This window comes from Acomys minous, assembly GCF_964271855.1.
Source record: "Acomys minous genome assembly, chromosome: 1".
Lineage (NCBI taxonomy): Eukaryota > Metazoa > Chordata > Mammalia > Rodentia > Muridae > Acomys > Acomys minous.
Genome location: NC_140483.1, coordinates 137,767,431 through 137,839,519, shown reverse-complemented (window position 1 = coordinate 137,839,519; position 72,089 = coordinate 137,767,431).

The following is a 72,089-nucleotide window of genomic DNA, read 5'->3' as shown; positions in this document are numbered from 1 at the left end:
TGGTAGTAGATTTAAAATGCTGTCTTTATTGCCAGACTAAAAAAGAGGGCAAAGCATAAACAAATATAGATTCATCAGGGCACTGAGCCCATGTTAATGAGGAGCCTGCTCTACTGACACAGTGAGCTCACACTTGCGTTCCCTGAATGTGAGACGCTCAGGCCTAGTGTTGATATCACTTGGTTATGGCAACCCGAGGGAACCCGAAGCAGTCCTGAAAATAAAACCTGAGAGTCCTGAAGGCACCCAGCAGAAATATGATGCCGTCAGCAAAGAGGCACAGAAGCAGAGTCTTTGCATGAGTGACATCATGGCACTGGAATGAACAAGGAAGCTTTGGAAGCACCTGTCTCCAAGATCTTACAGCCAGCAAAAGCACCTCTCAAAAAAAGAGGACCAAAACCAACAAAAACCAACAAAGAACAAACAGAAAACAAAAACCCCAACCAACCAACCAACCAACCAACCAACCAACCAACCAAGAGAACAGCTGAATCAAATCATTATCAGAAAACACATTCTGTGATACATTTGGAAATTTTATTTGCATAAAGTCAAGAACTTAGAGCTGCAGAAGGAAACGAAGAACACCTGAAATGTAATTATAAAAGAGTTTCTTTTTTATTTTTACAACCCAGTTGAAAAGATTATTCAACTCCACTAACAATAGTGGGGTTTAAGTACAAATGGGACTGAAAAAGTAGGAAGGTAGGATGTAAAAGTGCACATGAAAACATACTGCCTCTGTTACTGCTTACAGTAGTATACAGATTAGAGAAAACACAAATTGCTAATATCAGCTTTGAGTGAACGGTCATTACTACACATTATATAGATATTGAAATGATAATAATGACAGCCAATATTTTGTTATGGTATATATGGCTATAAATTTGACAATGTATGTATAGTGGAAAAAGTTGAAAACACACACTATTAAAGTTCACTTTAATAGTGAACTTAACGAAGAAACTGAGTAATGTGCAATAAATGAAACAGAATTTGTGGTCAAAGCCATTTGTCTAACAAACTTCCTCCCCAAATAGCTTTACTGTGAATTATATGAGACATTTAAGACTAACACCTACTTTACACAATTGAATGCATCTTTAAAAATGATGGCCAAATTTAAGAATTAAGTGTACAGTATGTAAGCATAATATTTGTTTAAAAATTAACTGTGACCCTAAAAAGCTCCTTTTACAATAGCATCAAAAATATGAAGTACTTAGGGATGAATTGGAGACAACTGAGTCTCCTGTCTATACGTGGAAAGCTACAAACATTGCTGAAAGAAACTGAGCATCTAAATAAGTGGAGAATTCACAGGGCCACACTCAATATGATTATTTTCATTGTTCCCTTAAAATTTTTAAATATTTTATATTTATATTTATATGATCTTAAGTAACATTTAGAGAATTATAGACCGTGTATCTTCATCATAGTCACCTTTACTCCTCCCCCCTTGCCTCCACTCCCTTGAGTTCCAATCATGCCTCCCCTCCCCTTTTGTGTGCCTTGCCAATTCCTCTCCCTACTAAGCGACAGCAGCTTACTTAGGCTTTTGACTCTTAGAATCATTCTTCACCTTCTTCTCCAATATTCTCTGAGCCTTAAGTGTAGAGGTTGTGCAATAAATGTATTCATTGGGGTCAGGCACTCCATGTGCAATTGGCCTCTGTATTTTACCAGTTGTAGCTTTCTGTAATGTTCTGCATCAACTGAAAAAAAAAAAAGCTTTGTTGATAACAGATGAGAGCTACAACTCTGTGGGTGTAACGGTGAGTATTTAGGATGCAGTTGGGAAATATACTGGTTTTAGAAACGGGAAGAAACAGGTTCTCCTCTAGGTCCCCTGTATTTGTCAGCCACAGGAAGATGGCCAGATTTACAAATCCAGGCATAGATTCCTTCCTAATGAGTGGCCTTAAGTCCGATTAGGTGACTGTTCTCTACCCCTAATAAATAAGTGCTGTTATTGCATCTGTCAGAATATGTTATGATGCTGGTCATTGTTTCATTTAGTTGGTGTTAACAGCTGGATAAGTCTGCTGATTGCTTTCTCCATTGGGAGCTTATATGGCTCTGGCTCCGTCTCAGACTATGAGGGTTAGTCTTTGGTGACAGGCTTCCAAGTCTGATACAGATCAGTTCCTGTGCCTGGAGGCTGTGGTATCTTCAGCAATAGGGTCTTGCATTTTTTTGTCTGGAGAGTAGAAGATTAGCAGCTTTAGCTTGTTCTTTGGGGAGGGTTTGAGAAGGAAGTTTCCCATGCCTGGTCTGGGAATTTTGTTAGACAGTCCATGTTGTTTGTTTCTTTGTTGGAAGGGGGGTGGTGGTAATCAGTATTACAACTCCAATTAGTATAACTTCAAGATGTACGTGTGTGTTTAACAATAAAAATTGGGGAAGTAAAGAGTATCTATTTGAGTGGAGAAATAGGAAAGGAGTAGGAAGGAGTGAACTTGGGAGAGTCTGGAAGGAAAAAAATTAACGAAAAATGTATATAAAAATGTAAAAGATCTGAAAGCAACTAAAAAAAAAAAACCATGAAAATGGGATGCTTTTTTCCATATTTGTCTTCTAATTAGAAGTGAAACAAAATTCAAATGTGTGGAGCAAAATTTAAAAAAGAAAGTGTTTGCAAATATTTATTCATTTTCTATTCTAATTAAGCTTACATTACAACTTTAAAAAATAATCTAAATTACTCAGAAATATTAACAGCAAAAATGATTTGAGATGAAATGTTCTTGAAAATAGATTTAAAATTGATGTACCTGTTTCTACACTATGCATATCAAAAATAAAAATGATACTCAATTTTGATTAGTAGAAAGTTGCATCTCAAATTAAAAACATTAATTGAAAACTTTTCTTCCAAAAATTCAATTCAACCAATATTTCCTGAGCTCCTTTCCATAGCCACTGATCATCCTAAGGATGTTATGTATATCAGTGCACAAAGCTAGAATCCCAATCCATGTGACAATTGCAGCACAGCAAATAGACATAATAAAATACAGTACACACAAATATGAGGAGCTACTGGAGCCACAGCAAGAGAGGATAGGACAGAGGGTGATGTCATCTGGTAGCATGCTTAAATAGAGTGGCTATGGAGCACACATTGAGACCATGCAGGACTGAAAGAGTGGGCAAGGCAGCATGACAAATTTGTACAAAGGTCATAAGGCAGTATGGTGTCTGAGTTTCTAGAAGGTTCCTGGATGAGGCCAGTATGGCTGAAGAAAAGAAAAAGATGAACTGGAAAAAAAAGTCGAGGCAGGGAGAGTTAAAAGGAAAGGTGACATCAATCATGCATTGTCAGTTACACAGTGTTTGTTAGCCTGCGGAATGGGTTACAGTGAATGGAATGTGAAATTAGTAAAGCTTCGTTCCCATCTTCAAGGGAAATGACTTGAATATGGGAAAATAAAAACTAAGAACTGCATGTAGTCCCCCAAAATGGACTTTTCTTCCCTGGGTGTCTAGAAGGCTGTCCCTCCTGGGCTCCTAAAGCCTCTGCTCACTGGAGCCATCCTCTGGATGGTAGAGCTTCCTTCACACTCCTTTGACTTACTACCCATGGACAGCGTTTACTGTAACATCATGCACCATTGACATCTCTGTACGCATTCTCTATATTTCAACAGAAATGCCTCTGTAAACTTCCCTAATACAGTTAGTTCCCTTATGCAAAGAACCCGGTGGATAATTTCAAATGAGCAGGATCTCTTAACTTGATATTAATGTGAAGTTCCTGTACTCCAGGACAGATCTTTACTTGAGGTGGCAACAAGCAAACTTACATTGTGTGCCTTAATATGTGGTGCTCTGGTTTACTTTATTCGGTTAGAAACATTTTCATGTTTTTTCCATTTGTGAAATGCAAAGCCATTGGTTGCAAGCCCCTTCCTTCCTTCCTTCCTTCCTTCCTTCCTTCCTTCCTTCCTTCCTTCCTTCCTTCCTTCCTTCCTTCACGGTTCTCACCAGTGAGGGCTCATTCCATGCTCCTTCTTGCTCCCCACTCATCCTCACTTCCTCTGCAACAGCTCTGCATTTAGGGAATGCATCCTGCATCCTGCAATGTCCCTGTAAAGTTCGATGGGTTCCGTTACTCTCTGTTTTATATGATCTATCTTTTTTTTTTTTTTTTTTTTTTTTACCATAGTCAATAGTTTTGTTTTAATGCAAAGTTGTTGAAAACTGGGTTACCCACATGATTTGTAGTTCTACTCGGGGTATACTGTCTTAGGGAACTCAGTTATAGGTCAGTTCTACGTCTTCATCATAGTTTTTCTTGCACAACATCTTATATTTGGAGAGTCATTCATGGCCCATTGGGAAAGGTTAGAACTATAATTAGCCTTCTCTCTAGACACTTGAGCAATGGAATGCATGAAGGTTAGTAACAGCTTCGCATTAATTGCTCCCTCATGGTTTTACAGGAAAGCCGTTAGCTTATACGCTGGGTCCGCTCCCCCACAGCATCCCTGCGCTGACATTTGAAGCAGCGATTAGAATGTCATTGCTTTCCAATGCCTAGTTGTTATTCAGGGGACACGTTGGAAGTCTCTCTCCTCGTACTGCAGGGATCACAAATTCAAACACCAAAAAAATATCATCTCTGCTACTTTATCATCAGAATATGCCTTTTGAAAGCGGGTTTGTTCTGAAAACAGTGTGTGCACTGGACTCTGTTCAGCACAGTGTCACTGTCTTGTCTTTCAAACTAATGGGAACAAAGCAGAGTCATTCTTTATGTGCAAAGCAGTGCACCCCAAGGGCAAAACATCTATCAGTATGAAAAATAGTCAAGTAACAACCAAGAAATTGTGTTTTGTGGAGGCTCACGGTTTGATTGTATGTTTGAGCCAGCATACTGCCATGTTAGTTTTCACAAAGCTTTGAATGTAATAGTTTCTTGCTCAGATGTCTTTCTTATCATTTACACTTCCTGAATCCAACTATTCACTTTGTCCTGTCAGTAGCTGCCTGTAACTCAACTAAGACGGAGATTTACTAGGCTAGAGAGCACAATTATCCTGTCTCAAAAGCAAATTACATCTTCAAAGCCCTGCTTTTTCTTCATCCAACTCATTCATGTTTGAAAAAATTTCAGTGTAGATAACGTGCAGATAATCACATTTTGGTGAAGAGTAAAAACTGGTGTCCTCTTTCTTGCTTCCTCTTAATGCAGGCATTCGTGTAAGTACATGTGTGATTACAATTACACACCTACGAGGTCTGATTTACATCATCTATCACATTTAATACAAATTCTACAGGGTGGCGTACCCGCCTGACACTACTTCAGGCTTTTTTGTTTGTTTATTGTAAAGGCCATTGCAGCCCATTTTTAAAAAAGTGAAAAGTGGAGGAAAATCTTCCTTAAAGCAGGTATCAGGTATATTGCCTTCTCTTGAAAACATGTGACTTTTATGCTTCTGAGAGTTGGTGAGCAATAGATTTAAAATGAAAAAAAAAAAAAAGAGAAGAAAAAACCATAAAGGAACATTAGTGTGCAGCCACGGGACTGGAGAAGCTTCCACACTGGATTGGATAAGAAATACAGTCACAGTGGAATTTCTGAGAAGCGTTAGGATGTGGGGTAGATTTAAGTGTGTAATTTATTAAAATTCAGATCTGTAGAAAAAAAATCACAGTCTTTACTGGCCATAGAAAATTTTTAAATGGGCGTGGTTTTAAGGTGAACAATTTTTTTTTCCTACAGGAGTAGATTAAAGCATTGGCAGTTTCAGCTTAGTTAATTAGATTTAGGAGACATTTGCTATCCTATAATTATAGTTCTAAGGTTAAAAAGTGCACTCTGCTCATCTTGAACAAATTTTGCCAACAATGTTCAAGAAAGATTATAGATTCTATAGTTCCCTGACACGGATAGATAAGGTGATACCTATGACCTGGCGATTCAGGCCTGTATGTTTCAGGTCCCTCTCAGAAAAACAAAGGTGAAGGGGGCAATTGGTCATTTAGGATCAAGTGAGCTAGTTGAGAGCAGAGGATGTGAGAGGCCTAAAAGGTGGAAGATTAAAAATAGGGGACGGCTGAGGATAGTCTTAGCTCAAGAGTCCTTGAGTCATTCAACTAATTTCTGTGAGTGCTCAGTTTTAGAAAAGACGCAATAAAATATGTCCGAAGAGATAAACCCAGCATAGACTGAGGCCCAATGCACAGATTCTCAAGTGAAAGCTCAGGTTGTGGAAGAGAACGTGGGAAATGGATGGCTGATATATAAGACAGGCCCTTTGGATCTTCACAACTGAAGAAAATTCTTGGTTTTTCTTTTTTTTTTTCTTTTTTTTTTTTTTTACTTTATTAATTTATTCTTGTTACATCTCAATGGTTATCCCATCCCTTGTATCCTCCCATTCTTCCCTCCCTCCCATTTCCCCCTTATTCCCCTCCCCTATGACTGTTCCTGAGGGGGATTACCTCCCCCTGTATATGCTCATAGGGTATCAAGTCTCTTCTTGGTAACCTGCTGTCCTTCCTCTGAGTGCCACCAGGTCTCCCCCTCCAGGGGACATGGTCAAAGTTGAGGCACCAGAGTATGTGAGAAAGTAATATCCCACTCTCCACTCTACTGTGGTTTTTCTTTTCTTTAAACGTATGTTGATTTATTTCCCTCTCATACAATATATTCTCACCTCAGTTTCCCCTCCTTCCACTCCTCCAAGTTCCTCCTGCCATTGTCCCTCTTCCCCACATCCATTCTTTCTCTGTTTTCCTTCAGGAAAAAAAAAAAAAGCAAGCCTCCCCAAGACACCAACTACACATGAGACTACAAGATACAAGGCTAGACGCAAACCCTCATATCAAGGGCGAGTTAGTCAACCTAGTAAGAAAAAAAGGCTCCCAAGATCAGGCAAAAGAGTCAGAGAAACACCCACTTGCATTGTTAAATGTCCCACAAGAACACCAAACGACACAACCATAACATACATGCAGAGGACCCAGTGTAGTCCCAACCAGGCTACTTTCTCACCAGTTCTGTCTTTTTGAGTCCTTACAATCCCTGTTTAGTTGATTCTCTGGGCCATGTTCTCTTGGGTCATTGACCCTCCTGACTCCTACAATTTTCCCTTCCTCTAGGGGGCTTCCTGAGCTTCATGGGGGTATTTGATGATATCTCTAATTTGGGCTCTGCTCCCATCAGCTGCTGGAGGAAGCCTCTCTGATGATGTTTGGGCCAGGCACCGATCTATGAGTATAGATTTTAGGAATCATCTCATTGATGCTTTTCTTTTTAATCCTACATCTCTGGGCTATCAAACCTCTGGTTCCTGGTCATCCAGGCAGTGTGGGGCATAGGCTCCCTCTTGTGGTGTGGCATGGGCCTCAAATTATATCAGTCATTGTTTGGCCATTCCCACAAGTTGCGTGCCTCCATTGCCCCAGTACATTCTGCAGGAAGGATAAATTGTTAATCAAAGGCTTGGTGGTTGAGTTGGTGTCTTAGTCCCACCACTGAAAGTTACCTGATTATAGAAGATACTTTGGGTTTGCCCCTGGCACTTCTGCCTAATGTGGTTTAGGTTTCAGAGTGACTATGACCTCATAAAATGAATTTAGCAATGTTCTTTCTGTGTCTACTTTGTGAGATAATTTGAGGACTATCAGTGTTAGATTTCCTTTGAATGTCTAGTAAAATTCTGTGCATAAAATTGTGTGGCCCTGGGCTTTCTTTGGTTAGGAGACCTTTAATGACTATTTCTATTTTCTTCATGTTTATAGGACTGTTTATTGGGGAGTTGAGCCTATGATATTGAGAGATAGCAATGATTGTTAATTCGTGTTATTTTGTTGGTGGTGATGTTGGTGGTAGTCTCTCTCTCTCTTTCTCTCTCTCTCTCTCTCTCTCTCTCTCTCTCTCTCTCTCTCTGTGTGTGTGTGTGTGTGTGTGTGTGTGTATGTGTGTGTGTGTGTGTATGTATCCCTTATTTTACTTTTGCTAGTGTGAGATTATTTATTTTGTTTGTTTTCATGAGTGTAGTTAACTTCCTTGAGTTTTTGTTGTCCTTCTAGTACCTTCTATAAAGTCTGGATTTAGATAGATATTGTTTAAATTTGAATTTATTATGGAATCTCTTGTTTTCTCCATGTATGGTAAATGAACATTTTGCTGGCTATAGTAGTCAGGGATCACATCTGTGATCTCCCAGAGTCTGTAGGACATCTGTCTAGGCCCTTCTGGCTTTTATAGTCTTCATTGAGAGGTTGGATGTAATTGTATTAGGTCTGCCTTTTCATGTTATTTGGCCTTTTCCCTTGCAGCTTTAAATATTCTGTGTTCTGTATGTTTAATATTTTGATTATTATGTGGCAAGTGGACTTTCTTTTTTACTCCAACATATTTGTTTCCTTCACCTTTTTCTTTGCTTTCTTGACACACACACACATACATACACACACTCACTCACACACACTGACACACACACACACACACACACACACACACACACACACACACACAGTCTTTCCAATATCCTGGGACATTTATCTTCTTTTGGTATAACTAATGGTGGTTATCTCCTGCAGGAAACCATTCATCGGCTTCTGATGACCATGTCTACCTTGTAGATCTTATTGTGTTACTTCTCACCAAGGGATTCTGGGAAGAAAGCAGTGTGTCCTCTAGGATCTGAGGTTTACTTTACACTTCCACCATCATGAGGGCTCAAGACTAAAAAGGAAGGAGACGATGCCCCCATCCTCATGCCACAAATCATCGTCTGCATTATTACTTCTTTCCCTACCCTGCTATCTTGACTAGTTCCCCACCTCAGTCTCTGTTTTTTTCTCATGGAGTAGACAAACAGTATGTACTTGTATTAGGCATCTTCCTTGAGCTACTATATTATAACAAAAAGTATTTTATTGGACTGTCAGCCTCTGGTCATTGATATCACCTCTTGAATTCTGGCTCCTGCAAATAAGAGCTTTGGTGATCACAATGACTGCAGCAGAATCATTTTAATGCTCATTATACAATTTCAACCTTGAAATTTATAATCATGTAGCCAAGCATGGGCTATTTCAACTTTCAGGGTGGGAGCCCAGGAAGCAGTAGGACAACCCACAATCAATCACACATAAGTACACAGCAACTGAGTGATTTGTTCATTGCCAGTACTTAACAACTAATAAGTTTTACATTAACAGGGAGCTCTAATTGATGTAAGGCAGAACACCTTATATGTAATCTGAGAAACTTGAATGCCCTGCACCAATTTGATGCTATATTGTAATTCTGTGTTTCCAAGTCACTGTGAGGTGGCACATCTGCATGGACATAACTCTCTGACACTATATATGGTTAATGAGGACTAGTAGTATGGCCTAATATTCTTTTTGTTAAATTAACAAAGTTGTATATAATAGAACCAGCATGTATATGATTCTTTTCACACCAATGAGGTAGAAAGAAAAAAGAGCATACTGGGAAAATGGCAGAAAAACTGGCCAGAAGTATCTATTATATTCATGTAAAAGTGTAGAATTTTAGAAAATGTTGCAGATTTATCAACAGATATATACTACCAATTTATTATTTATGAGATAAGTTAGTCTTTATGAGATACTATAATATTCTAGTGCGAATACAGATTGCTATTATTAAGAATGAGGACAATAGTCAAGAAACATAAATATTTAAAAGCTGAATCAGGTTAGGACCTATGTCTTTGAAATATGATTAGTCACTTCATCTTCAGCGACTTCCTGCTGAAGCCCCACATCTTCAGAATGCCTATTTTAATTCTACAAAAGTATACTGAGATTTGTAGACCTTGGGTCTGGCTCATTTTGGTGTGTAATATTTTTATTTGTGAATTCTTTCTAATAAAATTTTGATTTAAAAAATGTTTAAGAAATACATTTGTGGGATTTATATTAAAGGAGTGGAGATGGAGCTTTTATGGAGGTAGAGGTTTGTCACATCTGTGACATTACTTTGACATCTGACTTTTGTTACTTTGGTTGTTAGATGTAACTCGTATTGGTACTACTGAGCAAATACCTACAGAATATAAAAGAAGATACAAGTAAGAGACTCTATATAATTGATAGTACAGTAGTTCTGCACTCTGCAATACTTTCAAGGCTACGATGCACAATAGAAAATTACACTTTTCCTCAGTGAGATGAGAGAAAGTATTTTGAGACTGTAGTAACAAAAAAAAAAAACACAAAAAAACAAAAAAACAAAACACACACACACACACCAAAAAAAAAAAAAAAAAAAAGAAAGAAAGAAAGAAAGAAAGAAAGAAAGAAGAAAAAAAGAAATTTTAAAAGAGCAGGGTTAAATGGCCCATTCTCAAGAAATCTGTGAATTTCTTTGTTCTGGAGCTAACAGAATCACATATCAGTGAATAGACAATTAAAATAACATTAATGTCCTTTTGCTTTCTTTCCTGAAAACCGCTGACCTAGAAAAATCTGTTGCTGATCAAGTATTTAAATATCTTCTCTAAAATGAGTTGGAAAATATTACAAAATTGTCACAGTATGTATTTCTTGGTTCTGGTTAATTGAATAACCATATATCATAGTAACTTGGAGATTAACAAAGGGAAGGTGATGATTAAACTCTAACCTTTGCTTTCAGTGAAAAGGGCTGATAAAAGATTTTGCATGCATTTACATCTTTTGCTCTATTTTGTATCATAGACTTTCCAAATGACCTTTAAATGTAAAGTTAGATAGCAGCTTTGGAAAATGCTGTTTTAATAAAATAATTTAAACTGCAATATATGTACCTCATTTTAAAATAATTTACTTCACTGATAGTATAAAGTGAAAAACAAAACCTTACCTGTACTCTACCCTTATAAGAATCATTTTCCATCCAGATTGTTTTTGTTTTTATTTAACTTTTCTATTGAATCCAAAAACAGCTAAAGTAATACCAATCTCATTCATTGGTAAAGCAGTTCTAGACAGGCAGTCTACCAACTGCTGCTTGTACCAGCCCACCCATCATTTGCACATTTTCTTAATGTGCTTGCTCAAGGCCTGTTCGGTGTGATTCAGATAATCAACACAAGAAACATTCTTTCAGATTTGAGTTAGTGAACATATTAACTACAGCAATCTAGAAGAAAAGAATAAACAGTGGGTAACAGATAGAGAGAAGCAGCAGATATATAGAAAAAACCCATCAAAATGCTTGCTCAAAGCATGCTACAGAGATGGCTAAAGTAGTGCAAATGAAAGAACAAACCAAAGAAACACCATCAAATAAAAGGCTTACAAATATGCATAGGAAATCAGCTATGGATGCCTCTTTTAAGGCAGCCAGCTGGAGTTCCCTATAGAGAATGCCATCCAGAGTAAAAATGTGCCCTTGGGTAAGCCTTCCAATGTAAAGAACAAACCCCAGAAGACATACAGCAGCATCAAAAATGGACACATAATACCATGGAAACTGAAGAGACAGACAGAGATAAGGAGCTAGCAACCAAGGCGATAGGGGTGGAAGTCACAGGATCTGAAGTTGGACATCTCTTGTCATGTGGTTAGTCTCTTAAGGGATCAGTTCCCATCCTAAAGATACAGAGGAGCTCTTTGGACCCCCAGTAGCATCACAAAACCCATTCTCCTGCCTTACAGAGCCTTATAAAGTTTTACATTTTGCACTAAGACAAAGACCAGAAACAAAGCATGTATGTGGTAAGTAGGAGAGGCAGCCTGCTTAGAAACCAGCAGGAGGCCTGATTTTACCCATGGTGAGTTACAGTGATATCTTGCCTGAGGGCTTCTGATTCCCACTGCCATGATGTGAAACATAAAGAGCATTTATAGCCAATATCTTTATCTCCTCCTCACCTGTTCAACGTTTTCTAGTAGTTCCTCAGGTAGGCAGGGAGTACAATGATTACAAGTTGTTTAAACTTTAAAATTCTTCCATATTGCTCCCAGGTAACTACTTACTCCAGTTTTATAAGGCTGATCTCAGGCACAGGTTCCGCTTCTGGCATTCTCCTGCCTGTAACTTGATAAGATTCTAATACACCAGGAAAGTCCCACATGCCTATGGCATACATATTTTCTTCTGATGCCCAAGAAGGCATTTGCTCATGGTGTTGGTTATCATGCTCCTTGCTTGATGAAGGTTACACTGTAAGGGAACTTCGTACGTGAGCTGAACTGCTGTCCTTCCTATTTCTAGGGCCTTTGACTCCATATGCCTTTTTGGATGTCATTTCTGCAACCATGATAGGATTCACCTAAAGACCCTAGATGAACTTACCGCACTGCGTGCAATGGAGCAACAGCTCTGTAACAAGAGTGCTCACTTTTTCCCACACCATGCCTGTGCTGTTAAAATTAAATGGATAGCTCCTACATCAGATCCTTTTCTGCTTTATTATACCATCTATGCTTTGTAACAAAAAGAATCCAATCAATATATGTTCATAATATAATTATTATCACAAACATCCATGGGGACACACTACATTTCTTAAATACTATATTTTATTGTGTCTGTTTGATTTCAACGTCATAAGAAATGCATGTAATAGATGCTACTATTGTTTAGACTTCATAGAAAACGAGGCCTGGAGATGCCCTCCAGCTTGTACACTTCACAGCTTATGTAGTATTGCGGTGCTAGAGTTTGGACCCAGTGACATATGATTAAGTGTACTCTTCTTATCTATACCAGAAATCTGAGCTCCAACAGAACAAAGGGCCCTGAAAACATCCCATTTGGGAGACACTGAAAGAACATGACGAAGGCTCTCCCCAGAATATCTCAAGAATGGTAACAGCCTGCTGCGGTCTACAAAGCATGTCAACATGCTGGTATAGGTCATCTCCATTTTTAAAGTAAGGATGCATATGTCAATCTGTGGCCTGTGCTGTATCCTTCACTTGATGACACCTGATGTGATGATATGTGGACAATTAGCAATTGTGTTTCATGTCAAGTGTCCATCTACAAAGTCAGCATTGTGACACAGGGCAAGTGTGTACAGTCAGAGTGGTCACTGCTGTGTTCATGGAACTGAAAGCCACTGCCATGAGGTGCTTGGGGAGCTGATGGCTTCCGTGCTCTCACACTCAGCTCCTTCACCAGACCTGAAGTCTGCAGACTGTGGACATAGCACAGGAAACAAAGATAGACTTATTCCCTGGGCCTTCCAGTTCACAGTGATGGACACCCCTTGATTTACTTTTTTTACTTGTATTTAATTGAGTGGAGGTGGTGAGTATCTTATTATTGTGCTGCCAACTATCCATGTTTTACAGGGGTGATAGTATCATCTTGGGTCACATTTTTGGTATCTTTTATAATCTGCTCAGCTTCTGAGAAATTACTGCCATTTTCTTCTTCCTATAATCAAAATGTCAGTGCCTACCACCAAATGGGTTTTGCTCCTTGACTATGGATTCACCGCCTCATAAACAAGCCTATGTGAATCAAGTTTGCAGGAACAGAGCAGTGACCCTACTTTACATAGAAATATGAAAGCTGTTTTAATAGACATAAAACCTTCATGGTTTTGCTTCATGAACAGATTACTTAGCACAACTCCAGGCACATACAAATATCTATATAGAGTAGGAAACTCTTTTACACTAAAGAGTGAGAGACTATAAACATGGGTACTCCAGTCCTTCATAGTACAGTACGTGTAAATGCCCAGGAGAGATGACATTTAGTTAGACACATTTCTGTGTCAACAAGTTTCAATATGTAGTCTTCTCCTCCTGGAAGTGATGCTGAGGCAGATGACAGACACTGAGCCCAGCTGCCTTTGCTTCTGGGTCAGTCTAAGTATGACCCGGCTAGGAAAATGTCCTCTGGATGGTACATGCTTGGCTGCCATGACAAAGGAGATTTCCAGAAGCTGAACTTTATATTATATATTGTATATCATATATTATATATACATATATATGGCACTTGCAACACCATCACAGGGAAGCAAGGTGACTTACTGAAAAAGCTGGCCTCAGTTTGTTTGCTTCTTCAGTCATTAGATTTTAGTGAGTTTATTTACATCCAATTTTTAATATTTTTTCTCACTTTGGAAATGCCAAAAACAAGGTTATTCCTGAATTTGATACAAGGCCATGAGTCTGCAGTGAAGAAGTCCTGTTACTCCTATACCATTTTTACATGCTGATGTCATTTTCTTCTTGATGCCCCTATGCAGTTCCTTACACTGATGTCATTGTCTTCCTGATTTTCTTGTGCAGTTCTTCACACTGATGTCATTGTTTTCTTGATGTTCCTGTGCAGTTCCTACACACTGTCCTCCTTGTCTTCTTGGAAACAGTGAAGGCTCGCCATGCATATGGAGAATGTTTCAGATGAATGTTACTCTGTGATTTAGCTCACCTACTAATCATCAGGTGCCCTGTGATATTAATGTTGATTTTTATGCACGATATGAACCTATCGCTCTGATATGTCAACTCAATGATACAAGTAACAGAATGACCCCCTGAAGAGCTGACAGATGTACTTAAGTTGGCAAAAGATAATCACAGTGTGGCTAAAAGTGAAAACGTTCACTGTTAAAGTTAAGAAAAATCTGAGCCATAAAAAGATCAATTTAGCAAGGATTTTTTTTTCATACACACCCTTTTCATAGGACCCTGAGTCAGGCTACCACCTCTCTCCCTGTTCCTAGAGCCCACTGTGTGTGGAAGACTGTTGCACAGTGTAGGCTTAGTCTTGGACTTGACTACAGTCTGCCAAGGCTCCAACCGCCCTGGTCCTCTGCTTGCGTAGACATAGGTCAAAGACATGAGGTGGTGGTGTTGAAACCAGAGAAACAATTTACACATCAGTGAGTTCATTTGTGTTTAAAATTCCAGCAAAGAAGAAAATTGTTTATTTACATAACTAGTGGTAGTTTGATTACAGACCATTATTGCCTATTTAAAAATGAACCTGTTGGGGCTAGAGAGATGGCTCGGCAGTTAATAGCACTATCTATTGTTTCAGAGGTCCTGAGTTCAATTCCCAGCACCCACATGGTGGCTTATGATGATCTATAATGTGATCTGATGCCCTTTTCTGGCATGCAGGTATACATGCAGGCAGACCACTAATATACATAAAAGAAAAAAATGAACTTATGTTTGTATATCTAACCTAGGTTTGTATTTTACATTCTGGTTTACACCAAGAGGTAAAGCCAACAGCTCTTATTACCATCTGAAGCACAATTTAAAAATCCTAACCTTAGTCATTAGGAATTTAAGCACAGAAAGCTAGTACAACTCCTCTGTTAAATGTGGAATCAGAAGTGCAACATGAAACAGGGAGATGCTCAGGGGTCAGGACAAGGTCAGATTTTTTATGGCTGTACTTCCATTATTCCACTTTAGAGACTGTGTGACTATGAGCCAGTTTGATTAACTTCTGGTCCAAAGGCTGTGCTATGAACGAATAAAATGAGAGCTATCTACTACATTATATTTTAACAAGAGTCCATACAAATATAAATTCTTTGAGAATTACATTAACTTATACATTAATCAGTAATAAGGAACAAAATCCAAATAGAAATAATAAACACTCAATACACCTTTCTGAAGTGGTAGATGACATAGTAAATCAATGAAGCATAAAATGATGGTTATTTTTTTTATTTTTAATTATGTGGTCATGTGGGGGAAGGGTTTTAGATTTCTCTTGCTACGATAAAACGCTATGACCCAAAACAACTTGAGGCTTGAGGAAAGGGCTTATTTGGCTTATCTATCCTGATTACAATCCATCATGTAGACAGGGCAAAGCAGGAAACGTAAGCAAAGGCAGGAACATGGAGGTAGGAACTGAAGTAGAGGCCATGGAGGAATGCTGATTACTGGTTTGCCCCCCACACAGCTTGCTTAATCTGCTTTACTATAGCACTGAAGACTACTGTTTCAGAGCTGGTAGCACCCATAATTGCCTAGGACTTGCCATATTAGTCATTAGTCAAGAAAATGCCCCAGAAACTTCCCAATAGGCAATTTGATAAAAGCATTTTCTCTATTGTAATTTCCTTTCCCCAGATAGTGCTTACTTCTAATAAGTTGACAAAACCCACCCAGCACAGTAGGTATGTGCACACAAGTGCAGGAGCCTGCAGAGGAGAGAGCTGTCCATTCCCCTGGAGCCAGAGTTGTAGGTAGACACAAACCTTAGGACATGGGTGCTGGGAACCGAAATCAGGACAACTACAAGAGCGATATGTACTCTTGATTGTGGAGCCATTTCTCCAGCTCTGCTACATTGATTTTTTTTAATCACATTTTGTTTTTAACGTGTGTAACATGTGTCTGATACCATAGTTTCCGGTATAATCTAATTACATAGAAAGTTAGCCACCTCCTATCTATTTTGGTTATGTACTGAGTCACCATGGAGATTTGTTAAAAGTGCAAAATCATTATCCTGTATCCACAGTGTCTATTCTGGTAAGGTCAGTGTGGGTCTTAGTATTGTGGGTTTGGTGACAGTTATTTTGAGAGCTGTCTGATGCTGAGAACAACTGCTCGCTGAGCTTTAGCAAACACACATAAGGTATCTATCATGCATCAGGCACTGTTCTAGCAGCTTCTAAGCATTTGCTCATGGCCCTCTCCAGCACCACTGTGGGGTCCCATGTGCTGTTATCACCATTCATCCTTTCATGGGAAGGAGCTTGGCACAGGAAAGATCCACACTTGACCCAAGGCTCACTGCTCCAGAGCAGCAGAACAGCTTTCCAGTCTGACTGCTGAGTCCATGCACCCAATTCTTAGATGATCTCCTATTGGCTGATTAGTCATCTTCTAGGGTAGTTCGGGAATATCTATTAACCACTTAGAATGAGCCCTGAGTAAATGATTTTGGATTATGTAGTGTCTGTAATGTTCCCTTGGACACTCAACCCTCCTCTAATTGCAGGATGTACAAAAAATTAAAAGAGGCTATGTCCCTCATCAAATGGATATCACGAGGTAATAGAATCTCTGGGCAAGGAAGCTAGTGCCACCTGTGGCACCGGACCACAGAGTTCTCGATTTTGTCTGTAGAAGCAGAGATTGAGACAAAGCCTTGCATGCAAGTTCATTTTAGACTGACTCAGGATCTTCCTTTCCTGGTCTGGGCTTTCCATCTTTTGATTCAGTCTAGGTTGATATAACAAATCTTTGCAGAGGTCCTCTCTATTCAGATACAAGATTAGGATTTGCACAACTACCTTTTACCTTAGCAACCAATATTTTTTTCCTTAGGCACTGTTTTATAGTGCATTGTTTTCCCTACCTTTCATGTATAGCTCCCACAAGAAGCAAATTTTTCCATAAAAGAACTCCACATGAGGTTCACCATTATGCTCCCAAAGCCTAAGTCAGTATAATATAGATGGTAGAACACAACACACCATTGTTGAAAACATTATTTAAAAACATATAAAAGAAGCCAGGGTTCAACCATCTATGTTAAAGGCTTGGTTCTTTAGCTAATCCCATGAGGTGGGTAATCCTCTGGAGTCTCTAATTACCTCATTTTCTGTGTATAAAATAAGCATGACATAACATACATTTCACAGGATGACTGCAAGGAAGGGGCCCTTTGGAACTAGAACCGTATTGTGTGTGTTTGTTTTGGAGACCCTTAGGGTGGGTCAGGGCTTTCAGATATTTGCCAATAAACCTTAACAAAATTCAAATGAGTATGTTTTTTCAAGAATTTTATGGGTTTGAGTGCTTTTCTTTTTCATTGACCCATTTTGAAAACTGTATTCTTATGTCAGTTTTCTGCTACTATAGCAACCTATGTGCCACCCTAAAAGGCAGTGGTAGGATGGATACAGAAATGAGCCCAGAAATAGAAAATTTCTCCATCTAGTGACTTTGCCTTTCAAGGCAGGAGATTCTGGTATATCTTATTGCTTTATGATATATGATCATGTGAACTGGGGAGGTCTTTAATGGGTGTTCTTGATATCTTAATATCAAAAAAGTTTCCTAGGGACATGCACTTATCCCATTGTTTAACATCAAGAAGTTGGATTCATGGCACACACCTTTAATTCCAAAACTTGGGAGGCAGAGGCAGGTGGATCACTGTGAGTCTGAGGACAACCTGGTCTACAAAAGAGAGTCCAGGTCAGCCAGGGCTACACAGAGAAACCCTGTTTTGAAAGATAAAAAAAAAAAAAACAGTAAAAAGATATAAGTTAGATTCCTATCTTATAAAGTTAGGCTATTCCTGATGTAATTGTATAATGCAGTAGAAAAGAAGGAATTTCATTGCCTACCCTGTTCAGACTCTAAGTTGTACAATCAAAAGCATGTAAATAAGTGTGCAGATTTGATTTTATTTATCCTTATATACAAAAGAGAGGGAAGGAGAGAAATGAAGGCAAAGAGGCAGAGAGATGAGGTTAAGACAATCTCTGTTTCCATGATGATGTCTGAATTCTCTTGTAAAAATTGCCCCTTATAGCACATTTATGTTCAGGTCAAGTGCTTTTCTTTCAAGGGCTATCCCATGAAAGGTAAGGATATAATTTCAAATAACCTTACATACATACTGTTCATCTATACATATAGCATACAGCTGAACAAAGAGACAGCTTTATTACATATAGCTAAACAAGGAGGCAGGGCTTATGGGCTACCGCTGAATCAAGAAAGTAGGTTTAGCTGGTCTTGGTAAGCATTCCCTCTGTAGGAGAGAGGACTTCAGACAGTAAACATCTCAAAGTAGGGAGAAAACTATGATGGGCATTTTCTGTACATATTATCAACATCCTCCATGTTGGCTATCAACAACACAGACCAGAGAAAGTCTCTGCCATCTCTCTGAGTCTCACCCAGAGAAGACTTTGGCAGTCCATTAGATCTGAGGTAGAGAGGTGCTTGAGATGTGTCTGCCCGTGTCAAGAGCACACATTGACTCAGGACTTACTTTGTTCCCTACAGAAGATGAACTCATAGAGATGAACATTAAAGAGACGGCAGACGTAAGTGGAGGATGGACATGAGAAAAGGATAGGGATATGTGGAAGAGGGAACTATGTGGAAGATTGGCACCTGGGGAGGACAGGGCCATGGAGGAGAGCCATATGGCCCCTGTGAAAAGCATACACTTGTGGAGGGAAGATGCAAGTGGAGAGTGTACACATAAGGAAAATGGGCATATATGGAGGATGAGCACATGTGGAGGAAGGGCACATGTGAAGGTTGATTACATGTGGAGCATGGGCATGTGAGGTAATTGGACACATGTGGAGGATGGGTACAGTTGATATGGAGGACGGATACACAAGGAGGATGGCCATACAGACACATGCTGACAACTGTGAAAACAAGTTCTCAGCTAAGAGCTTTTTGAGATAAGGGATCAGAGACTGAGGCTTGGAGCAGAAGAACATTTGTAGACACTATTGTTAACCCTCAGATTTGGCTGTTTAGACAAAAACGGATTCGTCTCTATTTTCCTACTTGTTTGTTTCCTAGAACAAAAAAGGGAAAAACAGCAAGCAAGTGCATGTATGTGTATACACATGTACACAACACACACACACACACGCGCGCGCGCGCGCGCCTCACATGCACATGTGTGCACACTGAGGCACTAGATGTAATCTCTTCCCTCAGTACTTTCTTAGGTTTCCAAATGAAACAGTAATAATTCTGTGTGACGACTATTCTGTTAGTTACCTTTGAGCATGAATTTAAATGTTTACTAGTGAATTTGACACTAGTCCTAGTCGGAGAATTTATGATGGTGAAAACTGATTCTACTGTGAATAAACTATGTGAATGCTCTTGTCATGTCCCACTTTCCCCTGGGCAGGTAAGTCGTGCTCACAGGGGGCACACTGGACTAAGACGCTCTCCCAGACAAGAGCCTCACATCTACATAGTCTCTTCCTTGAAACGGTAACACATGTTACATTCATCTGCCCTTTAATTTTGACTTACAATTTTTTTCATAGACTTTTTAAAACAATGTTCTATCACAGATTTAGTCAAGAAGTGGAGAAAGTAGAAGAGTTTTCTTTCCCAAATGCTCCATGATTGGCGTGAATCTTATTGAACAGCATTTTGGACAGAAAATTCAAATCCCTCACTACAGCTGCCCACAGTGGTTACTGCCTTCATGATGCTGGCATATCTCCAAATGACTTCCTGGTCTACAGCAGCATGTATATGTTCTTGGGGGTGTTACGTCACAGCACCTCATGAGGCGGCTGTTGCCACTTCTACTTCCATTTTGCAGGCAGGAGAAGTAACCCTGACTCACCAAGAAGCTGCCTACAATTGTATAAATGATGTCAGAGTGTGGACTGATCTGGAAGGTGGGCCCTGGATCTCTCCATGCTCCAACACGCTCCCTAAATGCAGAGGGTCAGACGTACTAGTGTGTTAGGGAAAAGTCAGAGAACTCATCTAAGGAAAGCTAAAGCATCTGGGAGTAGTTTTCTGTGAGGATTCAGATGACAGATTAAAAATGAAAAGGAAATCTGAAATAAAACTATAAGTCTTTGTTAACTTGAGTGTAGCTATCAGAATACATAGGACAATCAATATAGACTTAACCTCTTAACATTTCTCTTGTTTATGCACTGAGCATCTCCTGAGAAGAGGCTGGACGTCCTGGTTTAATATCCTTGTAGGTGTGGCAGTGGTGCGGCCTGACTTCAGTCATAAGCCAGTGCTGCTGATGAACTCGGACCTGCCTTTCAGTAAGTTTCATTAAAATCTTCACTTTGTCTATCTAGAATCATTCAGGGATGCTTTGTCCATTAGTGACACAAAATACAAATAAAGTTCATACAGGTTATTTTGGTGTTTGTTCAAATAATTTGTTAGTGACCGTACAACAAACTCTAATATGTATTTGTTATGCAGTTCTTGTTTTATTGATAGCTTTTCTCATTCAGATGCTGTCATCATATAGAACTGAGACCATCTGTCTGTGCAGTTTCCCTGTTTTTCTCACGTAGGTGAAGTGTCTAAGGTGTGTGCTGATTTCCTGGTATGTGCTTGGTCTGCTTGCTCAGCTTATTCTATTTCCTTGTACTGTGGCTGCCTAAATATAATATTTTGCCCAAATATTTAATTTTGGTAGTGAAAGACATAGACCATGATACTCTCTACTTTAGTGTGCTCCCCTCCTCTTCATACCTTTCTTCTTTTATAAAGAAATGTTTGAGTTTTAATCATGTATACGTATATGGGGGTGTGAGTGAACACATGGGAAGGTGCCCACAGAGGCCAGAGGAGTCAGATCCCACAGAGCTGAAGTTACACACAGTTATGAGCCACCTACCTGGGTGATAGAAACTGAACTTGGAGCTTCTGCAAGACCAGTACATACTCTTAAGCAGTAAGCTTCTCCCCAATACCAACTTGTTGTATTTTATATCCTACAGTGTCCATCTTCTTTCTCATGTTATTTCCTGCCATTACATCCTTATTGATAGAAACATAGTTTCTGCAGGTTCGTGTATATACAATATACTAAGAATAGAGAGCAAGCGATACCTTCTGGATGGAAAGCCCTCAGTCTTCATATTGATGGGATGTTGTTATACACAGGAATTAAAAAACTACTAAGCTTTTTTTTTTACTAAGCTAGTTTTTAATTTTAAAAATATGTGATGAATTTAACACTCACGATTAATGTACATTTTCCCCTCTAAGCTTCACAAAAGTTGAGGCTAGTTTCTCAGAATTTGGATCATAATACTTATTATTTCAGAAATCACTCAGATGCTCATCTGTGCAATAAAACAGAATCAACTGAGCTGGAAACAGAAATGGAGCAGCATTGCAGATAATCTCATGATTTCCATAGGCAGAGAGCAGTGAGCATGGCCCCAGAGAGATTTACACTGAGCCTCATTATGGCTTGGGAAGATGCTTGTGCTCATACAGATGAGACCTCCTGGCTTCAGTAATAACACCCTACAGACACAGGCATTTCCATGGCGCTTCAGTTGATGTCTTGCTTAGTTTTCAGATCATAACCAGGAACTTTGGTGTTTATCTACATCCATTTGGGCTCACTGCTTTTTTTCCTAATAGGATTAAAAGTCTACAATTTTATAACTTCATATTATTCTTAGTTTGGAGACCAACAAAACTAAGCATCTAATAAAAAAAATCACTAAAATATGCATTTGACACTTCAGATGTTTTTGGCCTCTGTAACTGCCCACAGCCAATGATGGTCACACAGTTCCAAGCAGAGAAAAGTTTTATTCTATAAATGCTGAAGGGAAAGGCTTTGTTTCTGAGGGTTCTTGGTGACTGCACACAGCATAATGACACTGGTGGTAGGTTAATAGGTGGGGAGAAATCAGATGAAGAGAACATCCTCCTGAAACCCAAAGACCTTTGCATCTTGCCCATACAACCTAGTAGACCACACAATGCTTTATAGTGTCAAGCTATCAGGTGACAAACAGATTCAGTCTGGGAAGCCCTTGGCATGAGTATCATGGCCTCAGTGGAACACTCTGGGTCAAGCAATGACCAGATCAACCAAATATCACCTTCACTGACTTTGGACAACTCTAAATTATTTGACTCTGTGTGCCTCAACTACCAGATGTTGTCTGCAGTTCATGCCAATGTCCCCATCCAAGCTATTTACAATACCTATGATCTTTAGTGCAACTCTTTGGATTCCATATTTTCTTATTTCCTCAAAGTCTATCTTGACTGCACATATGGTAATTGTGAATAAAAACTAACAGCAGAAGTAGATTACTTTGCCATCAGTGGTGATGATATATTCTAAATAGAGATAGAAATTTCTTAGTATTACTCATTACTTAAGACATTATTATAAATATTTTAAATTTTTCTTAAAGACAAACAACCACTCTATCTTGAGTAAGTCACTATTTTGTGATAAAATGGATGTAATTTGTTTGGGATACTTAGCTTTTGGTAGCACAATATTACACCTAGTGTTACCTTTGTGAGTTTGGCATGTGGATATGCATCTGTGTGCATTTTTTCAATTCCTGAGTGATGTAGAAGAGACTGACTGACCCCCTGAGGGCAGTGCCAGCCCTAGCTGGTGTACCTGAATTGTATACGCTATGTGCTGAGAAAACCACAAGGGAAAGCAAATTAGTAAGCACCGTCTTCTTTGGTCTCTACCCCAGTTCTGCCTTGAATTCTTGCCTTGGCATCCCTTAATCACGGCCTGTGAAGTATTGAATGCGATTGTACCTTCTGTATCCAAGTTGACCTTAGATATGGCAATTATCTAAGCAAAAGAGAAGTGAATTGACACATAGTTTCACATGTGAACTGGCATGGTGGTGTGTGCCTATAGTTTCAGATACTACAGAGTCCAAGGATCACGTTAAACTAAGAGTTCAACAGTAGGCTGATGTACATGGAAATTTTATATATATATATATATATATATCATAAGATTCACTTCAACTACACTACTTATTAGGTGAAGGTAACCCACAGTTTGAGCTCTTCAGGCTTGTATGTAGACAGACAAGCTGAGATGAAAATTTAATTTAATTTATATCAGAACTGGTCAAAAATACAAAGGCCAAATGATCAAAGCACTGCAAGTAGGAAGAGCCTTTGGTGTATTGAGCATGAAGGGCTGATAGTGCCTGTGGGTACAACAGTTTATACTGACATGCTGGTATACATTTCTCATTTCTTGTTGCATATATATACTCAAGTATGTTGTAAAACCTGAACCCATGGAAAAATTTTCCTTAATGTAAATCTGTAATTAAATCTCCATGTACTTTAGACTGGATTATTTTGACTGATTTAGCAATGGCTCACATAAAGCTGCTAATAAATATCTCTTGGATAAATGAGTAAGAAAACACAAAGGTAATTAATTCAAGTACATTAACAATATCAGGTAAACAGTTTCTCTAATTGCATGGTTGTCACAATGCCAATATATAAACATGGAAAGACAAAACCTTTAATTTTGCCAAAATTACACATCTATGCATCTGTAACTATAAAATGCTTTAATGTGTTTGTGTTCTTGATATTTATTACTTTCACTCTGCATTCTATCAAGACAGCCCTGAAGTCAGCTGACTTGGGCCAATTAGGATACCATCACCTTATCCAAATCCAATTACTCTTACAGTGCTTTCCGTAGCATAACACACATTTTCTTAAAACTGTAGTGATTTATGCAGTCTGAGAAGTGACTACAAACTTTGGCTACCTATTATTGTGGGTCTCTAAGGAATCAAACTCATGATAAAAACGTTCTTATTACTAACATATTTTTCTGTGTGACAAGTTTATGCGATCAGTGTTACTTGGCTTGACCCATTTTCTGATCATGTAACAGAACGGCTAAGATTAGGTGACTTACACAGTAAATAAGGCCATCCAACTCATAGTTCTAGAGGTTACCAGAGCTGGTAAAGGCCAAAGTAAAAGTCAAAAGAGGAAGCAGGCTCAGTGGAAGATGCAGAGCATGAACACCAGCCCCTTAGGATTACCTTCTATCTTGGTAACCATTCTGCTTCTTTGAGACCAACTATTCATGCAGTTTAAGAGTCCAGTCTCAATATAAGAGGTAATCCTAAGGGGCTGTTGTTTGTGCTCTGCATCTTCCACTGAGCCTGCTTCCTAGTCCAAGGGGTACATCCCCATGAAAAACTTTACCTACCAGGAAAGTGGGTCAGAGGGGTGGACATCCTATTGAGACTTTAGGTGTGAGAAGCCTGGGAGAATGAGGAAATAGAAGGATCCAGTGGGTCCTGGAAAACTACAGGTGGGTCTGGGCCCTGGGGTCTTCCTCAAACTATGGCACCAGCCAAGGAAAATATAGGCAGTAAACCCCTACCCAAACTAGCCGATGGACAGGACATTCTCCACTGTTAATTGGAGAAGGAGATCTGACTTTCACACAAATTCTGGTGCCCCATATTTGACCATGTCCCTTGGATGGGAACGCCTGGTGGCACTCAGAGGAAGGATAATAGGTCAACAAGAAGAGACTCGATACCCTATGAGCATATACAGGGGGAGGAGGTCCCCCTCAGTCACAGACATAGGGGAGGGGAGTAGGGGGGGAAGCGGGAGGGAGGGAGGAATGGGAGGATACAAGGGATGGGCTAACGACTGAGATGTAATATGAATAAATTAATAAAAAAAGAGTCCAGTTAAATCTTAATGACCTTACCACCTTGAAATACCCCTACCCAGGGCCCATGTTATAGTCTATTCACAGGGTATGCATTCAGATAAAGTTGAAGGCCTATGAGGACACTCTTGTTGAAACAAGTTTTGCAGTCTTTAGTACTTTGTAGCAATGAAGTATTTGAGGTTAAGATGTGCATATTTGTTAGATTTAATACTATAGAACATTTAACAGGTGTAACTTATTTTCTATACGGATGTGTGTGTGTGAGTGTGTGTGTGTGTGTGTGTGTGTGTGTGTGTGTGTGTGTGTGTGTGTGTGTGATGGTATCCATCAAGTCCAGACAAGGGCATCTGATCATCGGGACTGGAGTTCCAAGCAGGTGGAAGCCACCTGATGTGAGCGCTGAGAACCAAGATCTGATCTTATGTGCTGAGCTGTCTCTGTAGCCCCACACTTAACTCAAATGTGCACAATGTAAACAAAACATGGTGACTCACTTCCCTGAAATGTTTGTGTTATTGCAGCAGTCTGGGATGAAATCCAGAGTATCTGTGAGGTCTGCTGTAATCATCTGTCCAGTCTTTTCCTATTACATCTCCAGTACTACCCATTTAATCGTGCAGGCAGCACCTTGCCTTTCTTCTCAGTAGCTGAAAGAACTAGCTGAGGGTCATACTTAAACAGTTAAAAGTAACTCTGCCCATGTAGAACACTGGAAACATATTTGAACCTAAGTAAAATATGTGAGCAGTTACTGAAAATACAGTCCAGTACTAAGTACACAAAACTTTTTAAAGAAATATATTTATTAATTTATTCATATTACATCTCAATGGTTATCCCATCCCTTGTATCCTCCCATTCTTCCCTCCCTCCCATTTTCCCCTTACTCCCCTCCTTTATGACTGTGACTGAGGGGACCTTCTCCCCCTGTATTTGCTCATAGGGTATCAAGTCTCTTCTTGGTAGTCTGCTAGCCTTCCTCTGAGTGCCACCAGGCCTCCCCATCCAGGGGATGTGGTCAAATATGGGGCACCAGGGTTCGTGTGAAAGTAAGACCCCACTCTCCACTCAACTGTATAAACTCTGATAGTAGCAAAGAACAATTGTTAAATAACCTGGTTAAAATTCTGTCTGGTGTTTCCTCTGAAACAAGTTCTGTACCTTTCCTGAGATCCGATTTCTCAGCTATAAAACAGTGCTAGTGTTTCCTACCTATTGCTCTGCCAAATGGTCACAATGTTAAACTTACTCGTAATGATTTATTATACTTATAAATTGCTGCATCCCCCAGGCCTCATCAGAGGAATGTCTACTTATAGTCAATGCTGCTTAACACAGAGACGTATAACTGGCCAAGGTACAGAGATTAAGAGAACAGAGAATGCTCAGCTCTAAATGGAACATCTACATGATACCACAACCCCTTTATCCCACGTCTTGGACATCAATGTGGAAAAGAAGAAAAAAAGAGTGTAAGAGTTAGAAGCTCTCTAAATGTGATGATGCATATGTGTAATCCCAGCATTTGGGGAGCAAAGGCAGGGGGATCTCTGTGAGCTCAAGGCAAGCCTGGTCTACAAAGCAAACCCAGGCCAGCCAATACTAAACAGAGAAACCCTGTCTCAAAAATAAAAAGAGTTAGAAGCTCCAGATGAATATGAGGAAATAGCATCTTCTGGACACAGTGGGGCGGTTGAACATGAGCTCACAGAGGAAGTGATAGCGTGTGCAAGACCTGAGCAAGCCCAAACCATACTAAATCCCAGTATGAGGGGGGAAGCTGGACATGAAAAACAGCCACCTCTATACAAGGAACTATTGGTGATTGATTTCTTCTAGAAGAGTGTAGCCTCTGGTAAGTCAACCATGCTCCTGTGACTGGACACACATTCAAGAATATTTGTGTAGCACAAATTTGACTTGATGGCCTAAAACAACAACACAAATGTACACAAAGTTGGGTAGAGGGTTTAATGGGAGTAGATCTTGGAGCAGTTAGAGGAAGGAGGTGAAAATGACCAGAATATGTTGTAAAGAAAATCTCAACCTAAAATCTAGGCTTGGATAACATATGAGAGGGAATTTTGATGTATGGAAAATTTTGAAACCATCCTTTTCTTAATTCTCCTGATGAATTTCTCTGTGGAGGTATTTAGAAGAAGCCATGTTCAAGGTTCACGACCTCTTCCTCTAAACCTTTGCAAGACAGTTTTCTTGGTCTTGGCATCCATTCTGCTGGTTTAGAGATCACAGGATGTCATGCTGCCTTGTCAATAGTGTGGTGGTCACTCCATGACTCCCTGTGTCCAGGCCAAGAAAGAGAAAGAGCTCTTTTGTTAATCCTTGAGGGGTGTATTAGAAGGGGCTCCTCAAGATTCTTCCAGAGTCTTTTCTTTCAGCTCCTCTAAATGTTCTGAGGTTGACTGTACTCTGACTGTTACTGCATTAAAGCATAGGATCATTAAGATAGTGGTCTCTGTTCTCCCAAAACTTTCCAAATGTTGGAGTCTACTGGAAATGATATGGCTAACTCTCCTCATGCTTTTTTTACTTAGCATTTTGATTTGTAAATAATTATTTTCTGAATGATTTTTTTCACTTTTGTATGTTTCTTTTTCTGTAATAATTTTAAGACACAGCCTATGAATAGTAATTTGAAAATTTTTTCTATCAAATATTAATTTATTTTTTAAAGCTAGAGTGGCTGTTTCTCAATGTCTTCAATTATAAACTGCAGGAAGTTATCTACAAGAGCCAGAAAATTTGAAGCTGAATTTCAGCTCTTCTTTATATTTTATATTGACTATTTTAATTGAGTTAACCTCTCTGAGCCTCATACTATGTAAAAAATATGAGGATAAATGAAATGTCAAATTTAAAGTGTGTGGTATAGAATGTACACCATGATATATTAAATATTGTAGGATATGTATTGTCTCCGCTTCTGCTGGGTCCTCAGTGTGTTAAGAGAATCAACAAGAGGTCCAGTACCCTACTTCTTAAAATGAGGGCACATTCCTTCACCAGCATCCAGTTAGTTACTAGATCCACCTGTAGACCATACCCACTGTTTCTCCAAACTGCATAAAAAGAAGAAAAGCTACATGGAAAGATTAGAAATATCAAAGGTTGTGACAAAGACCACTGCTATAATTTGAGTGTGACCTGGTCCTCAATATCCCAAAATGTTGAAGACTTGGCCCATTTGCTGAAAGGTATTTGAATCATGGAGGCTATAGCATATTCAGTGGACTAATCCACTGATGGATGCATAATTTGATACTATTATTGGGTCATAAAATAGACTTCTAGTGGTGAAACGTAGTTGGAGGAAGTAAATCACTAGGTACATGTTTCAGGGCCTATATTTTGTCCCAGGTCACTCCTGCAGCCTCATACTCATTCTGAGAAAATTCACTGAGATCCACCCTGAAGCTCTGCCTCACTGTGCACAGGCCAAGAAGCATCAGAGCTATGTGAGCACAGCCTGAAACCTCTGAAACCATGAATGATAATACATGTTTCATCTTTTAAGTGATTTTCTTCAGGTATTTGGGAGAGTTTAAACATCTGTTCCCTTCATAAAAGCTGTAGCTGGGTAAATAACTGGGATGCCTTCCTCAGCTTCTCTTAAAGCTTTGTGTAGTGGGGGGAAAATGGGAAGCAGCTGGGTAAGCCACTTCCACGTTAGGTTTTCCAGAGAGCAGATGTGTCTGTTTATGTCCTCATATTTTCTGAATGTATGCAGATGAAGATGGAGAAAGGCTAGTATACATAAAGGAAGCCTTGTAATAGTTACTCAGATGAAAGCTAACCACAATTTAACCACCACTCATGACTGTTATCTATTTTTTATATCATTTTCTGGCATGTCTTACCTAATATTGGAAGTCTGAATTCTCTGTTAAAGAGTTATTGGGATACAATGAATGTCATTCTTTTTTAAAAGCTATTCAAGGAGCAAGTTATGAAAATGGACATGCCCTGACCAAAGAAAATTTGTTTTATGTCTTCTGACACTTAAAAACATTGATGGTTGAGTTTCTTGAACTTGAGGCAAACTTGATAATGATGAAGCAGAGTTGGACATGGAGGGAAAGGAGCAAAGAATATGAAGATAATATGAGTAAATGAAAGGATAAATAAAGCCAACTAGCATCCATCTTAATGGGGACTCTGAACTCACACCCAAACACGTGAGAGATCAACCAGCATGATATTATGCACACAGCTCATAGAAGCCATAGCTTGGTCTACACTAGGAAGACATTATAAGCATCTATCAAAGTCTTTGGGAGGAAGAGGGGCTCTTCTTCTGTTTCTCAAGCAGTCCTAAAGCCATGGCATTCCAGTTATTTTAGTGAGGGGTGTGGGGGATTTTCTCCTCTTGGCATCTTCTTGTCCCCCTGATGCTTTGCAAGGTACAGTAACAGTGACTGAGAAAAGACTGTAAAGAAATAGACTGTAAAGAATGTGATCTCTTCATGATGCAGGACACGGAGTTAGAACAGATCCCAGCTGGAGAAAGAGAACTGAGAATTTTTAATGGATACAACTATAATGCTGAAATTGACAAGTGTGGATAGATGGCTCAGTCATTGGAGTACTTGTCATGTAAGCATGAGAAGCATAGTTCAAATCCACAGCACCCACATAACCTCCAGATACAGCAGCACACATCTGTAAACCCAGTGCTGTGGGGCAGAGACAGGGAGACCTGTGCAGTTTTTGGTTAGCCAGTCCAGCTCAATAAGTGAGTTTCAGGTTAAGTGAGGGATCCTGTCTCTAAAATTAAGATTGAAGTGATATAGAGGAGAGCACCCAGTAGCAGCCTATGGCCTCTTCACACACATTTGAACACTTATGAGTATCACACACACTATTAAGATTTACATATTTGATATGAAATTGCTTTTTTTCTTAAAAGATTGAAAAAGCTTTGAGAGTCATATGAGAGCTCATTCATGGGTGGGAAATATTAACTGCAGAAACAGGTAAAAGGAGGTAGAAGCTGAGCAGGGCTTGTCCTCCACTATTAAACATGTACCCCTTCCTTTACTAGATATGTATGACTTTATCATCGTTTCCGTAATTCTTAATTTTTAAATAATTTAAAGACATATCTTTCCATGATTACTCTGGCCACAAGTTCCAAGCACTCCCACAGAAATACTGGGCTTCGGAGAAAATATAAGAGAAAGATTACATAGAGCAGGTGGGAAATGTTTTTCAAGGAGAACATCTGAGCTCGGGAACAAATGATACCTAGGCAATATCTAAAGGAACTTGGAGCAGTGCCTGGCCCGTGTAAGATGCCCCATAAATGCCTGCTCATGTTACCCGAAACTCGGTTTATCTTGACATTGACTTACGCCCTGGAACCCTTTACATGTGTTCCACCAAATAAAAACAGATTCACCTCTACTTTACTTTTGTTTAACATGTTTCCATTCCAATTTTTAACTGCTTTTCAAATCTTTCATCTGGATATGGTTGTGTCCATTGATTCCTGAAAAGAAAACACATGCATTTCAGCCTATGTGGGTAGTAAAACCACACTCTTTCCTAGCAATCATTACTTACTTTTTGTCAAAAAAATTTTTTTTTACCATTTTCTAGAAACCAAATATAACCCAGTTTAGATAAAAAATTATTCTCAGAGTACTTAACTTCAAATATGGTGTAATCAGACTCCTGGATTAGAGATTCTTCCCAATATGTAAATATAAATTTGGCAACAGAGCAGAAACACTAACTTACCACTGATATGATTCTTCATAGTGCGATTTATCAACAATTCTATTCTAAATCATGGAATGTGTTATTCAGTGGCTCACCACTGTAAGAAACCATATAGGCTGATCAACATGGAAGAAAGGTTGGTTTAGGCTAGCAATATTTGAGGGTTCAAATCTACAGGTGGTTAGCTCTTTTAGTTGGGGCCTGTGTTGAGGCAGCATGTGTTATGAAGACACCCCTTTACCTCATGAATGGCAATGAGAGAAAGCACAGAGAGAGGCAGATCAGAGATCCTTTAAATCCAAAAATCCCTTAGTTACTTGAAGAGCCACACTCCAGCGTCCTGAGGCCTCCCACTGAGACCTATTTTATAATGTTTCTATCACATCCTAGCTGCAGCATTTGTGAGGGGGGATGGGGAGGTCAGATACAGAGAGACAGAAAGAGAGTTATTTACAACAAAGACAAGGGTGTAAGGCAGCAGTGCACGTAAAACTCTTACTAGGTTTGTGTCAGCAGATTCAGTGTGAACTGTACGTTCTGAAAGAGTGGCTGTCTATGAGCTAGCTCCTAGGAGATACACAGTGACTATTTTGGATGATCCTGCCTGATAATTATCTTTAGAAAATAAAAAGTTTGGGACATCAGGTATTTTATGTTAAAAATGTGATTTGTGATTGTAGTTAACCTTAGGGATATTCTAGGCTAGATTAGGGAGCATCTAGATAACAGAGAAGCACTACTGTTGGGCATGTCTGGAAAGTCTTTCCAGAAGGGATTCGCATGTGGTTTGGTAGGCTGAGTAGGGAAAGTAACCCTCAGTATAGCAGTTTATTGGAAGTGAAGATGGAACCAAATAGGAGAGAAATTGTTCCCTGCTGGGATAGGTACACTGCCCTCCTCTTGGCCTTGGGGATCCAACTAGAGGCATTTTGGTGTTACAACCTCAAGATCTCTACCCGCGTCTCCTAGTTTTCAGGTCTTGTCCTTGTACTGAGAACTGTCCTCAGCTCCTCTAGTTCTAAGACCTTTAGACGTTTGCTGAGGCTGAGATGGCCACCCCAGCGTCTCTAATACAATGAATACACGAGTTCTTCTAATGCCTCTCCTCTCAACTCCGTGTGTGTGTGTGTGTGTGTGTGTGTGTGTGTGTGTGTGTGTGTGTGTGATCTACTTGTTTTGTTTTTATGGAGGATATTGATTTTCACAGGAGCAAATGCCAGTTTCCTTTACCTAGCTGTGCTGTTTCTATTTGATCTCCAGAGAGGCTGAAGCAAGACCAGACTATGTCACTCACAGAAGTAACTTCTAAGAAAAACTCTGTCTCTAAGCTCAGGGAAGTGTTCCTGCTTGCCAATAATTTTTACATGTCACCACACATGCTTGCTGGGCGAATTGCTGTCCTTTTAGCTCTACTGGGGAAGGACACCTAAAAGCTGCCTTGATTTCCCTTGGACTTCTCCTTATGATCTTCTATTGCTTTTCTTACAGCTATAGCCAAATAACAGACTGAAAAACTAGGCTACAGTTGGGGTCATAGTTTCATGACAGTGAGGGTGTGCGAAAGGGTCAGTGTTGTGATTAGAGCCTGAGTTGGCTTCTTCACATATCCACACAGCAACCAACAGAAATCGTCGGGTTTTTTGTTTATGTATTTGTTTTAATAGCCCTAAATATGCCAGCTAGAATTTAGAGATAATGGCTCTGTGAGTTTCTAAAACATCTCTACCTGCTCATATCCAGCTGTTCAAACACAAGAAGCTGTCCACTTCCATAAAGGGCCCTTTTCCAATTGTCCTATGTGCTGTCTGTATAATGAACTTAATCATGACCACAACATATTTTTCTGAATTCTGCAAGTGCTTTTAGACGATGACTGTGATGTTATGCTTAGAATTCTTGACACATTAGCATAGATGGTTTGAGATACTGTTGTCATATAGATCCAAACCATGCTAAATATCTGCAAGAAAATGATGACTTTATGTGTCTTAACCCTTGCATAAACACTATAGAGAGAGCACCTTATTTTATAATTTACACAAGGCCCTTAAGAAATGAGGGAATTCCAACACATGAACTGACCTATGGATTTGGGAAGTCAGTTCTCTGTCTAGTCTGACTTCAGAGCCCGTGTGCTCATCCACTGTACTTCATGTTCACGTGGGCCAAGTGCCGTACTAACCCTACCTTAAGAGAATATTCATTCACCCACATGCTCTAAGAATACTTCCCACAATACATTAACAATTCAGTGTGAGTTTGGGGGTTAGGAAACACCATCAGCCACTGGCACATATGCAACATTGGGTGAAAGGTCCTTTTTTGACACAATCCAAACGAGAACGCATGCTTGCTTCTTTGTCTCCTCCCTTTGCCTGAGACTTTAAAATCCTCTGCGTTTTGTTTTCCCATTTCCAGAGTCTTCTGTTCCGTATCTGTCTTCTTTAGCTATCACTTGTTTTGCTGGGATTTCATGGGAGTTAATTTGAATAGCTATTCGTGGTTCCTAGAGAGCTGGGTCTGTGTATTGATTTCACATTGCAGTAGAACCGTGATGACCAGCAGCTGGCATTTCAGTACTTTGTAACCATCAGCTCAGTTTTGCTGCAGCTTCCACAGGCAGAGTTTAAGTAACTCCATTTTTTCCACTATATAGTTCAGTAACTTTAATAAACTCATCTAGTGGCTTAGCATCGTGTTAACAATCCTATGCACAATTTCTTCAGAGCAGGAATTTATTGCCAGTTTTACTGTAATACAATATTAATATAAAATGATGGCTCCTGGACTGTGAAGACACTATCATGCATTTACAATAATATTTATACAAATAATTAAACTTTCTCTTACTGGATGGAACATGTATATGAAAGGAGATCTTGGTTACAAACTACATGGGGGAAAAACACATGGCTGTATTGACCGCTGCAGTCTCTACCTGTATCTTCTCTACACTGCAGGAAAATGTAATTTCAAATATTGCATCTGTCATATGCACTTCATATCAAGGAATTAATCAAACTGACACCACAGAGACTTTTTTGAATGTTCATTATTTCAGCTATTAATTTTTAAAAGCAGCAAATGTACCAAGTCAATAGCAGCCATAAAAATTGATTTATTGTGCAATTTCCTTCATCCTCCTGGAAGCCAGGAACAGATTCTGTGTATCTACTGCTTTCCATTTCTAAGCCACCTCGTCACATCCATTTTTTTAAGATAAATTATTTAGATGAAAGAAATGCAATCCTGTTTGAATCCCACTGATTTGAATTTGTGAGAAGTGACCACATCAAGGAAATGGGAAATTTAGCATGAAAAAGAACTACACATGGAAGCAATTACATCCCGAAAATCAGAGGAATTTAATTTATATTAAAAAATGCACAAGATTCTTCATCAATCACATTACTTCTGTGATGTGGGTGACCTCATATTCTACTCTGAGAGCATTCTGAAGTAGTCAGAACCTGTTCGTACCATTCACACCTTCATGCCCCTGTTTAAATAGAGATAGCTTCCTTACACACAGGCATTGCCTGCTGTATGGAATTGTTTACCAATGTATGTACTGACCATTGAATCTCAGAATGCAGTTTTGCACTGGTCAGCCTCTGTTTGAGTCTTGAATCTGGCTCTGCTCTCTCCGGTAATCCTCCGAAAAGCAACCATCTTCTCTGTGTATATTCAACATAAAAATTTTTTAAAATTAAACAAAAGGTAAAAACATTTAAAAGCGCATGAAACCAATGCTTTCATTCAATAGTATTATTTTTCCATCTGAAAAGACTCAGGTGTCTGGGAACATAATTTGGTTAAAAAAATAAATAGTCTTTAAAATGAAAATTTATATGGTTTGTTGTTGTTTCTGAGGCAAGGTCTCTTATTCTCTATGCCAGACTGGTCTGGAACTTACTGTGTAACCCAAGCTTGCCTCAAAGTCATTGTAATGTCCCTGCTGCAACATCTAGTACTGGGACTGGGATCACAGGGGTAAGCCACCTCATCTATGGGGTTTTTAAGATTATAATATATATTATATTATATTTATTATATATTACATATTATTCTATATTCTATATTATATATTGCATATATATATAATATATAATATATAATATATAATATATAATATATTTCCTTCCTATCTTTTCCCACTCCAAACCATCCAATATACTCTTTCAAATTCGTGACCTCTTTTTCATTAGCTTTTGTTATATACATATGTTCATAAATACATAAATACAACTTGATCTATCATATAATGTTACCTGTATGTATGTTGTCAGGGCCATTCAGTATTGAGCAATCAACTGGTGTGCTCTTCCTTGGCGGGGGCGGGGGGAGCTATTTCTCCCACACAGCATTCCTTAGTTGCCTATGGTTCCTCGCTATGGCCGAGGACTCCTGAGCTTCCCCCCCCCCCCCATTGGTATCAGCTTATCTAGTGGAGTCATCCTTGTTCATGCTTAGGCATTCGTGTTGGTGAGACTTTACAGGTGTCGCTTCTCGCGTTTCCAGGGAAACAAACTCTTTGCTTCACTGGCTTTTACAATCTGTTTGTCCCCAGTTCTACCATGATCCCTGAGCCTCAGATGTGGGTGTTGTGCTCTAAGTGTGTCAGTTAAGGCTGGCCTCTACAACGCTGCGTTTTGATGGGTTGTAGTTTTCATAATGATCTCCGTCTGTTGCAGAAGAGGTTTCTTTGATAAGGGGTAAGGATTAGTGGGCTAGGTTTCCAATACCAGGCATGATTTCCTTCTTTTGGAGTTCTTAAGATCAGGGAGCTGCCAGTTACTGCTAAGACATTTAAGAAGATTCTGAACTGCTTCTCTAACATAGCCATGTCACTTATAACAACTCCATAGTGCACACTTCCATGTCAGAGATAAAACACATCTAGTAACTATACCTGTCGTCAGGAATATATGGTATGCCTTGGTCTCACTTGGAGGTGTTACTTGGCGAGGTAGAGCCTAGCTGGAGGTAGTAGGTCACTTTACAAGACACATATTGCTGGCCAGTACCTCTATATTCCTCACTCCTCTTTTCTCTTTGTACTGCTTTTATCAAACAAACAACTTGTTCCATCACTGTGCTGACACTGCAGTCTACCTTACCACTGCCCAGAAAAATAAACTGAAACTTTTAAATGGAGACAGTGTGATCCTTCCCTCCTAACTGTTTTGTTTGGATGTTTTTAACAGCAAAGAAATTTTCCATAACACAACACCCAGTCCCACTCTTGGTTTTGAATATTAATGTGAAAATTCATATTATGAGCTGGGACTGCGCATCCTTGAATCAGGTCGTGCCTTGGGGAAGAGGGCAAGCCATATTTAATGGGTTGCACATTGCCAATGTGGATGAAAGAGAAAACTTGTTTTAAACAAAGGTGAAACTCTGTTTTCCTACTGATAACCTCCCACTACCTAGACCACCACAATAACCGAGTTGGACAAAAAAACAGAATATTCCTTAACTAAGAATATTTCTCAATCTGTTCTTAAGTGTTTTCTTTTAATTTAAAATTTTATTTTAGGTGCCAAAGGTTTTAATTGTGCTTACTGTCATAAACATGAACAAGCAGAGAGAAAAACCTTAGTGGCATATTATATATAAGACTTAGCAGTCCAGAGGAGAACCATTTGGGCATTCAGAATACATACTCTTCAATGAATCAGTAGTTATATGAAATTTTAAGGATCTCTGTTAGAGCTTGTAGAGATTTTAAATAATACTCAGAAAAATCCTCACAGACAATTGAGGATCTTAATATAGTGATGCAATGTTTAAAACAATTATTGCTGGATTAAAAAAAATCTATTGTTGCCCAAAACAGCATTTTTGAACAATGCTAAAACTGAATTAGAAAGAACCTCTGGAGTTTGCTGCTCAGATGAGCAAACAGTTCTGATGGAGTGTAGGGATAGGAAGATGAGTTGGGCAGGATACCTAAATGACTCAATAAGTATGTTATTTGAGTTTTAGAAGATAAAGAAGAAAAGCAATAATGAAAGAAATCGTATATAGAGTTATTGAGGCAACAAACCTCCATGTAAGTAATTTTCTACTGCAGGTAAGTTCTAAAAAATGTCAGTGACTTAAAATAAGACAAGTATATTATAGTTTGGTGGTTTTCTTTAAGCCCAACATAGGACTCTTGGGCCCAAATCAGGGTTTTGGCAGGGCCTTGTTTTTTAGATGTGGGGACAACATGTGTTCCTGCCTTTTTCAATTTCTTGAAGGCACTCATATTCCTATCCCTTGGGCCACTCCTCCAGCGTCAAACTCATCTTTGTATTTCTTTGACTTTTCTTCTCTTGCTACATCTCTTACCTTATTCTGAGTTCTCCTGTGTTTATGCTGGTCCTACACAAGTGAACTGTACTCCCTCCATCTCAAGATCCATACTTTAATCATCTGTAGAGTTCTTTGGCCAGAAGACCCCATAATTTAGTGTTTGGCAGAATCAGGAGTAGACATCCTTGGGGAGCCTTTATTCTCTGTATTGCAAAATGACTCTTCGTGTGGAGGCAGCATGCAGAATTTAGGGTAGAATTAGTGAAAAAGAATTGTGTATATACTCTGAATGCCAAGGCTAGAAAGAAAATGTAACACACATCTGGATTTTTTTAAAGCTGGTTATTATGAAAGGGGAGAATTACATTAACATAAAACCTGTGAAATACTATAACCCATAAAGAGTCTTCTATTAACTGTAGTGAATAACACAGACACTTTCATAGCTGCACGTCTCAGAGGCTTAATGCAGTGAAGGTTGCTTCCTGCTTAGATCAGAGCTGGGGTGCTTTCTGAGTGAGGCTTTCCTGTACCCAGTCATAGATTCTGGCTGCTCTTTCCACACCAGCCTCCTCTGTATATTCACAAGAACGAGTTTTCTGTTCAGATGTAGCTCTTGTAGTATATAGACAATTCACTAAGATTGTAAGATCAACAGTGGTCATCTATAGAAGTTGCTTACGGCTAATTTAAAAATCCACTTTTAAATTGCTTGTAGTGATCTATTCTTTTGTTAGAGTTCCAAGGCTTTTACCTGTTTGCTTCAATTATTTTCTAGTTGACTTCATACTTTTCTGTGATCTGAATTTTTTCATGTGCTAATTACATTGATGACATCTACTGAACGAATCCACCAGTTTGTTTTCTTATGTAACGTGAGGTCATGGTCTATAGGCATGCTGTGGTGTGGTGTGGTGTGTGTGTGTGTGTGTGTGTGTGTGTGTGTGTGTGTGTGTGTGTGTGTGTGTATGTGTGTGATGTTGACTTGTGTGTGTGATTTTCTCCTAGGAGGTAGTGAGTCCTGAGGTATGAAAGGTTCCCTCAGTACTGGTGAGTTTATGTTCACCTGCTGAGCTCACAGAGGCCCTGGGCTAGTTTAAACAATGACATGTATTAGTAGCTCATGAAGCATCATTAATTTGAACCTCATATCCTGGGATATAGTTTTTTGGAACATCTATTATCCTGATACTTTTAAACAGGAGCAGTACGTCATCCATGCCTCTTTCCGACTCAGATTAGGGAATATGGACTTCAAACATTTTTTGTAATTTCCTAGACCATACTCTCTAATTTCATTTTTTAAAAATATATTTTATTAATTTATTCATATTACATCTAAATTGTTATCCCATCCCTTGTATCCTCCCATTCCTTTCTCCCTCCCATTTTCCCCTTACTCCCCTCCCCTATGACTGTGACTGAGGGGGACCTCCTCCCCCTGTATATGCCCATAGGGTATCAAGTCTCTTCTTGGTAGCCTGTTATCCTTCCTCTGAGTGCCACCAGGCCTCCCCATCCAGGGGACATGGTCAAATATGGGGCACCAGAGTTCATGTGAAAGTCAGTCCCCACTCTTCACCCAGTTGTGGAGAATGTCCTGTCCTTTGGCTAGATCTGGGTAGGGTTTCGAAGTTTACTGCACGTACTGTCCTTGGTCTAATTTCATATGGCATTTGAAAACAGATCCATCTACCAAGGTCTTTGTCATGAAAGTCCTGCGAAAACCAGGCTAGCTATTCTCTAACCTATTACTCAGCCCTTGCTTTCATTTCCAGGTCTTCTCTCTTGCTGGTTTTTGTTCTTTTGGTTGAGACAAGCTTTTTCTATGTAGTTGTGGCTTTCCTAGAAATCATTAAAATGAACAAAGTGGTCCTTCTGCCTCTGCCTTCTGAGTGAGGGTATTAAATATATGGCCTATCATGCCTTGCTCTTTCTGACTTTTGGAAAGGTAAAATAATGGTTAAGATGATGGTTCAGTATATCTTACAGAGCTATTTGTGAGGCAGGAACTATTGACTGGCTTAGCCTGTCTTGGCAGAGTTTGGCCTTCTCCTCTGCCTGCATCCAAGCTTGCCCATTTTTAGGCAGAAATCTCTCTGTGGCCAAATGGAGCACATTTTGCCCAGTGGCTGTTTCATCACTTTTGAAGCCAACTCCATAAGGAGGTTCTTTGATGCTCATGATCTCCTCTGAGGTAGCCAGATATACTGTGCCAGAAGGCTGAAGATGATGCTTCAACATTATAGAGAGTTTGGGGTGATTGTTCAGGCAGTAAACTGTCTCTGTCATTTTTCATTTTGTATACTGCTAAACTCTGCTTCTGGTTTACTCAGGTTATTAAGTTTTATTCCTTCTCAAGCCTCTGATTGAGCTGAAGACCAGAGAGTTTAGTTTTAAAATTAAGCCTTGTTGTTGAGGGGTTAAGATGTTTTTAAATCTAGATAGATGTTTTAAGTTGGTAGAGATGAGATATATGATAGATATTGTTTTACATTCAGAATTTTAAATTCACCAAGATAGGAAAGATGTTTTCTTCAAAGTTGCCAAATATAAATATCCAAAATATTATGAATGTAACATTTTTAATAATTTCTGAGTGTTTCATGGTTGTTCTTATTGTATGTTTATTATTTCATTTTATGTGTAATAATATAAATGTATATGTAAAAAAAAGAAAATAATAATAATAAAGAGGGTTCCGGGTTAAAATGTTTCGTGCTCAATCCAGAGAATTGCAATTCAACACTACAGAAACAACTCAACGGATAAGCAGAGATGGCAACTGCATGTAACCCAGACCTGGAGATCAGAGACAAGAAGTCTGCAAACCAGCTAGCTGGACTAGCAGAATTGGTTAGTGACAGACCCTGCTTTAACAAGTAAAGTGAGGAGCATTTAAAAAAGACACAGTGTTGTCAACTTCAGGCTCTACCTATACGTTCCCACATACTGGTGCATCTATATATACTTGAGTACATAAGTGTACACATCACAAGCACATATATAAAACAAAATGACCAAATGAATAAATTCAGAGATGAAAGGGGGGACATTAGAACAGACATTGAGGAAATTCAGAGACTCATAAGAATGGATCTTATCATCCTTTTCCACCAAACCGTAAATGTAAGACAAAATTTAAAAGAATCAAGGCCTTAAGGTGAGTTATAGTTTCTTTTTTGTGGCAGGGGGATAGAATCATCTATATCACTAAGAAACTGGAATATTTGAAGCTGAGGTTTTTAGGAAATATTTTGTTAGTAGTAGTATCTTGCTTGAAAGTGTGAGTGAGTGTGACACAAAATACAAGTAGAGGTCAAAGGACCACTTTGGGGAATGGATTCTCTCCTTCTCGTTTTATGTGGGTTCCCCGGGAAGGGACTCAGTTGTATGGCTTGGCCCTAGGCAGCTTCAGGAGCCGACTCATCTTGTAGCCCTCCAGCTAGCTGACTGTTAGCTTTCTTTAGCAGAATGATATAATTTTAAAAATAGATTATTATCATATAAAGTCTTTCACCTACTCCATTTATTAATAACAACTTGGATTTCTGAAAAGTCCTATAAATCATGCTGGTGAAGCAGTGCTGGGTCCTACTCATCATGGAGCTCACATTCTAAGAAAAACAAGCAACTCTAAGCAAAGCTTGGTTAACAAGGACCTTGAGTGCTATACATTTTAGCTCAGTGTAAGAACTGAGGCTTCTTCAGGACATTCAAATATATAGGAAATATCATCATAAAATTAAAGTCACAGTGACTGATTATGTAATTATATAATCTTCCAAGTGATAAATCTTTCAATATACATTTTTGATAAACTATCAGAGTATAAGGTGTTTAGATGGTTACTTTAAAATTTTTCACTAATAAAATAACAAATTTGTTATTTAGAAAAATAAAAAACAAGAGGTACTATCAATGAAGCCATATACAGCAAAATTCTGATGTTTATGATTTGATACTATATTTAGAAATTAAAGATGATTAGATAAATAAATAATATGTTAGCTTCAGAAGTTATTACATTGCAACATTATTTATAACTTATACACTTTCCTAGTGGAACTACGATCTAGTTGAAAACTTTTAGAAAGTAGAGAATCTTGGCAAGTTCCATGTAAAAATACAGATATCTCATACAATAAGGGAGGCAAAATTATTCCAATTATAACTGTTTTTGATAACTCTACTGAAAAAAATAAATGAGTTAGTGAAATGACATCTATCTCTCTTGACAGAAAGTCTCAATATTTAAAGATATCAATTCTCACAATTAACTTATATAAATTGTGTGAGAAATCATTCTCTTGATGAATTTTGGAAGAAACATGACAAAAATAATTACTAGGTTAATTTATAAAATAAATGGATGAGAATGGCCAATATAATTTGGAAGAGCCAGAGTAACGACAGGCATAATGTAAGTGTATGCCTTTACCAGCAGTAAAAGTGTGCGTGCTTTTGGTCACTTAAATGTTGTCTATTTAAAGAAAAGATCAATAGAAATAAACAGAAAATTCAGTGATGGATGGATGATGACAACATTTCGGATCACAGGAAGAAGTAATATTTCTTAAGTAGTATTTGGCCAAGGAAAAAGTATATTTTCTTTTCTTCACTTTTTTTCATGAGAGATTTAAATGTATATTTTAAATAAATCTTCATTGAATATTTAAACATATATTTAAAAAGAGAAATGTGTCTTTTTTATGGCCACTTATCTGAGCTAAAATATCAGTCTTTCCGTTTTGTCTCTCCACTCTTCCGTTTCTCTCCTACTCCTCTCCTCTCCTCTCTTCTCTCTTCACTTCCTTGTCCTCTCTTGCTACCTTATAGCAACATGGGATTAAAAAAATGATGACATTGAAGTAGGTGAAAATAAAATAGTTTTGTGGCTCAAAAATATGACAAATGAAACTTGTATTTGTTATGGACTATGTACATACATACATACATACATACATATATATACATACATACATATATATACATACATACATATATATACATGCATACATACATATACATACATATATATATATATATATATATATATATATATATATATATATATATATGGATACAATCTAGTAATCATCTATGCACAGGTCTCAGATTAAATGTCAGGTCTGTGAGGAATGCCTCCTTCTAGCATTCCTACAGTAGGTTTGAATAACTTCTTTTTATCACCCTGTCTACATGTTTACATGGTGGGACTGGTAACTGAGATCACACACAAAGCACAAATCCTATTTAGGAGTGAACAACAGTTTCTGGTGTGCAGCAAAACTAAAATCCCTTTGGGATGTTTCTTTCAGTTGTCCCAGCTTATGACTGATGATCATCACACATTTACTCTTTCACTCTCAGGCTTATTTGTGGTCTTTGGCTTCTCAAAGATAGTTGTCCTCTCTCCCTATCCCCCTAAAGTCCTGAAAAGGACAAGAGGCAGACAGAAAATAGTCTGCCTTCAACACTCTCAGCTTGCTATATGATATAGCATTATTTTAAGTCCTAAAACATCTTTGAGGTCAAACTGCTGGCAAGTTTGGTGGTTGAATACTAAAATGAAGCCAGCTTATTTGTATTCACTCAGCTCCATGTGCGAACAGGACTCACTATATGTCTAGGACTTAAATACAAACATATATGTAAATATGAATAACAAACTTATCAGGTAAGGGTCCTGGAGTATACATCTCTACTCTCTTTCACTCATATTATATACTGGGTGTTTAAAAAGTATTTTGTTTCTACTCTCTTGATTTGATTCTTTTTTAGAGGCAGACAGCATCTTTATTTTTTCTAAATTAATTTTGTTTCTTTTATTTCGAAACAAGGAAATGATCATATCAAATAAGTTTTAGATTTTAAGTAATAGCTTAACCTACATGCAAGCCAGATTACATTGGATACCAGAAACAATATGCTTCCCCAAGGGAAATTCAGTATTTATCTTACTCCACTTATTCATTCCACAAATATTGTTGAGCATCTCATAGGTAGAGCGTGGGCACGTGCACACACACACACACACACACACACACACACACACACACACACACACACCCTATCTTGAGAACTCAATCTGGATGTCCCCTCTGCTTTACATCCCCTTGAACTTCTTTGTAACCTTTGACACTGTTGACCAATCTGTTCCTTTTAAATTGACTTTTCTCTAGAATCTAGACCAATGGGTCTCAACCTTCCTAATGCTGTGACCTTTTCGTTTTTTATTCTGAATTTAATCATATTTTTTACTTACTCAAAGACTTTCTCATGGAAGATGAGAACTACTTGGTATTTTCAGGCCTATATTTCCTGCTATTCTAGGTCATTTTCTTTCATGTCAAAGGATTTAAACCTCATCTTAAAAAAAAAAACAAACAAACAACAGCCAAGGCGTGCAACTGACTTTCCATCTTCTGTGGTCTGCTCCCAACGACACTGTCAGGATTGTTAGCATCCACGTTTGTCTTGAATGTTTCATCACCAAATAGCAAGAGTCACTCTCCATCTACTACAGACAATTTAACTCTCAACCCTTTCTGGACCCTGAAGTAATCTTCACATATTTTGTTATTGTAGCTTCTTATTTTTTATTTAAACACTAAAATGATTGCTGATAATCCAGATAATCTAGGAAGACACTGACTCTCAACAAGAAGATTATAATTGTTTCTTCCTTTACATGATTCCTCGTGTTCTTTCTCAGAAGTGCCTTGTCTCTAGCAGCAGTCTGTCATGGTGGACTCAGTACACAAATAATGAGTTGGTTCTTAAATTTTCAACTAGTTTTATTGGAAGAACACTTTTCATCTTCCCATATGAACTCAGTAGACAGTATGCTGCAGGCTCAGAGCTGTTTGCAGAAACTGAATAAACAGAATGCAGATTGAGTCACAAGAGCGTAGTCATTTCAGGATTTACCTAACTTGATTATGGGTAAGAAGTCTTAAGACATGATTACAGCCAACACAGCATGGGATTTTTTATACAAAATTTACTAAATTCAACCCAACTCCATGGATAGCTTGCGAACCTGGAGCTCCAGCACTCAAGGACAAGAGAAGGTGGATGTCCCAACTTAAGAGAGCACCGATTGGGGCTGGAGAGATGGCTCAGTGGTTAAGAGCACTGCCTGCTCTTCCAAAGGACCTGGATTCAGTTCCCAGCACCCACATGGCAGCTCACAACTGTCCGTAACTCCAAGATCTGACACCCCTACACCAATGCACATAAATTAACATTAAATAAAATATTAAAAAAAAAAAGAGAGAGAGCACCGATTCTGTACTTCTATCCAGATCCTCAAGAGACTATCCAGTGCACTGCAGAGGGGGGACCTTTTTACTCAGTTTCCTTATCTCAAATGATAATCTCTTCTGAAACTCCCGCGCAGACACACACAGAAACACAGACACGCAGAGGCAGTGCTTCATGGATTTGAATTGACTCATTCAAGATGACTGGCAGCATAACTGAGTCTGAATGAACACAGCTGCACACTGGCTTAGCAGGGAGAAGAATTTCTGGGGCCAGAATTGAGCATGAAGAAGCAGTGCTATAGTATATTGATCTGGGAAAATCACATATAAATGCAAATTACCAAAAATATAGGGTAATATGAAGCTTTGCTACAAGTAAAATCTCATATAAAACAAAGTGGAATACCACATTTTGTTCAAAGCTAATACATAATTTTAGAAACAAGATAGTGATCTGGGGAGGTGGCTCAACAGATGACAACTTGACTTCAAATCTCTATCTTCCACCCAATAGCTGCATAGGTATTGTGGCTCCTGTATGTATAACTCCAGAGATTAGGAGGAAGAGATATGGGAAATACTCTATAAGTACTAGATAAATCAATAAGCTTTGGTTTCGCAGTGAAGCTCTACTTCTGTAAACAAAGTGGAGACACTCAACATGCTTTGGCCTCCACACATGTGCGTACACATCTATACAAGCATATACCTACACACATGTGGACATATATGTCACATGCACACACACACATAATTAGTGAGATATAACTTGAGAATTTATGGAAAGTATAGACCCGATAATTTTATGTAGCATTGAACAAAGTATTTGGGCAATATTTACTAGGATCCTTTAACTCAAACATGTCATTTATTCCCAAATTCCCCATTTTATTAATTATCAAGGTTCCTCATGAGATGATGGATGAGATGACAATTACCTTTAATTGTCAACTTGACACACTATAGAATTATCTGTCAAGAGAATCTCGATTGAGGACTTAACCTAGATCTGATCGTCCTATGGGCATGCCTGTGGAGTATTGTCTTAGTTGTTAATTAATGCAGGAAGTTTGTAGTGGTACCACAAGCATTCCAGCCTTCCAGTAACATGCTCCATGCTTCTCACCTGTGCTCTTTAGTCACAGGTACTTCTAGAACAGCAGGCATTACTGGCTTCAAGTTCCTGTCCCCAATATCTACTTTTACTTTCTTTAATAATGGGGTTTAGTCTGGAATTGTAAGCCAAATGCGCTTTCTGTCCACCAAAGTTGCTTTTAGTCAGATATTGGCTACAGCAACAGAAATGAAGAGAGAACAATATATAGATTTATATGTTTGCGTGTAGAAATGTTCCATTATAAGATGGGCACTCATGTCTCATTTAAATTAATGAAGAGGCAAACTATTTACTAAATGGCCAGCAATAAAGAAAAACAGAGAAGGCAATGAGTGATGAGGCAGTGCAGGCCTTTACTTGGGGAAAGCTTGCAGAAGGATCCTTGTAGGAATAAACCTGTATATAATTACAAGTTTGCTTTCCCCACAGTTGGCCATTGCTAGAGTCACTGCAGTCAGATAAAGAGTGTTAGGTAATCAACGTACATCCTTTCTTTACTTCAGGACCACAGGGCATGGAAGGTAAAACTCTAGAGAACAGGGCACTTACCTTCTAGAAACAAAATTACCATGATTAAGAGTTTGTACATTTACACTATGGAATACTACTCAGCTATTAAAAACAAGGAATTCCAGAAATTTGTGGACAAATGGATTGAACTAGAAATGATCATAATGAGTGAGTTAACTCAGAAGCAGAAAGACTCAAATGGTATATACTCATTTATATCTGCATACTAGCCCAAGGGGCATGTTCCATGAAAGTCTTCACTTACCATGAAACTGGGACAGAGGGGAGGACATCCTATTGGGATTCTAGATGAGAGAAGCATGGGAGAATGGCAAAGTTGAAGGATCCAGAGGATCCTAGAAACCTACAAGAAGAACATTATGATAGGCAGATTTGGTCCCAGGGGTCCCGCTCAAACTATGGCACTAGCCAAGGACAATACAGGCCGTAAACTTCAAACCCCTACCCAGATCTAGCCAACGGACAGAACATTCTTCACAGTTGAGTTGAGAGTCGGGTATGACTTTCACACTTACACGGTGCCTCATATTTGACCATGACCCCTGGATGAGGAGACCTGATGGCACTCAGAGGAAGGATAACAGGACACCAAGAAGAGACTTGATACCCTATGAGCATATACAGGGGCAGGAGGTCCCCCTCAGTCACAGTCATAGGGGAGAGGAATAAGGGGAAAATGGGAGGGAGGAAGAAATGGGAGGATACAAGGGATGGGATAACCATTGAGATGTAATACGAATAAATTAATAAAAAAAAAAAAAGGAGTTTGTACAGCTCAATCAAAACAGAGGAGCTTTACAAAATGTCATGATCCTAGCTAGCATTCTTCTTTTCTTTTTGTTTTGTTGTTTGGGTTTTTTATTTTTGTTTTGTTTTAAAATAGGTAGAAAGGTGTGCAGTTCTCATTTTTGCAGCAATTTCATCATGAACAGGAGTGGTGTTCACATCATGGTAACTCGGTGCAGTCTAAGGTATCAGAAGTTGTGGAGGAGGTGGATGTTACATATTGTAGTCAGTGTTCTGTTGCTGTGAAGAAACACTGTGAGCATGGCAACCCTTATAAAAGCACACATCTTACTAGGGCTCGTACAGTTTCAGATGTTTATTTCATTATCATGACAGGGAGCATGGTAACACGAATGCAGGCATGTTGCTGTAGAAGTAGCTGAGAGTTCTACATCTGGATCCCCAGGCAGCTGGGAGAGAGAGAGACACACACTGAGCTGGGCATGAGTTTTTGAACCCTCATAGCCTACCTTCAGTGACACATTTTCTCTGACAAGGCCAGCCCTCCTAGTTGAAGAATGCCACTAGCTGGTGATTAAGCATTCAAATATATGAGCCCATAGGGGCCATTTTTATTCAATATACTATATATTCCACTCTCTGGCCCCATTGGTTTGTAGCCAAAACATAATGGGAAATGCATGTAGTCTAACTTCAAAACTCCCTATGCTCTATCACAGTTTCAACACGTTTAAAATCTGAAGTCTCTTAAGAGACTCATAGCAGTCTCTGAACTGTAGCTCCTTTAAAAACAAACCCAAAAAGTAGGTCATGTCCTTCCAACACACAGTGAAGTAGGATACATACTACCGTTCCAAACTCCAGGAGAGGAAGCATAGAGGAAATGCTGAACTGAGGCAAGATCAAGAACCAGTGAGACAAACCCCAAATTCTGCATCTCTATGGCTGATGTCAAGGGGCTTGTCAGATCTTCAACTCCTTTCAGCTTTGTTTCCTGCAACACACTTCTCTGTGTTGGGCTGGGTCCAGAACTTGCTAGAGCTCTCCTTTGCAGAGATCCATGATTCTGGCATCTTGCGGAACACAACCCAGCCCTTACCTTCATTGATTCACACAATGGCCTCTGAATCCTTCGTGTAGAGATACTCCTTACACACACCTGGACTCAGTAACTTTTCTTAGCCAAGGAGAGAGATTCCACGGCCCCTTTCTTGTATATTTGACTCCAAAACCAGAACCATATGGCCTAAAGCTGTCAAATTCTGCTGCTCTCTGGGGCTGAAACTTTGCCTTCTTGTTCAAATACATTTTAAGCAGCTTTGTGTTTTCTGCGGTTTTCCTCAGTGCTTGAACATTTCTTGAATTCATTTTCAGAAGTTGGATGTTTAGCTCGGCAGGGTCTTGACATGAGGTCACCACTGCATTTATTCCATTTGGCATCAGGCTTCTCTTCAAAGTTCTTATCTCCTTTAGTACTGGACTCATTATACTTCCTGGTACTCCTTTTCTTCCCAAATTGTACGTTTTATGTTTTCCTTGCTCGGCACATTTCTTTTCATTACAGATCTGCATAAGAGTGGCCACTAACAGCCACATAGCAGAGTCTATACTAGGTTATCTTCGAATCTCCTCCATCAGTGATATTAATCCAAAATTTTCAATTTATCCTCAGACATATGTTCTTTGATAGGGCAGAGAGCAGCCACATTCTTTACATGAACAGTCTCTAGGTCATTTAATTACATGCTTCTCCCCTCTAAGGCCTCTAGAGCTGGGCCATCATAACCTGCATTACTCTCAGCCGAACTGTCTTCCATGCTCCTACTAGAATGACCTATTAAATCTCGTTTAAAGTGTTCAGCTGCCTTCCCAATCCAAAATCCCAGAGTCTACATTCTGCCAAGAAGCAATATAGTCAGGCATGGCATGGCAGTACCCTGTTCCCTGGAACAAACTTTTGTCTTAGTCAGTGTTCTTTTGATGAGAAGAGACATTATGGCCATGACAAGGCTTACAAAAGAAAGCATTTATTTGTGGCTTGCTTATAGTTTCAGAGTTTCATCAGTCTATTATCATCACAGGAAGTGCAGTGGGATGTAGGCAGACTTGATGCTAAAGAGGTTGCTGAGAGTTCCAACCTGGATCCACAGGCAGCAGGAAGAGAGAGAGAGAGAGCCACCCTGGGCCTGGCATGGGCTTCTGAAACCAACGACGCCTACTTCCAGTTGTACACTTCCTCAACAAGGCCAGAGCCCCTCGTCTCTTTAAACAGTTCTACTCCATGGTGACTAAGCCTTCAAATACACAAGCCTGTGGGGGCCATTCTGCTACATACCACCATACTAAGACTCAATGGCTCCCAAGCATGCTAATATCTGTCTAGCTAACAGCACCCTCTCAACAGGTGAGAGCCCAACATCATTCAATAGATGGATGTTTAGTTAGCCTGTCTCCTAGATAACACTGCGGGCATAGATGAGTTTAGAGTCTCTCTTTTTTTTTTTCTGATTTTCAGAATTTGAAAGGCAATCCAAGGGAGCCCAGATAGATGGAGTTAGATTGTCTGAGGACCATCCGGCTGTGGATAAAGACAGAGCTGAGTACATAGGGAACAGATACATGCAATACAGTACTAAGAGTGTGATAGAGTTCACCCATTGTTATTATGAAAATCTAGAGCCATTAAAGATGTTCTCCAATTATTTTTTGTTGTTTTATATTATTTGCTATACTTTTCTACTAGGTGTTTAAGACTGTGCAGGTATCCAAAAATTAATCAATTTCTTTTTAATGTCAATGCCAGTTAAGGATCTACTCTTTAGGAGTCTCTTGCTTGGGAGGAAACCTTGCTACTTTAGCCTTGGTTTTCTAATTAGTTTTTTTTTATTTCTCTTTTTCATTTTTTAAAATTTATTTTATTAATTTACTCAGAATACATCTCAATTGTTATTTCCTCACTTTTATCTTACCATTCCTCCCTCCTTCCCTTTTTCACCCCTTTCCCCAACCTAGGTCTGTGACAGAAGGGGACCTTTTTCCCCACCATATGGTCATAGCCTGCTTATCCTTTTTCTGAGTGCCACAGGCCTCCTGAACAAGGGGAAGTGGTCAAATATGGGACACCAGACTTGCTCTCCTGCAAGAAGAATGTCATGTCTGTCCATTGGCTAGATCTGAATAGGGGTTCAATGTTTACTGTATGTATTATCCTTGGTTGGTACAGTAGGTTGAGCAGGCACCCCTGGGTTCAAATTCACCCATCCTGATGTTTTTCTTGTGGGTTTCTAAGACCTTCTGAATTCTTCTATTTCTCCATTCTCCTATATTCCCCTCACCTAGACTCCCAATAGGAAGTCCCCACATCTATCCTGATCTGGTAAGTGAAAACTTTCGTTGGACATTCCTTTTGGGCTAGTGTCCAATTTTAAGTGAGTATATACCATGTAAGTCTTTCTGGGTCTGGATTAACTCACTCAGAATGATCATTTCTAGTTTCACCCATTTGCCCATAAATTTCAGGATTTCCTTGTTTTCATAGCCTTGTAGTATTCCATAGTACAAATGTACCACAGTTTTTTTTTTTTAATCTGTTCTTCGACTGAGGGACATTTAGGTTGTTTCCAGGTTCTGGCTATTACAAAGAAGGCTGCTATGAACATGGTTGAGCATATGACCTTGTTCCATGTTGTGAGACTGAGTCACAGCCTTGCTTGTCTCTGCCTTCCATGGAAGAATAAGGAACATGTCTGTATTCACTTGTCTTTAAATCATACAGTTACAGTCTACCAAAGTGGGGTCTTCATGGCCTCTCTGAGCAACAACAACAAAAAAACCATAGGTTGCTCACAAGTCTCATAGGCAACTTGACTTTTTGAGACAAGCCTCATAATTGTCTGGGGCCTAATTAATCTTGGAGGGCAAGAGTCAAAATATCTTACCTTATAATCTCTCTCCTCATTTTGATATAAACCTCCAATTGCAGTGTTCAAAAAGTCTGTTACCCCAGTCTGCAGTTCTAAGATAGTGCAGGCCTCTGTGGAGAAAGAACTTCAGAGGGAGTCTCTGTAGGACTCAGAGTATGCCCTCTTGCTTATAAGCCGAGATGGCTATAAGGAAGAAAGAGACATGGAGGCAAGGATGTGGTAGTTGGGGGAAGGGCATTGAAATTTTTTTTCTGGAGCCTACAGTTAGCAATGGATATGCACTGCGTAGTAAGTTAAAGAAGAATAGGTGGGCAGAATATTTCTCTCAGCTGCTATTTTTTTCAGGTCCAAGAGGCAGGAAACTGAAATGCTAGAGAGACAAATTACTTTGCTTCTGACCAAATTACCATAATTACAGGAACTGCCACACTTCAAGCAAGATTGAATTTCTCAAAATAGCTTGCCTGGGCTAACATTTACATTGTCTAACAGTAAGACAATAGTTATTAAAGCACCGTAGAATAGTGAGACTTTTGGTTTCTTAAAAAGATAGTCATGTTATATGAAAATGTTTTTGTTTTAATCCCAAATGTAGGATATGGGCTGCTTCAAATTGTCCACAGCGACTATGTATATCATGTCTCATGCTTGTGCAATGGCATGGCTTGTGCCAGCCGTAGATAGTTTAAGTCTGGGAACTCTTGAGAAGGTATAAATGGGAGAGCCCTTAGAGGACCTGTGGTGGCTGCCTCTCCCCTGCTCTGGCTGGTCTCTGCTGCTATTGGTTCCTGCTGTTGTGTTTGCTGTTGTTGGGTTACTAGATTGCTGGTTATTCTGATAAAGGTTGGACTTGCTCCTAGGAACCTGACAACACTAACCAACAGGAAGTAGTCTAAAAAGGTCTATGTCCCATTTTCCTACTTTCCTTCTTTCTTGACCACCTAGGGTTGGGGAAAGGGACTGGGGCACAGAAGGGTGATATATATACCCAATAAATTAGCTAAAAATATGCCTATACAGTTTCAACACAGAATTGGCTATAATGTGACTGTTAACATATCACTTTTTTGATAAGGAGTTTGGCCACATGACCACTTTGGAAATTAAACATTGTAAGGTCCAAATACTTTGATAAAATCTTGATTAAAACTATGATTGAACCCCAATTTTCAATTGGTTCTTCTTGGAAAGATTGGCTTTAATAATGTGTTTATACTGTAGTATGCTCTTCATATGATAATTACTGTTTAGTTTATTCTTTTGCTTTGGCTTGTCATTGTGAATTTGATTTTCTCTACGGGAGAAAGGCTGAAAAGAGCTAAGGATGTTTCTGGAATATTCTTAATTCTACTTTATATTTTTTGGTAGTGAGCTTGCTCTTAATGGCTGAGCCATCTTTCTAGACTTTAATTCTATTTTAATGGTTTACTCCTAAGGGATTGTTGAATTTTTCAATCTTCAAACTATGTGTTTAGTCTATTTATAAAATAAAAATTGTGGAAAACTCTTACTAATTTATATAGAATGTGTATTCTAAATGGCTGAACTTGAGCATCAACTTTAAGATAATTAAGTAGATATTACTTTATTTATTTTGTTATATTTAACCTACAAGAGTAAAGAGCTGTCAAGTATGTCACTAACATTAAAGCATTTTAAAGCTACTTGGGGAAAAAAATGAAAGAAAAAAATGAAAAAAGCAAAATAAAAATGACAAAGAAGAAATAAATTAAAATTACATGCAAATAAGCATAACATGATTTGTGTCCTTACATAGATATTAAATAGTCAACTGGACAATCTCCTGTCTTCATCTAGTGATAATTTGTAAACTTATTTCCATGGCATTAGTGAATACCTTATCTTTCTAAAGACAGGGTGCCTTAAGTTCTACATAACTAAATTTCAAAGTTTGTGCGCGCGCACGCGTGCGAGCACACACTCACACACACACACACACACACACACACACACACACACCCCAAAATGTTTATTATTGTTATATGTAAAAACCAAAGCTATTTCTACTCTCTGCCTATTTGCATTCTATAAAGTCTGCACTTGATAAACATTTACTTATTTTTATGAGAAAACTTATAAGAGGTAATCCAAGAAATACAAGCTTACTATTCATGCTCTTTTAACCAAGCCATATCCAGATCATTAGACCTTCCTTGGTCACTCCAGGCAAGGGAAACATGCTTTTGTACTTGTGTCCTTGCATTTGTGCCAAAGTCAACCTCATGTCTCCTTTGTCCCCAAGAAATCTTCTCTTGCAATTTATCAGTTCCTTGGGGACAAGCACTGTGCTTTATTACTCCATATGGCACATACAACTACATCCAAGGATCAGCTACAATGCAATACTTTCACATGAATTTTCCAGAAGGGCAACAATTTCATTGCCCAGATCTCCTCCAGTTTTCATGGAGGATTCAGTCACTTTGACTCCGTGTTGGTGATCTTTAAACACCCATGTGTAGAGTAGCGTATGCATTTTTTAAAATCCCCTCTTTAAACAGTGGTTTTTGAAATCTTTTTGTTGTCAACTAAAAACTGAATTAAAATCAGTTATCATGTACTTTCGACTCTCAGCTCATGATCTCTTTCCCACACTCGTTGGCATGTTTAAACTGTCTCTAGCATCAGTAACAATGGGTCTGTACCAATTGCCTTGGAAATCAGCGCTACATTCAATCTATCTTTGCTTTGACCTTAACAATATTGACAAACTGGCATAACATTATGAGAATCAGGTTATACATTGCTTTGCAAGTGAGATCCCTAGTAATGCTTAGGATGTACCTGTCTCAGGGCCCTACACCTCTGTGTTCCTACCATTGTTCTGTGATGCTTGAGCCCATTGGCCTTTTTAGCCTGGTACTTTAGCCAAGTCTCTGTGACTTGAAAATATTAAGCCAGCTACATTTGCAGAATTTATGACATCTAGAAATACTTCTTAAAAACAATTCCACAATTTCATTGTTCTTATGTAAGCATTTTATAAAATAGCAATTTGAAGAATGCCATAGGTTCTTAGTTGATATAAGACAAATATTTTAGGAAAAACATTTCAAAATACTCAGAAAGAACACTTAGCGGTAAGTACAATTGGCTTCTTGTTAGTAAGATAATAATCCTCCAAAAGCAAAAAGCTTAGGTTGTATAATAAGACCTTTTTAAAAACTATTTATGTAGTTTTGCTTTAAGCTTTTGTACAATCCTTGGGTGGGCATTTGAAGACACCAACACACACCTGCAGGTGGTTTGTGGATTAAGTAATAAGTGGTAAGCTTCCAACTGAGGCTTCGTGTTTATCATTATCATCTTGGTACAAAAAATATTCAGACTGGTAATGATTCTGGGATGCCTGCTGTGGGGATTTCAGCCTCAATGTAACATTTAATAAAACATTATCACTAGACTTCAGAGCAACTGTATTGATAAGAACTGCCTTCAGAAGACACCAGGAGAGTGATCTACTTAGGTGTAGGACACAAACTCCAGAATAATGAAATAAAAACAAGATTCATGAGACTAGACTTAAAATTTTAACCCAAAATAATAAGAAATATAGTAAACAAAATAAATACAAATAGCAACCTACTTAAAACCTAACCATTAAATAGGTCAAAGGAATTCATAAATGAAAGTCACAAATGAGGGAGAAGCAAATGGGAGAAATGCCTTCTTCCGTTCCAGCACAAAGCAAAACAATTCAGTACACAGTGGGTCCACAACAGCATGGCTGCTGAATTCCTGGTTCTCAAGATACTCAGGATCCTGCTCTTGAATGGTCAGGGTTCTCACACTTGGGCTGGCTTCACTGCCTCTACAGTCCTCCTCAGTCAGCGATAGTCTGCTCTCTAAGATGCATGTGTTTATGCCCTTTATTTGGACCCAGTACATGTCAAGGGTTCAGAGTAATTGTGTCACCAGGGTCTTTGCCCTTTGATTATCCTGACGTCTGCTCTAGATGCTGGTTAGTGTAATTCCAAAGTGCTGACCTAAGCTCATAAATCCCACTGTGAAGAGGCTGGACTGTCTGAGAAACTGCTCATTGGGGATGGATATTTCAGAAATAAGTTGTGTGGGGGTCTCTGTTATTTGCTGGCATTATTTGGGAATCTTACGATAACAATTTAGCACTTAATATTGTTTCAGAGAAAAGCTCCCTCCTCCCAGCTCAATAGATTGTCACTTAATTAACCTTTAGTGCTTCCCGTAAGAGGCACATCTTCAAGGTTTTCCGCTCTGCTAGTTGCACATTGGTAGAGCTGTTTCTATCACTAACAATGGGCTAAAGTGCTTACTTAAGAAGTGCATTAACTCTTATAGGTCGTCCAGACAGCATTGAGAATGTCGTTATTGTTTCTAGCAGACCTTTAAGTCTCTGTCTCTGCTGGAGACCAAACTGACTAATGTCTTCTTACAGGGAACAATTATCGAATTAATATATTTTTTCTCCTAATTCCGTGGTTGATTATTAAATAAAGAGCCTATCATTTAGCCAATATCTGTTCACACTTTGTGCATAGTGTGAATTTCTGCTATGTGTATTAAAAAAGAAGTAAGCATGTGACACTGTACTTCCAAGTGCTCGCTATACTTTAAAGTCTTAATGAAGTAAAACTGTCAGAGCGTTAGAATAAACAGAGAAAAACACAATGAATTATTCTTTATTGACATTTGTTTGGTCACTATTTTGAATTTGACCTTCAGGTGTGATAGATGTTGTTCTTAAAAGCAGACTATATTTATTTTCCCACTAGTGGCCTTTATGAAAAAAAGTGGACTTTAAGAATAGGTTTTAATAATTTTAGTTAAGTATGTTCTGGTCCATAGGACATATCCCAATTTCAGTTGAGCTTCTCATAAAACTTTGAGGAGAGAAAACGACTCTCTGAATGTTGCTGCTACAGACCCTATTATTTTCTTATTCACCTTATCAAAAAATGCTTGTGACACAATGTTGTATGATCTTATAGATGTTTCAAGATCAAGGGAGATACTGACTTGGGAGTTAAAGTACAAATCAAAACATAAAGTTGATATGCTACAATACATACTTAATGCTGCTTAATGCTGCAATTTAGGCAGGAACAGTATACCTGTATACAAAGGGCAATTTTATTTCACAGATTTGGAGGTCATGGTAGATTGGCCCTGTCACTTTTGAGCCTGAGACAGTTCAAGGGCACATCACTACTGTCATAACTTCCTTCTATTTAGCCTCATCTTCTAAGCATTCTCCTATGTCTCAATAGCACTGTAGGCTAATGGCATCTTTACATATAGACCTTTATTTGAGGGACACTTATTGCAACTACAACAATGTATATTAAATAGAAACAAAGGCAAAGATTTGTCCTGATGGCTAGACATTTGTGTGGAAGACTCTAAAACTGAGAAAAGTGGGTATGCGCCAGAAAGAAAGCATGGCTTCAAGTGCACAAGATGGGTAGATGAACTAATAGACCAGACATAATATGCAGCTAAATGCCAAGTTGGAGATTCTGATAAATGCAAATTATTCTATACTTTCCAACTTGTACAATACGCAAAGCACAAAATATTATTGAATAACTCTTTCAAAGTCATATGTCTTTGAGATTGAACCGATGGTAAAAAAAAAAAATCTCAAAGAAAAAATATCAAATTACAATTGTTATTATTGGATTTCAGGATTGTTTTTATTGTTTTCTTTTTTAAAATATATTTTATTAATTTATTAATAATACATCTCAATTGTTATCCCATCCCTTGTATCCTCCCATTCCTCCCTCCCTCTCTCCCTCCCTCCCTCTCTCCCATTTTCCCCTTACTCCCCTCCCCTATGACTGTGACTGAGGGGGACCTCCTCCCCCTGTATATGTTCATAGGGTATCAAGTCTCTTCTTGGTAGCCTGCTATCCTTCCTCTGAGTGCCACTGGGGTCCTGCTCAAACTATGGCACCAGCCAAGGACAATACATTCAGTAAACTTTGAACTCCTACCCAGATCTAGCCAATGGACAGGACATTCTCCACAGTTGAGAGTGGGTTCTGACTTTCACATGAACTCAGGATCTTTTCTAAAAAGTCACTTTACATCCCGGTTGTAGCTCCACTTCTCCATACCTCGCAACCCCACATTCCCTCCACTTCCCCCTCTCCTCCCTTATTCCTCAGAAAAGGGAAGCCCTCTTCCCATCCACCTCAGCCCATCAAATCATATCATGACTGAGCATGGTGTATTCCCCTTTGGCCTGGCAAGGCAATCTCATCAGAGGGATGTACCGAAAAGCTGACAAGAGAGGCTATGTCAGAGACAGCCCCCACCTCCCCCTTACTAAGGGAACCACATGAAGCCTAAGCTACCCATCAGCTACATGTTTGTAGAAAGCCTAGGTCCAGTCCATGCAAGGTCCTTGGTTGGTGCTTCCATCTCAGCAGGCCTCTCTGGGCTCTGGTTATTTGGCTCTATTGATTTCCTTATGAAGCTCATGACACCTCCAGATTTTTTTTGTCCTTCCTCTCACTTTTCCACAAGGGTCCCTACACATCACCCTATGTTTGGCTATGAGTCTCAGCATCTGGTTTGAGGTACTGCTGGGTAGAACCTCTCATAAAACAACTCAGCTTGACTCCTGTCTGCCAGCATAACAGAATATCATTGATAGTGTCAGTGGTTGGTTCTCTCCCGTGGGGTAGGTATTAGGATGAGCCAGACATTGCTTGGAACTTCTCTCAATCTTTGCTCTACCTATTCTATCTTTATCCCTGAATATTGTGTAGACAGGGTGAATTTTGACTCAAGGTTTCTGTGGGCAGGCTGGTGTTCCCCTTCCATTACTAGGAAACTTGTCTAGTTAGAATGTGTCCTCTTAAGTCTCCTTGGCCCCTGACACTAGAAGTCTCTTCAAGAGTCCTTCTCATATGCCTCCAGGAGCCTACCCTGACTTAGGTCTCAAGCTTGTCACAGAGATGCCTCCACCTGCAATTTCTCTTTTCTCTTCAGGCCTTTTGTCCTCCCTCCGCTGCTCTCCCCAGGTCTGATCAAACCTCTCATATCTCTCTGTGTTTCTTCTCCAACTTTGTTCCTTCTCTTCAATGACTACTTCTGTCTATTCTGTTTCCTCTTCTGAGTGAGATTTAAGCATCCTCCCTTGGATGCTCCTTGTTACTTAGCTTCTTTGAGTCTGTACATTGTAGTATGTTTATCCTGTACTACATGGCTACAATTTGCTTGTAAGTGAGTACATATCATGTGTGTCTTTCTGGGTCTGGGTTACCTCACTCAATATTATTTTTCCAGTTCTATCATTTTGCCTGAGATTTTCAAGAGTTCCTTGTTTTTACTGGCTGAGTAGTATTCCATTGTAATATGTGTAATATGTGTAAATGTACCACCGTTTCTTTATCCATTCTTTAGTTGAGGGAGGTCTAGGTTGTTTCCAGATTCTGGGTATTAATAATAAGGCTCCTATGAATATAGTTGAGCAAGTATCCTTGTTGAATGGTAGAGCATTTTGGGAGTGTATACCCAGGGGTAGTATAGCTGGGTCTTGAGGTAGAGCTACTCCTAATTTTCTGAGAGTGGCAGAATGGTTTCCAAAAACATTGTACAAGTTTGCACTCCCTTCAGCAATGGAGGGGTGTTTCCCTTTTTCTACATCCTCCCCAGGACGTTCTGTCACTTGAGTTTTTGATATTAGTCATTATGATGGGTGTAAGATGTAATATCAGCATTGTTTTGATTTGCATTTTCTTGATGACTAATCAGCTTGAACATTTATTTAAGTGCTTCTCTTTCATTTGAGATTCCTCTGTTAAGACTTCTCTGTTGAGTTCTGTGCCCCATTTTTTAATTGGGTTGTTTGGTTTGGTGGTGTTTAACTTCTTGAATTCTTTATACATTTTGGATATTAGTTCTTTGTAGGATGTAGGATTGGTGAAGATCCTTTCCCAATCTGTAGACTGTCATTTCCTTCTACTGATAGTGTTCTTGGTCTTACAGAAGTCCCATTTATTAATTGTTGATCTTAGAGCCTGAGCTATTGGTGTTCTGTTTAGGACATTGTCTCCTATGCCAATGAGTTCAAGAATCTTTCTAGGTTTTTCTCCTAATAGAATTAGTGTATCTGGCTTTATGTTGAGGTCTTTCATCCATTTGGACTTGAGTTTTGGACATGGTGATAAGTATGACTCTATACTTCTTTTATGTCAAGCACTATTCTCTTAAAATAAAAAAAACAAAACAAATGAAACAAAATACAATCAAGTAACTTTGCTCTTTCTTGGTTTCTTGAATTACATTATTTAGCCTTCTTTCCTCTAGGATTCCTCTCTCCCTTCTTCCCTCTTTTTTTCCTTCCTTCATTTTGCCTTATTTTTATAAATGTAATAGAAAAAGTAAAAGTAAAATGGAAAGAATTTTTAATTTCTATTTAGATTTAGTTGATAAAAAAACAGGAAAAATTTTAGTTCCCTTTTCCATGCACCTCAGCATCCTAGGCATTATATTCTCTGTTCAGTTTCATGGCACTTTATTTTGTTAGTCTCTCCGTGTCCTAATGGGAAATACATTTTTATAACAGTGAGTTTGTTAGAATTCTTCAAAAGATTATGCTGCAATAATTTTTGACTGAGTATATTTCATCATTTATGAAATCATTTGTGATTACTTTAGACTTTTGGAGAAATTCATGTACCTTTTTACTTTATTGTCTTTTTAATATCAATCTAGTTGGAGAGCAAGGAGGGAGGAGCTGCCATTCTTTGCAATTTGATTATATAAGGTCATAGAATATCCCCTCCTCCCTCAAAAAAATGGAGCAAGATGATCTTAAAGCATGTCCTGAATTTAGGCAAAGAGGTTAATACTCATTTCTCAGGGCATTATAATTTTTACTCCTGCAGTTGCTTCCAGGGAGAGCTCCCAGCTCTGCACAGGAAGCTCTCTGCCTGGTAAAGTACTTCCAGGTAGAGTCCAACTGTAAGCCAGTCACTGGAAAATGTCCACAAAAATCCAGAACAGATGGCATGAATAGAGCCCCTGTCATATTCATGTCAGCCTTCAGGATAGTCTCTACACAGCTGAAGTCACAGGCACAAAATAACTGCATTTACTAAAACCTGAAATTCAATTTTCCAGTGATCTAACATTTGTTATCTTGTCAGACATATACATGCTAAGCATAAAGAACTTCCATGAACTTTTTACATTGCCAAAATTTACTTCTCCAAATTCAAATTAGAGATACCTTTTGCTGTATGCATAGTTTTATTTGGCTTATTTCTTTTGCAGCCCAGAGGACCTCACACATGCTAGACAGATGCTCTAGAGCTGAGCTATATCTCCAATGGTATGCCTACAATGTCATTTTCTATATTTTCTTTATTAGTAGTGTTACTTTCATATCTGTTACCATTAGCCATTTTCTTCATATAGAAATATACACATGCTATCATATTTAATAGATGAAAGTGAATGATTAGATCACATTTGCAGTTGAGGGCCAAGTCCATCCTGGGATGAAATCCAAAAGTGAGCTTTAATTCTCCCACTTCTTGGCTTAAGGGTTTGTGAAGCACATAACATCCGAAGTTCCTTTTCCTCATCCTAAAGTAGGGAAAGCATGTTTTCTATCTACCATGGGTCTTCTGAAGCTTAAACAACATGATATTCTCAAAACAAAAATCACTTACACATGTTTTATATGGTTATTTCACTTTTTAAAATGTTAATTGAAGTTTTTATTTGTTTTGTCTATGTTTACCTCCATGTATGTAAGTGCACTGTATATGTTCCTGGCACCTGAGGAGGCCAGAGAAGGGTGCTAGATCCCAGGGAGCTGGAGTTACATATGGTTGTGAATAACCCTGTATAAGATGGGAACTAAATGTGCCTCCTTTGCAAGAACAGCAAGTGACCTGAAATCCTGTTCTATCTCTTAAGCTTTTTATTATCTAACTTTTAAACTAAACAGTATGATCAAATATCAACAACGCTGAGAGTTGGATAATTTTTTTCTCTTAGTGAACTTCACTGGTACAACTGGATCACATGGACATGGTCTAATACTTAGGGAAACTGGGAAAGGGATTTCTATTTTTTCCAGTAGCAGATGAGCCCTATTATGGTCAGAAGGAGTAGAGTATCTGATACATGAGATAAGAATAGTTGACCAGGAGCTTGGAATGGATAACTACTTGTACACATGCCAGGAGTTTTTATTAAATTGACAGTAACCCAACTAAGAGGATAGAGTCAGGATAAAAGAAAGGCAACCTCTTGTAGAAAACTGTGGGTGAAGCAAGAGTGCTTAGTGAAAGGACTGGAGATGTTGAACAGCCAAGAAGACCATTGAGGGTGTGAGGCGAATGCAAGGGAGTCTTTTGAGGCATGCTATAAAATTTTACTGTAAGAAAACTGGGAATCCATGTAAAAGGATTCAAGCAAGCATCAGCTCTGGATGCCATAAATAGATTATTCTCCATCTAGGGAGCAATGTTTATTATTGTTGTCAGCTTTTTGTTTGTTTTTGCAGTTAAGAAAAGTGATTGGTAAAAGAAGGACAGCAGGAATGCGAAAGTCCTAAGTGTCAGGTCAAATGCCAAACCAAGACCTGCTGCCTGCCTGTTTTGTATGAACTCCAAATGGGAACAGTTTTTTTTTCTTTTGTTTCTAAAATGAAATAAAATTGGAAGAAGAGTAAAATACTGTGATATGTGAAAGGTATATAAAATTTGAATTTTCATGACTCTGATTAAAACTCTCTTGGGACATAATCATACTTGTTCATGTTTGCAGCATCTCTTTTACAGCTGTTTTCATGCCATGTGACAGGGACGTCATACTTGTAAAGCATGGGGTGTTTATTATCTTGTCCTTTACATCTGAGTACGACACAGATGATGAATTTCCCAGGTGCTGCTAGGCTTTGCATCATAGCAGCAACTAGACTAAAACTAGAACCATCTACCCTGGAACCTGCATAGCTAGGTTCAAGGATTCATGGTGAACTCACTTGGATGTTACTGAGGTACCTAACCTCAACAGGGTCTGTTCTTGGACTGTGGGAGGAGAGACATATAGTAGTAATCCACATATATAGAAGCTACATGGAAGTGGAATGTGCCCTGATTTACCATAGATTGTTCTCTAGTCATAGAAAAGGCCTCCTGGAAGATGTAACATGTGAGTTAGTAAAAGGGACATAAAAAAGTCTAGAAGATCCTTTATGTGGACTGGGGACAGGAAGAACAAGCTTAAGCAGGCCTGAACCAGTTATTGGGTATGCTTAAAAAAGCAAAAGATGCCTGTGGTTGAGACATACTGAGGGAAAGTGCGGGGTGATATAATAGGGGTTACATAATCAGGGTTCTATGGATACAAGTGAGTCTTAGAAGTGTTTTGAAATAGTGACCGAATAAATGCACCTTTAAAAAGAGTGTGGGTTTTCTAGAGAGTTGCTATACTGGGCAATGCAGGAAGATTAGATTGGATATGGGAGATAGAAAATTAGGAAATCAATGAAGAGAAGGATCTGATGGAGAGAGGAGGTTGGAAGATAAAAGAAACAGGCAACCTGCTATAGAGGAAAGTCTCTGAAAATTAAAGGTTGCGAGAAGTCTCTTCTCACTAGCATCTTACTAAGTCAAAGGTGTATGGTGCCATGGAGTAGATTTTTATTTACTGATATTAAGCTTATTGTAGAGTGTCTTTATGTTAACAATTACACACATTGTGTCTTTCCTCCACTTTCTATTTTCTCTTCCTGTTAAGATCTAGTTCTTGCTTCAGACTTTCAGAGCATCCTCCTGTTAGAATGGGGTTCTGTGAATGCTCTCAGTCATGTTTTACTCCGCTACTGTCCTCTTCTTTCTTTTGCCTAAGCATTTATTCACTTTCTTCTCTACTTCATCTGCATCTACTTCTTTCTTGTCTTTTGTTCATTTCTCACTGTCTCTTTGCATTCACTTTTCCCCTTTAACTCTCAGTTCATCCAACACTGTTCTGCCCCTTTTATATCTCTCATTTAATTATACCCACTGCAACCTCTTTTTCATTTTGGTGATATTTCTAGCATTTCTAGCTGTGAATTCCAAGAAGACAAATATATGCATATAAGAAATATTATATATATATATATATATATATATATATATATATATGATTAGTTATATTTCTGTTGCTATTATAAGTGCCCTGACAGAAGGCAACTTGGGGAAAGATTTATTGTGAACTTGAGATTTCAGAGAAATGGAGTCCACTATAGTGGGGAAGGCATGACAATGGGCAGGTGAGCATGGCAGCAAGAGCCTGGAGAAAACTGGTCATCTTTTGATCTTCTCACAGAAAGCACTGAGACAGAACAGGAAGCTGGGTGAGGGTATTCACTCTGTCCCACATACCCAGGCAATCACTTCCTCCTACAAGGCTCTTCTTTCCAAAGGGTCCATGCCTGCTCCACACGGCAACACCAATTGGGAAGCATGTGTTCTAGTATAAGCCCCCAGAAGAAACTTCCCATTAAAGACCCACAGATGCACAGACCCACAACCTATAAACAGATCGGTTGAATTCTAAGCGAAAATTTATGAATCTTCATTTTTCATATCTGGGGGTTTCTCTTGCCTACTCTTTCATAAGCAAATGATTCTGCACACCAATCCTATTGTATTGTTAATGTAGCAACCTTGTCCTCATTTTCAACTGCACGACGTTGCTTGTGGTTTACTTCTGTGATTGATAATGGTGTACCTGGGGGAAGGAAGGAGCCTAGCATTACACTGATTAAAAGTAACGGAGCAATGCTTTTCCAACCTATGACGTTAAAGAATAGATAGTTTTCTAAGTGATAATGGTCAATTCCTTCCCACTAGAATTATTATATTACCTCCTTTTTTGTCTCAAAATTTCCCTTAAAGACTTCTAATTTCACTCTGTATGACTAGTATCTGGAATCAATGGCAAGCTATGGTTAAGACTCTACATGGGAGGCAGGAGAGCTTCAGGCAAGCTGAATTTTATGTTAGAGTCAGTTGAATCAGCCAGCGTGACCTTCCTGGGCCAGTCTGTTGTATTTTGAATCAGTTCTCTATCTGTACCTTTGTACTTTTGAGTTAGGTGTTAGAACATTTTACATTTCTTTTAAGTTCTATTTCCTTTGAGATTCCGATTGTATTTTCAAACCCACCTTGACTGTCTGATCTTGGTTGCTTTTCCCTCAGATGCAAGCTTTCAGACCTTATGCTGGGTTGTGTCTTTGTCCTTCTCTGATATGGTAACCTGTGGGTAACCTCCACACACCAGAGACACACAGCATCTGGATGTGAAAACACAGCTGCCACTTCAGTTGAGCCAGTTGAATTGGTAGCTGAGGAGTGTAACCGTAGTCTCATCTACATTAGTACTCAAGTCCTCATGGCTACATTCCAAGTGAGTTTCCCGCATACATCCTGCTCCTTGTGCCATGCACCATATCATGTCTGCTACTCGAGCCACAGTGCTAGCACACCTCACCCGAGCACAACCCAGTTATCACAGACCTCTTCTAGATAATGCAAACCAAACAGGATACTCAACAATAATTTGGTCCAGTAGTACGGTCTCATATGTTAGCTAGGAAGACAGGGACTTCATTCATACTTCAATAGACTTGATTTACATTCAACTCATGAGGCATGTCAGCAGTCTTAGCATCAGGCCTAGTTGCAAAGCTCCACGTGTTACTCTAGTGTTTTTGTCCTTTCCTCATGTTTGGAAGCAAGGTGGGGAAAACTGATTACAGCTACTCTGGAAACAATCAAGGCAGCTAGTTACAATTCAAGCTGGCTGTATTCATGGGTAACTAAATTCACAAAAGGCTTGTGAATTCTGCACAGATTGCCACCTTGCCTGAGTCTTCCAGTATTATTGGTTTCACAGAGGACCACTCCCAGTGGCTAATCACGTCTTGCTATTGCTGCTAAGAGTGCTACACACTGGAGCAATATGGCAGTGCCTTGAAAGATTATTCTTTTCCACATATACCACACACAGACACACTGACACATATACACACATCAGTTATGTGTTTTATATGTAATTTTAGGTAAATAAAAATGAGATGATTTCTTATAGGTATTTCAAACATCCTTATTATTTTTCCCTCTTCATTTGTTCCTTCTTCCCTTTTTTTCCTTCATCCCTTCCCCCATTAAAGGCTCTCCTATTTTTCCCATTTCCCACTTCATCCAGCATTATTCTTACAGAAAGGAAAATATCCTTGATTGATTCTCAATAACATGAGTGTGGATGAGTTCTGCTGCAAAGCTGTTGTGTTGTAAAATGTTATGGCATTAGTTACGTGAGTCTAGTCTTTACATAATTGTAAAAATCTCCCCCAGGAGATGATACAGACTCTTAAGACTGACAAATCTAGATTAAGACTGATATTAGTTCTGTGGTGGCATTTTTGTTGTGATAATTTTGTTAGCATGAATTATAGTATCAAGAATTCTATCTTAGGCATATAGGTAGGCTAGACAACTAATTACAAGGAAGCAATGACCATCTTGTGGTATACACATCTCTTTTTCCTTTTATTAGATGAGCACTAATCTATGACAAAGCTGGTTTGCCAAAAACCAGGTTTTCTAAGTGAATCAAAGGAATATTATCATTGGCTGTCCTGCCGTGCTTAATTTGAACGCCCTGAGGGAAGGCTTATGTCCTGATATCAGAGACTCCATGTGTTCAGAATTGCTCCACCTTTTTGCATGTTTCATGACAGATGCCTATTAGTGACAAACTTTTGCATGTATCCCTGGGTTTTACACCTCTCATAGTCTTCCTTTCTGAGTGCCAGCACTACAGACTTCGGATGATTTGCCAGTGGTCTAAAATGCTCATTCCTGGTCTAAGTTCATGGGTGTTGCTTTGTTTCTGTTTCTCTGGATGACCGCTAACCAACAGATGCCCATGCTAACCACCTCTGTTCTCTTGAATTTTTGACCCCATCTCTCACAATACCAAAATGCTTTCCTCATAAAAAATGTCCTCAGAGGCTGCCATCAGAGTTCCTCTGCGCTCTTCCCCAGGATTTGTATCTACAAATCATCTACCTTAAACAGATTCTTAGAACACCTCAGTCAGATCACCCCAGGCATTCTGGGAAAGGTGCTGTCCTGTACCTTGCTCAGGAGCTTTGACAATTTTCACAGAGAATTAAAAATTCTGCTGTTGTAGGGAAGATTTCTGGTCTTGGTTGTTTGTTTTGTTTGTTTGGTTGGTTGGTTCAGTTTGGTTTGGTTTTTTTTAATGGTTGAGTGCTGAAGCAATTTGCGTAAATAACATGTTTCAATAGACTTGGTGTTGAAATTGATCATGAATGTTAATGAAGAACCCATGGATGGCTGCTATAGAAGAAATCATGGCGTCTGGCTTAGTGAACAGATATGTTTTCAGGTGGAAAATCTATTTGGTAAAAGTACAGATGTTAAAACTAGATGAATTTATTTTATTCTCCAGATTTTATGTCTTCTAGTCATTTTGGTTTTTGAAACATTGCCACTAACCCACAATGTGCCTAAGACAGTACTTAAAGTCTGCATTATAGTTAGTTACTCACTAGCCTCTTTGTAAATCTCATTTCATCAGAACATACACACAGAGAGAGAGAGAGAGAGAGAGAGAGAGAGAGAGAGAGAGAGAGAGAGAGAGAGAGAGCGCTTTTTCTTTTCTTTTCTTTACATACCCTCTTCAATTAAGTCCTAATTCCCATTCTTAGAAGTGAAGAGTTAAACCCCCTAGGGAGCAGTAATTGCAATATGTCCGGTGAGAGATTCATGTGGCCTCAGATGTCCATTTTATTCTCAGAGGTAAATGTGTTAATATACATAGCCTACCATTTACATAGCAAGTGACTATGCAAGATGAATTATTTATTGTGTGACAACTACCTAATGCCCAGTGTACTATCAAATGCAAAACCACTTCTTATTTGACCTGTATGTAAATTTGCATTATGGAATTCATTACCTTTATGTATAAGTCATATTGGAGCTGTGTGCTGCTTTCTCTTAGAGAAACTGCAGGTTACCCCCAGTCTGATTTAATTGCCATTCTCCTTGTATGGCAAAGAAGCCCGCATCTGGAATTGAAAGAATTACAGGGACCCCAGCCAGGCCGCCCATGAAAAGCCTCTCCTTTGATGCAGAGAGTAAGGTGAGCGAGAAAGACAAGCCCAAATTTAATTAAAATGTTATGAAAGCTAGAAACCTGCACAGGAGACAAAGTAAAGGGAGCAAGGCTTGTGCCTCCTGAAATGTGTATGCTGCCAAGGATCACTAAGGTAATAAAATTCAAGCTGCTTTCCCTAGGCAGCGGGTGACCCCCATCCTCGGCAGAGGGCCCTGTGTTTACATTCCAGGAGAACTCTGAAGAAGTCTTCGTGAATAAGAAATGGCCTCATTTCCAATTTATTCTTTAGTCTCCAGAATGTAAGTTAATTCATCTTCGCAGTTTTCATGTGGCTTTTCAAACTATTCATCTCTGGGTTATCTTGCAACCCCTAATAATATGGTTCACCAGGGAGATTGAAGCCTCCGAGTGCTAAGACTCGTTCTGACAGGGCAGATAGCAGACTAATTACCCACCTTGTTGGGGAAGCAGAGCAAGGGGGACTAGAAGTCTCTGGTATTGAAATGACTGATGGGAAGCCTTTAGTGGCCCGAGACTTTAGATACCCACCCTGTTAGATTCATAGTCCGTCACTTGGGGCTCTGCAAATTGGATGGTTTTAGGATTTGCTTCGCTTGTGAGATTTCTGTTGTTAGTTGTTAGTTCCAAATTCCAGCTGGACAGCAAATACTTCAAGAAAATCTTTTCTTATTATAGGCACTTTGGTCCTTCTATTTCCCATCTCACCTGGAAACATCAGTGCCGAGGGGTTAGAAAATGGAGAGGAGAATGGAAAAGACGATAGGACTGCGGTCAGCCCTCCAAGAGATTTGCGGTGGGTTTCACACGAAGCTTGAAGCACCCACAGGCCTCACCTAAGTCAATCCAGGCTGCTATGTCTCTCTAACGTAAACTCCAATAGTTGCTCCTTTGTGACGGAAAGCATTTCATATGAGAGCTGTTGGAAACTCATATGATGACAAAGCTGCATTATCCTTCTTTATTGAGTACCTGCTCATTGCCTGAACTGGAAGGATTTTTCTTCACTAAATGAAAAAGTTGGATTAACTATTCGTGTTACAACCTAATTCTTTACTCCAAGCAATGAGATCTGAGGACAGGCTATAATAGCACCAACTCGGACTTTTTAGAAAGGCCCACACCAGACTTAGGAAACCAGATTCTGAATGACAATAAGATCTTGTTTATTTGTAACTTCTTTTAAAAAAAGATAAGTTTTGGGCATCATGTCTAGTGATCACCATTTATTTATGTTCTTTAACTTATGGATTATTTCTCCAAATGACATCTATGAGATTGAAACAAGCAGGGGTACTGGGCTGAGACAGATGTTAAAGGCTCTTCAGCTATTAGGTCTCTGTCACCTCAGAGCACTATGGAATACCGTACCAAACACTAAGAAATCCCATAGTTGCACTGTGCACAGAGATGGAGTCTATGTGAGGTTAAGTAGCTTTCTTTGGGTCACAGAGCTTGTTAGTGCTAATGATGGGTCTATAAGCCAGGTGGTTGGAGTCCTAGTTCAGTTCTCTTTTTATACTGCTTCGTTCTGACACTGGGGATTTACAATAAGCCTTTGAACAAAAAACTAAAGCTGTGTCTGAGGCTGAAGTTATTATCCGGGCTTCTTCATTTCCCAGACAGTGAAAGGCATTTAAACACCTGTCCTTGTTTAAGAGTGATTTGGTACATTGTATGTTTATGGCTATGGTAATTGTACCCTATGCATGTTATTGTTTTTATATACCAAAACAGGGGTTACATGCATACTTTCAGTTCAGATTATAAATGTTTACTTAAAGATGGCTCCGAGTCAATACTGTAAAAATCAATTCTAGGCCTCCAGAGTGAAGGGGTCTGAGCATTTTACCCCATGGCCAGGAAGAGAAGGCTTTGGGTGCTATGACAGAATGAATACCGTGTCCCTGCCACATATATATGTTGAAGCTCTGGCCCCAACATGGTGGTATTGGGAGATGTTGGGTTTAGGAGGAAATTTACTTTAGATGGGTTTCTAAGAGGCAGCACCCCTGTAACGTGCCCACTGGCCTCATAAAGTGAGACCAGAGAGGGTTCTTCCCACCCCCCTCCTTCCCCATCTCTCCAGCCCTCTTCTTTCCTCTCCCTTCTTTTCCTCTCTGCTCTCCTCTCTTCCCTTTCTTTCCCCTCCTCTCTCCTTGTGCATATATAAAGAGGTTATTTGTTGTATGACTAATGAGATAGTAGCATCTCTAGAAGACAATAACAAGCCTAACAATGAAACCCACCTTGCTGAAACTTTGATCATAGGCCTCCCTGCTTCTAAAACTATGGGACCTGGATTTCATTTACCCAGGCCATCCACTCTATGCATTATGTTATGATGTCCATACAGGCTAATACAGATGACATGGCTTCCATTCTCATTTAAAAGTGAAATCAGAATATTCAGGTGAATACTGAATAATAAGAATAACTATTCCTTTTCTAAGTGTTAACTATATACCAGACACCTTCAAGCATTGCACCACCAAGTTTTATGTGCATTGCCTATTCATCATCAAAGCAAGGATTTAAGGCAAGATCCTAAGGACAGAGAGCATATTCTCATTTTCCTGGCAGATTGTAGCACAGTATTTGGCACGTGAAAGGTCCAGAAATGTTATTACTGTGCTTAAGGTTACACGATTTTCCCAAAGTTGTGCATTAGCTAATGTACACATCTAGAAACCCTTTCCCAGAATCCATCCTGGTAGACTGAAAGTAATGATCCCCAAGTTATTATTCTCACTCTATAAACACCTCTTTGAAACCTGACTCTCCCATGTAGAGGTAGAGTGTATCTTGACAGTGTTTTGAGTTTAGGTGGGTGCTTTGATCAATACAATGTGGTAGAAGTGACAGGTGGCTATTTTAAACATAAGCCCGAGACTATGATACAAAGAAGCCCTGGGCAGTCTCTGTGAGGACAACTCTGCTGTGGGAAGGGTATTACCACATAAGGCCATCTTGTACTATCCAGTCCTGGTAAATTGAGCATTGTCACTTGAGTGTGTCTAGTGAGACCCAACAGTTATAGACAATCTGTGATTAGTGTGAAAGCCATTGCTTTACCATTGTGCCATTGAGAATAGATATCCCCATACTCCCACTAACAGCCTATCTAATGCTGGGGAAGCTGATGGTGATAGAAAAGATATTGTTAACATCATAAAGGGTCATCTGCAAAGCAATCCTCTAAGAGCTTTGCATGCCAAAGATCATGTAATCACTTTAGAGGTCCCATGCAGTGGCATAACTTCACTGGTAAGAAAATTAGACTGGTTATATCTGAACAGGGGCTCTAGGCTCACTGCATGCATTGTCCTTGGTTGGTGAAACAGTTTGTGCAGGACCCCCTGTGTCCAGATCTGCCAGCCTTGATCATCTCCTTATGGGGCTGCTGATTTACCCAATGGACAGCTCATTCTCCATGGTTGTGGGGAGACCAGGGGCGGACTCTGACATCAAGTCTTGTGCCCCTGATTTGGTCACTTTCCCTTGGTGAGAAGGCCAGGTAGCACAAAGAGGAAGGGGATGAAACCTGATAGGCTGTGATCATATGGTGCGGGAGGGGTCCCCTTCTGTTATAGGTCTAGGGGAGGGGAATAGGGTGGAAGAGGGAGGGAATATGGGAACGGGAAGATACAAGTGAGGGGATAGCAATCAGAATGTAGTCTAAATAAGTTATAATAAGTTAAAAGGAAAATTAGACCGAGGACGAGACTCAGAACCTGTAAATGTTGAAGTGTTGAAGATACACTTTAGCTGTATCAGCCTATGTTCTAAGTTACTGAGTTATACCATAGAAATGCAAGGGGCAGGGTGCAGTGAGCTCTAGGAAAAGAGTGAAGAAACTTCTAGACACATTGAGTTGATGGTTTCAAAGGAGAGAGAATGGTGTCACCCTTATCTTCTGTCAAAGTTTTTAATTTCTAGTCCTGGAATCTGTGACTATGTTGTGCCACATGAAAGGAGAGTTAAGATTACAGGTAGGATTATGGATGCTATAAAAAATTACCGCTTATTTGGAAGAGTGAAAAAATATGGATGTGCTGTTTTACAGTCCTGGAGACTGAACTCGGGAATTCACATTCACTAACGTGTTGGATGGGACTCCTGTGCCTCCTCACCAGTCACCACAAGTAGCCTGTTCCTTTGTCTCTTCAGATTCTGTTGGTGACTAACATCCATTGGTGTGTGGACACTTTATTTTCTACCTCCATAGTCACACTAGCTGACTCTGTCTATGTACAAATGTGTGTGCATGTGAGTGCGAAAGCATGCACATGTGTGTGTGTGTGTGTGTGTGTGTGTGTGTGTGTGTGTGTGTGTGCCTGTATTTAGAAATACTGTTTTGAATGTGTCTTCTCAAGATCAGACTATACACACATCCATGTTCATAATAAAGTCACCCTGGGCTAAAAATAGAAACTCTTCCAATATGTTTTGTAAATTTCTGATGATCTTACAGTTAAAGAACACATTTTGCAAAAAAAAAAAATAATTTTTGAAAGCATTGTGGAGAAAACAATGGTTAATGGAAGGTAAAATAACAAAAAGATTACATATGAAGGAAGAAATTTGATAGCTAAATTTTGTTAATTCAAATAAACTTCAGCTCCTCCAATATCCTGAAGCTATTCCTCTGTGATAAACTCAGGCAAGTAGATATTTCTTGATTCTAATCTCTCAATTTTTTATCGGTGCATAGCTGATGTCCATAAATGGCAACATGCCTTCAGAATAAACTCTTGGAAATTAATTTAATGTTCAATGAAGTGCCACTTACTTGCTATTTTCGCTATGAATCTGCCTCCTTTGTTCTGTAGCATGCCTGAGTTTTTGTCCGATCACTTTTAATTATGAGATTGTGCTTGGGTCCTTGCTTCTTTGATATAAGCTTTGCAGACGCAGGCTCTGGGTCTCATTTTCCTGAGCCCTGGCTTCTGTCCTAGGAACCCCTGAGGCCTGATGTTGGTTGGACACTGACTCCAATTATTTTCTGTGCAAATTGCTTGACCCTTCGGCTTTGATTCCCTCTTTCACAAACTGGGGATATAATCACTTCTTCTCTTATCTCGCAGGACTCCTAAGGGTAACATTAAAGAGCTTTG